General features: G+C 40.3%; 1 protein-coding gene across 1 annotated transcript; it reads right to left on the bottom strand.

Annotated features, from left to right (window-relative positions):
* Positions 1-29,941: 29,941 nt before the first annotated feature.
* On the bottom strand, positions 29,942-49,636 carry MXRA5 (matrix remodeling associated 5; the record flags this gene model as incomplete). The annotated part of the gene is made up of 7 exons (XM_084270241.1): positions 29,942-31,950; positions 33,495-34,395; positions 35,500-40,503; positions 43,584-43,974; positions 44,275-44,404; positions 47,030-47,245; positions 49,437-49,636. The coding sequence occupies 7 exons, from the start codon at positions 49,634-49,636 to the stop codon at positions 30,039-30,041; spliced, it is 8,754 nt and encodes a 2,917-aa protein (XP_084126367.1). The 3' UTR covers positions 29,942-30,038.
* Between the last annotated feature and the right edge of the window lie 22,453 nt (positions 49,637-72,089).

Raw genomic sequence — 72,089 nt, 5'->3', positions numbered from 1 at the left:
TTTTGCAACTACTTTCAGGGTTATGAATTCATCCACTCTAGCTGAAGATCCAGATTCCCTTCAGTCTATTTTTGTATACAGTGAATTTGACAGGTCTGCTCAATGATCCACTTGCCTCGTGTCATCGTTAGACTAGCTGCTATTGTCCGCACCTTGTGCACAATTAGAGTAGGTCCATTAAGGGATCAGTGTTCCCATGATGATGCATAACTGAGGACCAGGCCTGGGAAATTTGTGAAGAAGCTGTAACAATAACACAACCTCTTTAAAAAAATGTATGTAAATAGGCATATGAATAGCATCCATCCATAAGCATAATTTTACTCTATATGTATCCTTCTTGTATGGTCTGACTAACTCCTCCATCTTGGAATAGATAAGTGTCGTTCCCTTTGAAATTAGTCTGAAAAATGATTAAAATTTCTGGCTTGCCATGTGACATATTACCATACAGTGTCATATGTAATTCATCACTAAATTTAAAAGCCTACTTTGTTTTGTTGTTTTTGTTTTTTTTTGAGTGATCTGGTTAGCGTTTGTGAATTGATAGCATAAAGCATTTGCTTTGAAAGACTTTCTCATGAAAAAAAGTAATGATATGCCTCCAGCTAGTGTATGGGGTCAAAATTATACTGGCTGATCTCAATCAGGAGTCTGCCCTGGGTGTTTTCCTGCCATTTGCCTTAGTAGTCTTTGGAATAAATCTGTGTGAGTACAGATACACACTGAATAAATTTGGCTCAAGGTACATAAACTGTTTAGAAACAATCTTGCTTTAAAAATTTTGTATTACCACTATAAGTATTGCTCACAGGGTTTCTACTTATTTCAAAAGGGATAGTTTACACTTTGTGGACTTGTATATATTCGTTTATCTTTCACATCTGATCTCTCACATTGCTTACATAAGACAATAACTTTCCTGTTTACCTTCTCTTCAAAAAATCCTGGAGATGTGGTTTAGACCAAAAGAAGAGGGAAGATGATTAATAAAAAATTATTTTTCCCTCCAGATATAACTGACATGACTGTTAAATAGAAGCATAGTCTGCATTTGCATGTCATCTGCTTCCTTTCCATGCTGAGCTGTCTTTCCTTTTTTTTCCCTCTAGTGAAATTCCTCAATCAATTTTAACATAGCGACAGAAATACAAGATGATCGTGATATTTCTGGCAGTACTTCCAGACCAACTGTGGCAAGAAATGCCTAGACACCATCCTCCTCAAGCCCATCAGTTGAGAGTTTTTCATGTTAGTTTTACAGATGTGAATGCTTCCATAAAGTAAATAAGTATGCATCCACATTTCTCCAGTTTGAACATTTCTGTGTTGGGGAATGGTGTCCTACTCAGACTGAAAGGCTTTCCCTTCCCCTTAAGCAGGTACTGGTCTCTTATTGTTGAAAATTATTAGCAAAATCTGTGAAATGATCTATAAAGATACTGCAGATATGGAGGAGGGCGCTTTAACAATATTTAAGATCTCTTACATGAACATCTTGTGCATACCTCCTGTCTCTTTTTAGTCCTGTCCACACATAATTTGGCTTTAACACATTGGCAGGTATGCACTCATTAAACAGAAGCATCCTTCAAATATGGATTCCCTTACTCCACAGTCTGTCATCTCAGACATAGCAAATCTGTGGTTCCCTCACTTTCCATTTCAGGACAGGCAAACTGTAGTGCAGACACTTTTCACAAGGAAATTCCAGGTCTCAGAGGCTACCATTTGGAAGCCTAATATCCATGTGGTCACTGATTTCCACTCCTCCTTTTTTGTCAGAGTAATATAAGTAGCCATGACATCTGTTTTAAAAAAACCTTTCTAACCCACCTATTCCCCTAAAAAGCAAGCTGGCAATAACCTTAGACTATCATCTGTGAATGAGCACTGTCATGTCCAATACCCAGGACATCACAACTGAGCTGCCATGCAGCTCTGTGACTGCATGAAAGTGACACTTGTTGAATAGTTTTATTTTTGTGGCACATAAAAAAACACCCAGGCAAGGGCTGTGTTACATCAGATGCCATATACAATAAACGCTTATGCTTTGAATATGCCCCTAAGGATCTTCTGTTTAGTGTCTGGCCCTTATCCACCCTTAGATGCTTAGCCAGCCAGAACAAAATACAGAATTCATCTCTTTGTTACTAGCCTTCTCTCAAGTACTGGAATTTGGATAAATGCTTATTCGTTGGGGAAAGATACATGAGAAATGGAGTGTAAAATGAATTAACTGAAGCATGCTGTTGAACACAGGAAAAAAAACCCCAACCATAATGTCTCTTGAGGGACTGAAATTAAAAAAAAAAAAAAGTTTTTCAAACATGATTCTAAACCTCTTTAAAATAACAATAAGCAATTATGCCTATAGCTGTGATTTACATTTTATGCCAATAGGAAATTTCAAGGTGGACTCAGCTCTGAGCATGCAAAGTAGCTCTTCTGGAAGCAAAAAAAGGGACACCCAGAAAATTTATGGATTGAAAGATATCTCGAGGAGGCAAAGGGTATTTAATTTTTATACATACTTCAATTAGTTTTTAAAGATTTGAGAACTATTTATCTTAAATACTTTTTATATTTCTCATGAAGGAAATGGAACATTGAAAAATAAATGGAAACATGAAATGTAGCATGCATTTAGCAGAGAACTTCAAAATCTACAATCTGAATGAAAATTCAAGAAAATATTTTTTCTATTTGCTGTTGATGTTACTTTTTTAAAGGAAAAGAATTCCTCTCATTTTGATGCCACCCAGATGTTGATTAAATAAACTCTTAAATCTTGTGATTACTTAAATTTTATTTAAAATTATTGTAATTTAAAGGATCCTCAGTGATATTAGAGGTATAATCTATGAAATGCAGTAGTGGGCTGCTACCTGTATGAAGTTCAGAAAGTGTTTGCATATTTTTTTAATATGACTTCCAGAATGTCAACTAGCTAATGGAATATGAAATCATCAATATAGCCAGCAGGCTATCTAGGAAAGATACATATGATTCCCTTCCAATCTGAGTTATCCCATGAACCTGTGAGTCCAAGAATCACAATTCTTGCCCTTACATTTATTTTAGGCAAGCTGAGTGATTTGTTTTTATACATAAACTCACCAGAAATAAAAAATAAAACCCAAAATGGCTCAAAGGGAGGAGACATAGATGAACACAACACATGAATTAAGGAAGTACATCAAAAAGAGAGGAAAAAAGACAATGTCTTGGATTAGAAGTGGCAAAACAGTGTAAAAACGAAGTTAAAATGAGATGTTGGGTGTGGCTTCAGCCTGTGCAGAGTTTTATTGTTCAGTAACATTTGTGAATAATCTGAGAAAATTTTTTTTTCCATTAATGTTTTCAGACAGCAGATTCCAGATCTGTAAGTCATGGTTTGGTCTCAAAATGTTTTCCAATAAACAGGGAACCAAAATTTGCTCTGGGTGGAGCAGCTGTAGAGCTTGGCTTTCCCAGTTAGGGAGCAGAACCAAAATCCTGCGGCATGGCACTTGGAAAGCAAATATCAAGGGCCTTACTCAAAGGATGTGTATGTGTACATAATGAAGTCCTAAATTCCAACAGACCAGCAAAGACAACAATTACTCATTAATTTTATTACCTAACTTGTTTGTAATAATTTATGGTTGCTAATAAATTAATGTAATGCTAAATGCAGACAATGTTCTTCTTATTTTTCTTTTCTCTTAAAGCCCAGTCAGTTCAACCCTGTCAAAAGCACAATGCACTCATGGAGTAGAATGAGGCTGGCTATGCTCTATACAAAAATCAATATGCTTACCCCTACAAATGTATCTGTTCTACTTCCTTTTAGAGGTTTTTGGGAGCACAGTCACAATGCAGTTCACAATAACTAGAAAATTTATACAAATTTCATATTTAAACAAAACAGAACTGAAAACCAATGCCAATGTCTGCATGCAGACAAAAATTTATAAAACCATCTAAATGTTACAGCATTAAATCTACAGTTAAGTATTTAAATATATAATGCTATATTACTCTGTGCCTTTTATAGCCCTGAAAACTAATGACTATCAAACAGGGTTGCTAAATGGAAATATTACTTGGGATAACTAGCACAATATTAGGACAAGAACATTCATATTAAAAGCAAAGAACATGCTGTCCTGTGCAACCTGATCTAGGTGATCGTGCTCTGGCAGGGGGTTGGACTAGGTCATCTCCAGAGGTGCCTCCCAACCCCTACCCTTCTGTGATTCTGTGAACATGACCCCTCTCTCCCCCCCAAATCCACTATACCCGGCATGTCAGTTCGCAGGTAATTTTATCAATAGGGATTTCTAATCTCCCCTTCACTCTCAGGATTGAATTCTCTGGCAGTATACAGCAGAACTGTGGGAGATATAATATCTGACACAGTGCTAGTCCCTATAGATTGTGATTTTGGATCAAAATTGGGAATGTCTGAGGAACTTAAATTGAGGATCTCTGTTTTGTAAATGCTCTATTAAAACCAGGATTTTTCAATTCAAACCATTCAGCTGGCATGGGGAGGAGGGTTTCCTGCTCACACTCCCTTTTGAAGTGTTTTCTGTTCCAATGTTTGCTCTTTTTTTTGTTGCTTTTGATGTCTAGATTTGTGGCTCCCTTCATTCCAGAGAAAACAGACTTTTTTGCCCCCCTCACTGGAGAATGCAGTGAAGCCCTGGATTCAAGTGGTCTGGCCAAGAAAATGAGTCTACCTCTATTCTATGTTTCAGTGTGCTTGACCATGTTCCTCACACATCTGAAAAATCTATATTTTAGACAAAAAATCAGAATTTTGAAGTCAATCCTTGTGTAATTTGCAATACCATTGCCATCCCTTATAGAAACATTTTTAAAACTTAAAAAAAAAAGTATATATTTGCTGTATTTTTTTTCTGGACATCAGTGCTCTTTTTCAACTTCCTGAACAAGATGCAATAAAAGAGCAAAACATCTGTTTCCAGGAAGAGGGGAACTTTCTTTCATTAAGTGTGATTTAAGAACATCTTGAATTCTAAGTGATCAGTTAGTTGGTTCTTGAACTATCCTCCCTGCCGCCCCCCCCCCCCCCCCCCAAAGGAAGTGGGAGTCAAACCTGAGAGAAAAAACAGACCCATGATAATTGTCAAGAAACAGAAACCTACTAGGCAGTCTAACAATATCAGCTAAGACTCTGTGTCAGTGTTTCCATCAGGCATTCATTCTCATTAGATTATAAGATGTCAGAAGTATTTCCCTGTAATTTATTTCTTCTTTTGGCAAGATTTTTTCTGAACAATACAGAGGTCCTGGGTTTTGTGGGAAGATAAGATCTGTCTTTAAAGATATGTATAAGAGATGATTAAAAAAATAGAGTTATAATGTCTAAAACTTGAGTTTTATGAAGCATTTACTAGTCTAACTTGTGAAATGTGCTTATGTGCTTTTTTTTTGCATTTTTAAAATCTTTTTTTCCTTTTTTTTTTTTCTTCCCCCAGAAGGCAATTCAAGGAGTAAGGGGCAATGGAGACATGGTTGTGATGTCCACGGTAATGTTGTCATATAGACATAATCAGAGCAAGAGATGGAATTCTATATGCAGTTATTTGTGTTTTGGTGTACTGTCATTGATGTTGCAAGGGGCTCTATTAACAGAATAGAACTTTGGAAAAGGAAAAGACTCTTTTTTTAGATAATGAGGTAAATAATAAGTCCCTTAATTAAATAGAGAAGGTTGAAACACTGAGATATCTCTTTTTTCTATATCTTTATCACTGCTCATTCTGGAAAAGCAAAATTCATTTGAGAACTCTGACTTGCTGCATAAATTGCTTCTTTAGGGAAAAGTAGAGGCAAGAAATACTTCATACAAATAATGGAAGATAAACACAATGATGATTTAAAGTTCATGTTGCAGTGTTTACTTCTGTTGGAGTTTATTTGCTAGAACTGAGCCTTTGGCAACTTTTTTTGAGACAGACTTATTAAGCCCTGAACACAGGGCTATAAATGCAGAACAGCTGGAAACAGAGGGATCATAGCTTTAATGGTGGAGAAAGATGCACCAATTGAATACCTTCTAAGTATGTAAAGTCCATCAGGAACCACATGGTGTTTCACTACTGCACATGTAAAACGACAATTGATCCATAGGAAGTGTCCTGTAGGTAGCTTCTGTAGGTCATGAGGTTCATACTGTAGAGCTTGTCTAAGGTGGAAGGGCCGTTGTTCACTTGAAAATAGGAAGAGGACTGTGTCCTTGGAATCTTGTGACAAGGGAACTTCCAAGGATTGTGAAGTTTGCTTTGGATGATTATCTGTAGTAACCAGATGCCTTTTTTTTTTCTTTTTGGTCTGAATCTGGCCACCAGTAAAGTTTCTGTGAAAGACATGCATGCTTTCCTACAGTGTTTAATTCCCTGCCTCTTAGCTTCAGGCTTTGGTCCATCTATCAGACCACACCCTGCCTCAGACATTGTTGTACTGGCGCTGGCTGGCACTGCTGTGGTTGAAGTTGCCTCCTCCTCCAGATGGCAATATTTGGGTATGGTCCCAGCTAATTTGGGAATGAGAGAAAGGTTTTCTGCACCATTAGGCACAGAATTACAAAAGTTCCTTTTTCGGCTTACACAAAAAGGTGCAACAAGCCAAAGAAAAGATTAACAGGTAATTTATCTTCAACATATTAGAAACATGTTCTTTTGCATAGTACAACTTCAAGGAGAACCTATGCTCATATTTACCATACAGCTCTACAGAAGAAAAGGACACTTCATAGACAACAGAAAATTTTTCATACAAGATTAGCCAATCTCATTTGATGAATAAAGTAGGTCTCTTTGCAAAGAGAAAGCTTTTAATACATAGCTAAGAAAGTTTCGTGGTTAGGTTAGATTAACTGATATTTCTGAGTTTCCTGCCTGAAGGGAGAAGGGAGACACAGCTGGAGCTTTACCTTGGGTTGGATCCAAACTAATTCCCACAGGGAGCGTGGATAAGGGGTTTTGATCTACTGCCTCGGACCTTAGCTTCATTTTGGAATTCATTATAGCTCACAAACGGGCAAGGTCAGTTGAGCTAACTTGATTGACATGCCACACATTCAAGCTTTGCACCATGTCAGTTCAATAAACTGTTCATTCCTATATAAAACAAAAAACCCAAACAAAAAGGTCTCTCCTGTATTTCAGAGCAGTATCATGTAATTGTTTTTTTTTCCATCCAACTTTCAGAATTAGTCAATAGGTTGTAAATTGTTAGTACCTGATTTACAGGAAGAAAATGAGGTAACATTTCTGAATATCAGGATGCATGTACACAACTGAGACCAGAATTTGACTCACAACATATAAAGCTTTTCAAATCTTTAGCAGAACATGGATGTCAACAAAGGAAATAATTGAGTATGAATCTACAACGGTTTTGAAGATAGTAATGGATGTAGTTGGTGAAAACTTATACAGATATTAAACCAAAATATGCTTTCATAGGAAAGGAAAGCAATTAAATTCTTCAAGCACCAGGAGGTGTTCATCTAAATTTTGGTGGGCTTTTCTGTCTGTCTTTTGACTAACCCTAAACTCAAAGTGGCCCTTTGACTGGGAGGGAAGAGGCCTATGTTACATTTGGGTAACACCTCCTGCTCTGGGTTGTTCACCAAGCCCTAAAACATTGCCAGCTGAAATCCACCAACCTATGGCCCTATAAAAGTGGTGGTAAGCAAGCTGGCTTGTTATATGACAATCCATTGGCGAAGGCCAGAATATGGTGTAACTGCATTAGCTCTTATGAAGGAAGCGGAGAATTCCCTGATTTACTGTACATACCAAACCTGTTATTCATGTCTAATGAAATTGTGTAATCACTGTATGATTTTTAAGCTAAGCTATCAAATTCAAATATGTAAGGTGCTAATTAAATAGAAAAGATACACATGCAGTAAGGAATTGTTCCAACATATGCTGGAAACTGAATAAAACATTTTGCCCAAGAAGTTTAAACTACTAAAAAACTGGAGAGATTTATTTTTAATATGTCCCAAAGCAAAGCAAAGCTTCTTTGACAGGAAAACCTGCAAAGCAATGCTTAGGGAATAGTGTTTTGTTTTATTTTATTGTAATCCTTCTATGATTTCTGATGATTACTAAGTAGTTGAACAACATCAACTTTTTGGATGCACAAATAAATTTGCTTTTCTTTGATTTGTTATTTTAGACACTCAGTCCTCCATGGATAAATGGATTTTATCCTGAGCAGCAGAATTAAAGCCCTCTATGAGGTATCTAGGAACTCTGTATGACACAGAAATGTAAAGAACTTCCAAAGCCAGTAAGATAATTTTTCTAAAGTGACCAACAGATGCTGATGAAGGCAGCTGGGCTCCCTGTCTCACTCTAAAATTGAAACGTGTTTTTTTCCTCCTCTATCTTGCATCCCTCTGGGATTCTTCACTTGCAGTTAGAGGCTTAAGCATCGGAGAGGTATAACCTTTTGTCCCTCCTTACAAAACACATGGAGGAAGGTATGAAATACTTGGTCCAATTCTCCCTCGTTGCATCTCTACCCATATATACCTTCTTCCAAGAAAACGCACTAACTCTGAAATAGAGCAGGGTCAAAAACAAAGGCACAGAGGCCAAAGACAGAGCAGCTTTTGAATGACACTCAGCAGAGCCAGCAGCTTGTAGATCACCGAGAGGTTTGTGAGAGCCAGCTGTTTCCAGCTGCTGACTGCTGCTGTCTTGCTTCTTAGGAGACAGCATCTTCTGGTTCCCACAAGCACCGAGAGAGCAAAACGTGATGTGCCAAACCACTCTGGGAAAGACTGTTGAATTGAACCAGTATGTTTGAGGGGTAGGGAGAATATCCTCCTTCCCCCCTCACTGAGGCTACTCCTCCTCTCATGAATAGGTGTGGGCTTCCCAGTCTGTGTCCCTCTGTTTCACCCACAGGTACAAGCGGGATCCAAATCATGCTGTAGGCACATGTCAACACTTCTGTCCTGTCAAATTAGCTGGAGTGCGTGATATGGAGCTCAGGCCAGCTGGGTGCTTTTAAATCAGCTTGGCTCTGGGTGTGCATGACTAGATGGCCCCTGGTGAGCTTAAAGCCTCTTGAGTGAAAAAGTCAGCCTTAACAAATCCGAACCTCCTGGACATCCTTACCATGATGTTAACAAAGAAATTAGGATGTTTATTCAGGGCATAAGCAAGGCAAGGCAAGATGGAAGTACTGTTGGACAGTTCAAGCATGAATCTCTAAAATGTTTGCATAAGCAATATTCATAGGTATTTCTCTCCTGCACACAGAGCAAAGCAAATAGTAGAAGTTTATGTTTATCTGCTTTTGGATGGGAAAGGTGACAGTGTTTGTTGTTACTTTGGTGGTAAATGAATTGTTGATCCAAAGATGTTTTGTATGATGCAGTTTACAAGGCATGCAACTTGAAAGCAGTTAATGAGATTGCTGTGTGTTACCTAGAGGACAAAGATCCTGAAGCTCAGCATGTGAGTGAAACCCTCTGGTTTCACTACTGCTATGTAATTAATTCCAAAGCTATTCAGCCAGCAGGACTACCCAAAGGTAAAGAATCAAATAATCAAACTGCCAGCATCTTGACAGCAGGAATCATAGTCTTACTTGCCCTTTTCCCATTCTTTCAAAGATGACAACCAAGAGCAGCAGTGAGAGATTGGGAAGAACAAAGAGACAGCAAAAGTGACTGGATACTGGTGAAAGCACATGTGAAAACCTTGCTTGAAACTCTTGCATGTTTTGTCTCATTGGCAGAGCATATGGAATAAAGACATCTGAAAAACAAGACAGAATTGGAGGAAGTCTAATGAGCGAGATGGTCAGGAGGATTTGCAGTCATCTCATGAATGCAGGAGGTTATGTTATCTGGACAAGCACAATGGCATGTGTAAGTATGGGACCATCCAGGCACAGGAGCTCCTGGTGAGGAACTGAGTGGCAGAAAAGACTTGGTACACCGGAGGACACAGAAAGGAATGGAAGGTGCAGAGGTAAAGCAGAAAAAAGAAGTTATCTACTGCCATAAAGCAGGAAGAACTCTTGCATGACGACTGGACCCCAAGAGGAGAGAAGCTGATATTTAGGTTATCTTGAACAAGAGAAAGCATAATCGACATCTGGAAGGAGGAAGTGAGTGAAAGAAAGAAAAAAATGTGAAATTCATTTCAAAGCAAGGAAAAAATTGCTCCCTTTATATGACCTACCTCCTTGTAAATAAAAATTGTCAGGGCTTTTGATGAAATGATATTTAAAGAGGAATCAAACAGTAGATATTGTCTTAGATACAAGATACAACACTAAACCAAACAAAAGTAAGAGACAGTGTAGGTTCAGTCTCTATTGAGTGTAAGTCCCGTGGGCTTCTCAAGAAAGATAAAAAATAGAAAAAAATTACATGTATGTCATTGTCGTGGTTTTACCCTGGCTGAGAGCCGAGATCCATGCAGTTGCCTGCTCCTTAAAGGAAAAGAGCAGGGAAAGAGGAAAGGTGGGGGGCCTGAGCAAAAATATGTGAAGCTGTTGATACACAATGCAGTTTCTCACCGAACCCACAACTCAGGCCGTGCCACCCAGAGCCGTCCCGGAACCCGACCGTCCCCCAAGAACCGCATGTCCTGGAGCCGCCCCTGCTCTTCCTCCCGTCAGCCCCCCGATATCCTGGGCAGGACATAATTGGCATGGAATACTCTCTTTGGCCAGTTTGGGTCACCTGTCCTGGCTTCATCCCCTCCTTTCTCATTAATAGGGAAATATGAAGAACTGAAAAAGTCCTTGACTGTCTGACACAACTAAAAACATCAGGGTGTTATCAGCACTGCTCCCATTTTAAAGCTCAAACACAGCATTCCATCCACTGCTGCAAATGAAGTTAACTCCATCCTGACCAAAACCAGGACAGTCATGGCAGTCTAAAATTGAAATACCAAGAGATAACATGAAAAGCTTAATAAATTGTCTCAAACCTGTATGAACACGAAGTTTGATATGGGAATTTGCTTTACTTCCGCTGAGTTGGAAGTTCATGTGATTGTCAGTTATTATTAATGAAGTACCATTGAGAATTATGCAATTATGGAAAACACTCAGAAGCAAATTATACTAGTAATGGTAGGATGTTTGTGAAGGAAATAATAAGTTTCTTCATCAGCTACATAGCTGGGAAGAAATGAAACTATTTAAGATTTTTTGGCAAGTAGTGAAGACACTAATATAGAAACTGCAAGGACAAAGTAATTTGGGTGGGGCCCTCTCAAGCAAGTGAATTGAAATGGAAAGTAAAAGCAGAAGTAATTAAATAAATACCCTCCCCCCCAAAAAAAAAATCTATGAGAAAATTATGTATAATCTGATTAATAGTTTGCATAGCAGACACCTGTTGTAGTTTTGCATGGCTGGGTTTTGGTGGAAAAGGGGGGATGCAGGGACAGATTCTGCAAGAAGCACCCAGAAGCTCTCTGCAGGCTCCACAGAGCAAATGCCACTCGGCTCAAGGCCAGAGTCATTGCTGACCAAGGCTGAGCCCATCAGCGACGGTCACAGTGTCTCTGGGAATCACATTTAGGAGGAAAAAGACCTGCAAGCAGCTGCTTAATGCCACCAGGGGAGTGAGTGACAAGATGTAAGAACCTGTGCAGGCACCAAAGCCAGGGAAGACTCGGGGGAGGAGGCGCCTCAGGTGCCAGATATAAAGATGCCCCAGCAGCCTGTGGAGAAACCCATGGTGGAGTGGGTGTCCCCCTGCAGCCCATGGAAAAGGCCGAGACCCCACCTTCAGCCTGTAGAGAGGCCCCATGCTGGAGCATGTGGAGACATACAGAAGATGCTGTGACCATCATTGGAGCAAGCCCCTGACAGCACTTGCAGCCTGTGGAGAGAGACAGAGACACAGAGATAAGAAAGGGGGAGCAAGATCTGTGCTGGAGCAGGTTTGTTGCGGGGGAGGGGCTTGTGACTCCATGGGGGACCAGGCTGGAGCAGTCTGGGCTTGAGAGACTGAGACATTTGATGATTTATGACTGCACTCCATAGCAGTGACCCATGCTGGGGCAGTTGGTGTAGAGCTGAAGCCCTGTGGGAAAGGGTTCACATTGGAGAAGTTAATGAAGGACTGTCTCCTGTGGGTGGGACTGCATGGTGAAGCAGGGGAAGGGTGTGAGGAATGCCCCCTCTCCCCCCAACTGAGGAAAACAGCTTGTGATGAACTGACCAAAACCCCCATCCCCCCATACCTTGCCCCTCCCCGTTCCACAATGGGGGATAAGAAGGGAGCAAAATCATGACTAAAGTGAAGTCTGCTAAGAAGGGAGGGGCAGGAGGAGGTGCTTTAAGATCTGGTTACACTTCTCGTCACCTGACTCTGGTTTCACTGGGTGTGTAGCACAGTGTAATAGAGTTTTCTTTCCTTTATTCTGTGTTGAGTCTGTTTTGCCCATGATGCTGATTGCTGAATGATCTCTCCCTCTCCTTTCCTCAACTCCTAAACCTCTCAATATATATTTTCTCCCCACTCCAGCTGAAAAGGGGAGTGATAGAGCGGCTTTAGTGGGTGTCTGGCCTCCAGCCAGGGTCAAACCACCACAACACCTAATCATCTGAAGATTAAGGTGCTGAAACAACCTCCCATAAGACAATAGGAGCAAAATCTAGTTAAAAATGGAAAGTGGATATAGCATTTTGACCTGCTCTGAGATTCCATAAATATCTAATTTTCTTAATTTGAGATAAATGGGGACAGAAAAAATGACCTCTGGAAGACCTCAGTTAGACCACTTCTGAAAGACATAGTATTAATCCCTTTCTGGAAGAGAGGGCAACTGAGGACATCATATTTGAGAGATGGAGAATTCCCTCCATGACAATATTAATTGCAGATGTTTTAATTAGGGAGTAGACAGGAAAGGAGGGAAGACAGATGCACAGATACATCTACATGATGTGTAGAAATCAACGAATGAATATCACTCCTCAGAGTAAGCACATTGGTGTTTATTTTCAGACTAGGATGCGAAGAGACTATAGCTGCACAGCATTGCTCAGGTGGAATTTTCTCTAGGCAGAATTTCAGTCAAGTAGGGAAAATTAGTTTCTCAAACATAAATCAGATTTGGATTTTGGTATCAAATTTTTCATACTCCCAGTTGCAACCTAGCCTCGAAATAATGTCAGGACTTTGTACTAAATCCTTCAATAGAGCTAGCTTATATTTTTTGACAATTTTTTATAAATAAAGCTATGTCGCCTCATTAGGAATTAAGCTGCCTCTGAATTTGCCTGGATTTACTTTTGGGGTTTTATTTTTTTAATTTTTTTAATGAAAAATATCTGACTTCACCAAATCTGCTTTTTATTTTGGAGTGATAGGAAAGAAGGCTCAAAGAGGTATTGCAGGCTTTTTAAAATTGTTGGACTGATTGGTTGGTAAAATGATAACAAAACCTGGCACAAACCAAGCAAAAATATTCGGGGGGGTAAGTTAGTTTTCCTGTGAGAATCCAAACAGTTTGACTCTCTGCCAAAAAAGGATGAAAAGGGAAGGTTTTTTTCCAAGTCAGGAAAGGATAGCTCAGGCTAGGAAGGCTATTGCCTCTCAGTGTAAACATAGTCCTGGCAGGTGACTTAAAAAATGTCTCAACCCAGCAAAGCACTTAAGTGAGTGGGTACCCTCTTTGACAGCGATTGACTGGTCACCTTAAATTTATGAGTCAATAACTGGAATGTATTTCCTAAGGACAATAACATGAAAATTTTCCCAGAACTAGACTGAAGGCAAAAGCACAGACAACAGTAGAAAGCATCTGTAAAATATGTTGTAGTTATCAGAGTTTGTGGTAGCATTTTAAACCCCAATATGTCTTTATATAAACCATTTGTGCTCATAACAGGAAAACATCCCAACAGCTATACTCATTTTTTAAAATATTTCCTATATTGTGAAAGGACTGTTGCAGTTTAACCCTGCCTGGCAGCTAAGCACCATGCAGCCACTTGCTCATTCCCCCTTGGGGGGATGGGAGAGAGAGTCGAAAGAGTGAAAGTGAGAAAATTCTTGGGTTAAGATACGGACAGTTTAATAGGTAAAGCAAAAGCTTTACACTTCCCATGGGCAGGCCGGTTCTCAGCCATCTCCAGAAAACCAGGGCTCTCCATCATGCATAATTGGTACTTGAGAAGACAAAACGGCATCACTCCAAACTTCCATGTCTTCCTTCTGCTTCTTCCAGCTTTATACGTTGAACATGACATACGGTATGGAATATCCCTTTGGTCAGTTAGGGTCAGCTGTCCTGGTTGTGTCCCCTTCCGTCTCCTTGTGCACCCCCAGCCTCCTTGCTGGTGGTGTGAGAAGCAGAAAAGGCCTTGGTTCTATACAAGCACTGCTCAGCAATAACAGAAACATCTCTGTATTATTCCAGACATTTCCAGATCCAACTAGCAACTACTATGAAGAAAATTAATTCTATCTTAGGCAAAACCAGGACAAAGGTGAAAAAAAGTTTTGTAAAATATACATCAATCCCCTTGGTTGTCAGGGAATGTCAGGGATGTCAGGGGTATTTTTATAGCAGTAAACAAAACCACTGGCTTCTGAATGTGACGCCAGTTCCAGCAGATACAGTAGGAGAAATCAAAACAAGTTTAAATGAAAGCTGCAAAGATTCTTTCAACTGAAAATAAATGGAAGATGAGCACAGAGGAATCCACAGTGTATAAAATAACAAATACTTCAAAACTGCTGACAGCAGGGCTGGGCTGCTAAGGTGAAGAATGCTTGGGAAGTTATACAATATAAACAAATGCATGTTTTAAGTATCCAAATGAGACCACGCTTTCTGTCATGTCTTTTCAACCTCTGTCTGCCTGTGCCTGGCATCATTGCAGTGGTGGCAATCTGGTTGACTACAGTCAAGTCCCAAAGACAAAGACCTCAAAGGAAAATACATGGGACCTGTATTAAGACCTTTTTCAGCAATATTTCATTTACCAAGCATTCTTTTTAAATCAGTTGGTGAGAATGTAAGCCCAATTTCAGTAATTTCTGTCCCCATTCAGAAGATTATTACTGTGTGGCTAAAATATCAAAATGAAGATCTACATTAGAAATATTTTATAAAGAATCCCAGCAAAAGCATGATTTGACTGACTGAGGAGATAGGAAAACCTAACTCCTAGAAATGCAAGAACTGAGGAGAGTAAGATTAAAAAGAATCCTGTGTTTCGGAAAATATGTTAATGTATTTTAAAAGTCAGTAATTTTAAGAATGAATTAGGTTAAAATCATGAAGCATGGTAAAAAATATCCCAAATTGAAAAGACTGTGTAAACAACAAGGAGACATGCAGGTACCCAAATTTTTACTTCAGCAGAACATAGTTGGAGAAGAAACCCCTCTAAGATGAACATTGAGCAGCTACACCATGCCTGAGATTTTTTTTGTTTAAATGCGGTATCAAAATACCTTCCTTGATGTAACCTGAACGATAGTAATATAGAACTGTAAGGAATTATAGTATTCATGTGTTTAATTGTTCAAAACAGAGTCTCAAATAGCCATACAGATTGAATCCAGTACACAGCAACTGGAATACAAGCTATCCCTAATTTTTCTAATTTCTTCCAGTGAAAAACTACAAAAAGTTTATTTTATGATCCTCATTAAGAAACTGTAAGGGAATCATATCAGTCTTTTCTTTCCCCCCACCCCCCTTATATAAAGGATACTTTGAATTTGGAGGACTTAGTCAAGTACAAATCAAGAGTGGAGACAAGCAATACAAGGGTGGAACCAATGATAACAACTTTCCTTAAAATGTTGCTCTCTAGAAGTGTCTCAAAATTGAGATGAGAAAAAAATTGAGATGAGAAAAAAAAGAGGGTACTTAACATCATTAATACAACTAGAAATCCTCTGTCTTGAGGAATTTGAAAAGAATCTGACAGATTTACTCAGGAGTATTCAATTTTTCCAATTTCTCCAGTTCTCCTCAACCAAAAGCATGAAGCATTGTAACCATAAAGATCTACTGACAAAAGCTAGACAGGATTAGGAGAAAAAGACGATAAATTTTATGAGGACAACTAATATAGTTGAAACAACTGAAAGAAACATTACTTATAAAAGCCTTGCCTGAGGTCATGATACGTGTCTTAAATCCTATATTCACTTTTGGCTACCCACATTCCCGAAGTAGAGTTTTGGAACTAGACAGGAAGCTGATTTAAAGCCAATATTATGTCAGTATAAACCATTGTAACTTCTTGCCCATAATTATCACCTTGCAGAAGCAGATTTTGAAACATAAGGAAATGCAATGTGGTGAGGAATAATAAGCAGGAAGCATTAATACCACAACTAAATAAAAAGACTGAATTGGAAAAAAACCCCAAGGAATCAAAGGCAGTGATTACCTACTTACTCTGCTAATATATTTGTGAGTTGTTTTCCAGCTTTGTTCTCATTGCTAGCAAACACTGCCTTAGGTCTCCTTTATTTTGGTAAATACATGTAATACAGCTCATACTGCTCTTAGTGCAAATAATCTTTAAACAAAGGGAAATTATGATTTTTTTTCAGAAGTATTTGTTCTGACATCTCTTGTCATTTGGATTCAATGTCACTGCATAGAACACCCGAAGAACATGACACCATTACATAATGGCATTCTTTTCAATTTTTGCTTTTCAGTTTGTGGTGTGTTTATTTAGATACGGATCTGGGCATACAACAGGCACCCATCTTTTACACTTTAGGTAAATGGCAGCTAAATTCCAGCTGGGTTTTATTGCAGACAATCCTGAAAGAAAGAAAATCAAATGTATGGCTGCTATTGTAGACATCACCTAGCAAAATTAATCTTTTCAAGCAGACATCCTTCCTGCCCTATTGTGATTGCCTGTCAGTCAAACAGGCCCTATCTTAGATCAAGAAAGCAAAAAAAAGGGACCCGGAAAGTTTCTAAAGCAACAATACTTTCGTCTTAATCTGTTTGACAATGAGCACATTTATTTATATTATTGAGATCAGGGAGGGTTTTGAATTTCCAGTATCCTGTATTCATATTGATACTGGCATGTCATCCACCTTTGTGCTCCATAGTAAATTTTTTTATTAAAAAAGAGGTCTGGGCGTGTGAGTTTGCAGGAGTCCCTGAGATGCTCCAACAGATATCCAATCTGGAAGATCGGGAGAGCAGGACCTCTTTTTTTTTTTTTTTTTTTTTTTTAATTGCCCATTGTATTATGAAGGAAAGGAATTTCATCACTCTGGTAGTTCTTCTTCATTTCCAAGGCCTTAGTCTTACTGGAAAACAAACTTGGCAGAGCAGGAAGGTCTTGATTGCCATACATGTGGCTGCATTTTCCTGAAAAGAGACATAGTATAATATAAAAGAGCTATTCTGCCAACATAATTATTTCTCAAATGTCTGAAATATTAGTAAGCTCTGTAGGCATATTATGTCATAATTTTGCAACACAGAAATATGGGTTTATAATTAACTAGCGCAATATATGGGGACCTGAGGCCTCCATTTCATCTCCTAAGTTGAGGTTTCCAGAAGAGTTGTAAGAGAAATCATTGAATAACATGTATCTTCATTCCCATGAAGATGTGGGACAGTTTTTAGAAGGTTATGATGTTCTGATACTTGCCTATCTTTATGTACTTAGATATTTCTTTGATTTTTTTAACCAGCAATGCACTAGATGTTTATTTCAATATAACTGCATTCATCAAAGTCAATTTAAAAACTACATTCCTGGGGTATCATGTATTCATCTCGATTTCACATGTGGATTTTTTTCTGTTGGTTTTTATTTTCCTTTCCCTGTAATCTAGTTCAGCACTTTCAAATTTTGCCATACTTTGTAAGCAGATCAAATAATTATTCAATTTAACTTGAGGTTTATTCAGGCACAGTGAAGACGCCCAGCCTATTATGCAAGACGCTGAACATCTGTACATGTGGCAACTTAATTTTAAGTTCTTGTTCCCCAAGTTTGACTGTAGAATCCTTACAGGATGTGGGGGCACCATGGAGAATTTAGTTCTCAGCACTTTCTTGCCGCGAGTCATATTAGCCAATGTGTTGTTCTACCCTTATACACATCACTTGGGGTAAGGAGGAGTGAACTGAGATTGGGATGTAAAACAGAACGCGCGCACACACGCGCGCGCACAGACGCACACGCATGCGCATGCACCTTGGATCCTACAATTATGTTCTTCCAAACATCATGGTCTTCACCAAATGCTTCAATGAAATAGCTGGAAAATGTTTACAATATTGGCAGAATTTTTCTGCTTAACCTCATTTTGGGAAACAGATGAGCAATTTTCAGCAGTACTCTTTAAGGATTGCAAAATAAAAGCATAAATCCTGAACCAGAAGCAAAACACAAGCATGGAACAATCCAAACAATTAGTTTAGCAACGTTATAAATATCGGCAAACTGAGGCTTTCAGTGTTTCCATTGAATTAGGCAATTTTAATTTAGACATTACTGCTCGCTGTGCTTATAATAAGACAGTGCCCCACCACTGCCCCAAAGATGCAAAGGCTGCAGTTACTGGATTAGTCAATAGTTTCATAAACTCTTTCAGAGTCTTTATGCAGCTAACGTAGCAGTAAGACTCAGTGTCTGAGTGTTGTTCTAATCTAATGAACACATGGAATGGAATAAAATAATCAGGCACTAGCAAGTTCAGGCAGTTTAGGCAGTTCACTTTTGAACTGCCATGCAAATAAATCTTTCAAAGACTTAATCCAGTGGTTTCTGGTGCTGTTCTTGTTCACTTTGTATGTTCAGTTCTCTTTTTCTTATAATTCTTTCCAACATTTTCAGCACTTGTTTTTAATGTACTGTTCTTACACAAAGACCTGCCAGCTACTGTCCTGTGATTTGAAAATGGGTGCCAAACATAATGACTCTTTTATATGTTTCCTGAATTAAAAACTCAGAGGATAGTCTCAGTGCTATGATAATCATAACAAAAAGTAAACTTGAAAAAATAAGTGTCTTTCTACCTTAAATCTGAGAGAACTTTGGTTTCTGCATCCCCTATATTTTTCTTCTCTGAAAAGTAATTGTCAAAGTTTTACTGTGCCATGTTTATGTATCAGCCAGGACCACAGGCTGAAATCTTTCTTAATTTTCAACCATCTCATCTTGCCAAAATCAATAGGGTTACACCAACACAAAACAAAGCAGTATTTATTCACTTGCCTCTATTCTCTATCAGCCTGTTATAACAGCAGTAATTCTTTTGATGACTTCTGCGTGTCTTGCCTGTTGTATCTTGTAATCTTGCTTATTATCTTTCTCAGTATGTGTTCCAGATTAGTACAAAAGTAGAGTGAAAGGTTAAATAGGAAGTGCTGTATAAATATCCACCATCAGCCAAGCATGCTGGAGTTCAACAGACGATGTTTCTCTCTTGCTGTGCTAGATATAGATTTTGGCAGTCTTAAAATGGGGAGCTTTGCATTTTTAAGAGAAATGTAACAGGACACAGAAAACAATAAATTAAAAAAAATCCATCCATACCTTTTTAAAATGTGTATTTTTAAATGTACAGTGTGATCCTTCCCAGCTCGTTTGTAATATTATTAATAGGCTAAGGAAAAACTAGCTCTACTTCAAAAAAAAAAGAGACAGAAAAACCAAGCTTGATTTTTTTTTTTTAAAAAAATCTCTTTTTCTTTGCGTAGATTGTAAATCTCATTCATGGAACATTAGCATATGCTAGTTACTGCTAGTTACTGCTAGTGCCTTCTCTGAATCATGCTGGCAGAATATAAGATAAAAGACTTCCAGAGCTGAGAGTTTTCCTGAGATGATCAAAGCATTGCAAAATTTGCTGTTTCACTGTAGCATCTGCAGCTGGGTCACCAATTTCCAAAGCATGTCATGCTGGCTGAGAAAAATAAAGGGAGGCTATTCAAAGATGTGCTGGAAGATACTCCTTTGCCAGGAAAAGCAATGACTGAGCCCCTGAGCAAAGTGGAATATCTAGGTACTTCCAAAATCATCAGAAATGGTCCCTCAACTATCCTGAGGCAAGTGTAGTATTCCAACATGTTGGAGTAACGGCTGTTCTTCCTCAAATCAAGGATTTCATTCTGCAGGACTGCACAGCACTACATACTTTGCAGTCAAGGCAAAGGCCATGTTTTTTCTTATCAGGCCAAGTAAGTTTGGACAAACTTTATTTTAATTTCTTCAACGTGTATCTACAATTTATCTTCCTCATTTTCTACACAGAAAGGGCAGAGTGTACATTAACAATTTTTAAAAATTCTCTATATGCATGTATATGCAAAGAGAATGTATGTATAAAACCACATAAAATATACACATGCAGAAAGACACACAAACACACACATACATATCTGTCTAAAAAAAGAGGGAGGGTCATGCATAAACATTTACACATACCTGGATATGTATCTTTGGAAAAAATGGATGTAGGAACAGGATGTTATCCTTAATTTATAATTAACTCGATATAGTAGCTCAAACCTGACTTTTTTATCGGGGCATTTAGTCTGGGTGGAGATTGAGAGCAGATTGTGACACAGACAGCCAGGCTGAATGACACAGGATTACTTTGGGAGTAAATCGCTATGACCCAGGCTATTCCCACCTCCTCCTTTTTTTGTTTTTGGTTTTTTTGGCTTTTTTTGGTTTTTTCCCAAGGGCACATAGGCTCACATAACATCCATAATGATGGGGATGGGACAATCTATTTGGATCTTGTTGAATGGGTGACAGATCTTAGCCATTTTGTTTTCCCATACCAAGGATCACATTTTCACATTTCAGTCTATATTTAGCAGTACTTTGCTACATATATAGGTTTCTCAACTTCAACTTTTACAGAAAGGTTGTAGCAAGGGTGGCAAAAGTTAGGATATTTTCAGTATGATGAAGAATAATACGTTTTTCTTTCAAGGATGGACTGACATCTCTAAATACTCCTATTTTTTTGTTTTCTTGTTTGGTAGAAACCCATACACTGTCAGGAGGAACAGTTCTAGTCTTCAGTAATTGAATTTGGCTGATGGGTTACATCACCCAGTATGAAGAATTCTCTAATGAGGAAGGGCCAATCGTTGCTGAGTAAGTCTTCCATGACCAAATAGTTTTTCATTTTATATATTTCTGTGTTATGTATCCCTATGTTATCCTGTTTTACGTGAGGCTAATCAGAGAGAAAAGAAACGAATTTTCTTGTCCTCTTAACTAACAAATAAATTAACAGGATACATTTTGTTTCAAAGACTTGGCACCACATAGCCCAAATGAATTCAAAATGAAGTCTGTAATACCAAAAAAAATAAGTTCCCAGTGAAGAAAACTCAAATCTCAGTCCCCCAAATCTTTTATTTCAGATAATTTTGAAGCTGTGGGGTCATGTATCCAGATTCTCACCTTGTGCCTCCTCTCCATTTAACCCTTCACATGGCTTTCTTTTGATTCAGCAAGAAACCATTTATATGTCAAAACACTGTGACTGATGGAACAGCATGACATACAGCATAAGTTCATGGGGTCAAGAAGACCTTTGTTGCAAATGCGTGTCTTATAGTGCTTCCCAGGGTATGCCAAATGTTCATTAATGAGGGGAAAAGGAATTTTCTTAGGACACTTGCTTTTCTCATTATTGTTAGCTTCATGGCTGTTATTAAGCATAATTGTGTGTTCAGTGTGCTGAGGTGACTAGGGTATAGATTAAGGTTACTTTTGTTGTGCTAGGTTATGAGAAATGCTGGGATATGGTCTGTTTGAGGGTAACTCTTCAAATCATCCAGAATACAGAGAAGAACCTGTGTAAATTCCTCTGGCCTTATAAAGCTGACACAAATTCAGTTCAGTTTAGAGAACATGCAATTAAGTTATATTTTGTGAAAACAACAAAAACTACCGTGAAAGTTAATTTGCCTGGGCATTCACTTTCTTAACAACCCTGCCTTTTTAAAAGATAACCCTTCTTCACAAGAATGATTATTAGGCTGTACAGCTTTATCAACAGGAATGAATACGATGTGCCTTGCACCAGGAGGTACCAGTTCATTATGAACCCAGTTAGAAAGACACTCTGTAAAGTATTGCTTAAAACAGCATTTATTAAAGCTGGCACTGTAAAGGCAGAGAGGGTGGTATAAACAACCTTGGCCCCTTTGGGTGCTGGAAACCCTGAGTTGTATGGTACTGAGTGGGCCTCTAATCAGGCTGCAGCACACTGTGCAGAGCCCATCTGTGGTAGGGGTTGCCTCAGTTTGGTCATTTGAGCTACTTTTTAACTGAAAACAAGCCTATTCATCATTTGTACTGTCAAACAAAGAAGATATTAACGTGTGAACTTGTTGCTGCACTGTTAGATAAAGGCAAGGCCATGCAGGTGGTGTAATCATTGGTACCAAGTGGGAGCGGCCTGTGGGCTCCTCTCTTGTAATGACTGGCCTTGTTTATCTTACAGCCGAGGGATGCAATCAGGACAGGGTGGGTCTGGAGGCCATGCTGTACGTGCAAGCACAGCGCTGCACAGACCTGCACCTGCTCAGATTAGCTGTGATGTGGATCACTGACTCCATCAATGGTGGTTTTCTGATCAAGGTCACTACACAGAGTTACAAATGTATGCTTACATATGCTTCAGGAAAGCATTCACAAGACTACACAGGCATGTATAACGAACAGTTTAGGTGTAATATAAAAACCTCATTTTATTCTAAGGGATTTATTTTTTTCCATTTACTCATTCACAAGTCAAATGAAATGTTAGGGCCATCTTAGCAGTCGACTGCTGCTGGAAGAGGGGCTCCTGCTTCTCCTCGTTTGACTCCAGATCTCTGCCTATTTCCTTTCAAAGTCGTGGGCCTTTCACCTGTTACCGGGATGAGCCAGTTCAGCACTTTAACCAGGCAGAAAACTATACACTGTCCACATTCCTCCCTCAAGCCAATTAGGTTTTTAGCAAACTAATGAGTTGAACTGTCTGAGAGGGAGCCCATATTAACAAAAGAGCTGGTATAAGGGATTTAGAGGAAATTTACTGCAGGAATAAGGAAAGCAGGGTGTGTTTTTTGGTTCCAGAATGGGGTTTTTTTGTACCGGCAACCTCATAGGTTAGCTCACCTCAACTTTCCTGACTAGATTATAAGCAATCTTCTTGTCCACACACACCATATTGTGTTGCATATGAGACACAAAGATGATGGCTCTGGGGGGACCTTATAGTGGCCTTCCAGTACCTATAGGAAATCTGGGGAGGGACTTTTTACAAGGGCATGTAACGATAGGTGGAGGGGTAATGGTCATAAACTAGAAGAGGGAAGATTTAGACTATGTATAAGGAAGACAGCTTTCCCTCTGAGGGTGGTGAGGCCTTGCAACGGGCTGCCCAGAAGCTGTGGCTATCCCCTCCCTGGAAATGTTCAAAACCAGAATGGATGAGGCTATGCGCAACCTGGTCTAATGAGAGGTGTCCCTGCCCATAGCAAGGGGATTGGAACTTGATGATCTCTAAGGTCCCTTCAAACCCAAACCATTCTATGATTAGAAATACATTTTAATTATATCAATGTTGCAGGTTACAATACCTTAATAAGAACATTTTATGATAACATGCCTGTTCTATATTTTAATAGCTGTAATTTATTTATGTACACACACCTTCTGTGAGTACTGGAATAACAGCACAGTAATACTGTCCCTATGACTGCCTAGTAAGACTTTTCTTCAGATATTAAGCAAAATACTGCCAGGATCTTCAAAAACAATGGAACAGGCTAGTGTCTTTCCCGCTCAGTATGAAGAAACTTTGACAAGGTGTTGTATTTTAAAAGAACACAATTACCTGCTAGCTTCCATTTACTATAAGAAAGTGTCTTGTATCAAATCTCCAATTCCCAATTACCATATTTTCCCTTGCTTTTAAAATACTCAGATTTTCAATTTCCTTAAGAGTTCACAGGCCCACTTTATTAAAAAGAGTTAAGAAACTGTTAAGAATTTATTTTTATAGACAATTAGGAGTCCTAGTGCTTTGCTATTGATTCCACTGGGATGTTCTGCTTGATGGCTCTATGGAAGTACCACTCATTCTTTTCATTTTATAATCTATCCATGTCATGTCATTCCACCCCCACACCTGTCAAGACTCATACTGCCAGCTGCCATCCCCTGTCCCTGGCAGCTGGAAGACATCATGAATTTAGTCCTCTTTCCCATGTGGTGATCCGGCACATCAGACATGGCCAGTCTGTGAATTCTTTGATGCTAGAGCCAGCTGTGCTTGATGAATGGGGTCACAGAGTAGGGAACAAGCCATACTGTGGTACTGTTGCCAGCATACATTTCCCTTTATGGAGGCCCCACACTCAAAAAAGTGCTTAGTAGGTAGTACACAGCTGCAAGCCAATGTCAGAGCATCTGCAGTCCAATGTCATAGCATCTTCCCTGTGAGATCACCCCGGGTGTCAGATGCATCACTCTCACGATATGAAGAATAGCAATGGATCTTGCCTATGGGAAGGGAAGAACTATGAGCTGTCTACATCCAAAGAATGGTTTGCTTACTCAAAAGAGTAAGTAGAGGATCAGAACTTCACATGTAAAAAGACTTGAAAAATAGGAAAGTCCTTAATTATCACCACTGTCTTTCTATTGACTGAATTCTCTCTCTCTGTTACATTACTTATGAAACTCAACATCCTTGCAAAGAAAGAGATGGGGATGTTTAAGGAATGGGTAAATATTTTGAGTGGTTCTTCAACCATCCTCGATCAGTTTGTAGCAGATGATTCTAACCCAGATATTTACCAAAGTTAGTAACATTCATGCTAACCAGTTGTTCAGTGCTGGTGCTGCGGGATTGAACCAGCAAGAAAACATCTGCAGGGAAAAGCAATATGCTTTGTTAGGCCAACAGGAATAGCTGCAAAACCCCCATGTCTTTAGGGCACACAAGCCGATCTTCAACTTTGTACATAAAGAAATGGCAACCTTCATGATATACTTCATGTGTTTCCCCACTGTGTGCAATCACTTCTGTTTTATTGTTTATCTTTTTCAGGAAACGTGTTTGAGGGATGATTAATGTTAATTGTTCTCTACAAGGACTTATACTGCATTTCGTCATTCAAAATACGCTATGGTCAAGTTGCAAACAATGAAAGAGAGGGAATGACTGTCCAAGCTATACATGTGCTTGTACAACTTTAAGGATATTTTCATGTCAGCTGGCTACAGTGAAAGATGGTGAATGCTTATTTGAAAATATACACATAAATGAAGTCCAGGTTGGGTAAAATAAAAAGCTAAGGTCCTTGCAGTTCTTTATTTCACGCTCTATACAAATCTGTGAATGGTCTGGTGTGAGAAGCCTTTGCCAACTAAGCTCGTTGAATGGTAAAGAGGTCCTTCTAGAAAGGATTTCCAACATAAAGATGTGGTCAAAGTGGACACATTTGTCAGGTCTCCATATCTCTCATGTATGAAACCATCAAGAAGCTCTCATAGATTATCATGAAGATTACACAGATAAAAATCACAGGCATGTACAAAATCACAAGCAATGACTAAAATTAGCAAACAAATCCTTCTTTTACCAGTATATAGAATTAGCATCTGCCATAGTCCTAGGAAAATCTAGGAAAGATACAAATGTAGATATTGAAAGAACCCCAAGATTTCTGTTTCTTGGACAAGGATCTTGACTATTTGTGACAGATACCGGATTAAACTGCTTTTAACTGCCTCCAAAAATGGGAGTTTCCAAATGCTTTTAAGAAAAATAATACATTGTTCAACTGTTCTTACAAAATTTTCTTAGTATATAAGCTTGGAGTTATTTCTCCCAATAACTTCAGTGAACCTAAAAAACAACTGATCATGCTCTCTGTAAGGATTTCCTACTCATTTGATTAACTGCTGTGTTTAAGACTTGGTCTTTTTTTCTTAGGCAGAACAAATTCATTTCATTTCAGCTTATCCTTATAAGTTATTTTTCCTAAAACACTTTCTTGGATGCTTTCCAGTTTCTCTGTATTTTGGCCTGGCTATAAAGAGTGTAATTATCTATAGTATGTTGCTTCACACAGATAGCAAATCGACAATGGCTTTTTTTTTTAGATGCCATCATGGTGTTAATTTGTACAATTCCTACTCCTTCTTCACTAATTGTTTCCTATATGAGCTTTGCATTTTTATTTACAGAATATTTAATTTCTAGTAATTTCACCAATATTTTATAGAAAGATCACTATGAATTTCAATTATTTTCATCCTCTGTATTTTAATCTATTTTCAAATTGTCTTCTCTATACCTGACTGCCATTAATAAAATGCGGAAAGGTACCAAAGCTAAGCTGGATTCTGTTGACATGGTTATTTGCGGCTTCTCTTTAAATATTTTGAAAATATCTATTCCACCACTTTGAAACAGCTAAATCACATTTCTTTAGTTTAGACATGTGAAAATCCCACATGACTATGTAAAATATTCTGATAAAGTCAGATATACCACACAAATTCTCCCTTCCCATTCTCTGGACTAATTACTTTTGTGAGAAGGAAACTAGCTTGCCATTATATGATTTGTTGTGGAAACTTCCACAGCAGCTGCTACTTCTCACTGTGTTGTTCTACAGATGCTCTTAGGCTGACTGTTCAGTAATGAATTAAACAAAGTACCTCTCTTGATAGGAAGGTCTGGCTGTTTTATGTTTCCTCAACTATAGCTTTAGCATTTCTCCAGTCTTCATGTACCTCGATTTGCCTTTGTGAGCTTTTGAAGATAATCACTAAAACGTGTAAGTGAACTGGCTAGTGTTTTAGGAATTTATCAGATCTTGATGACATGAATACTCTGTTTCATTCCCTGGGTTTTTTTGCTTTTCTGGCCTATATTCCCACCTCCATTTTCTGTTATTAGTTGTTGTGTTAGGGATATGGTCACAGTGAATCTCTTTCTGTGAAGGCCAAAGGAAAAAATGTACAACTCCAGTCATTTGCAATCTATGCAGTTGTAATGAGACATCTTGTTACTCTGCTTCTCCAAAATAAATGTGAAATATTTTTTTTCTCCATTTTCAAAGAAACAAGCAATGAATGGTAAGTTCTTCTTTCCATGGAAACGATCCCAGACCTGCTTTGTTTGATGAAGTAAAAATTGTGAAACCACCTCAATCCAAGAGCAAGCATTTCATTTCCCTGTGCCTTCCAAAATGAGAAAAGGAAAAAATTCCATTGTCTTTGAATGCATGGCTGCTTCTTGGTCTGAAAAATGAAGACTTCTGGCCAAAAAAAAAAAATATATATATATATAAAAACTGAAGTATTGTGCCCCTGAAGTAATGCTCATTCATCATTGATTTAGCATAACTTGCAGATAATTACATGGAAATAAAGGAATAAGTTGTGATTTAAATTCACAGTCCTATGCCTGCCTTCATTTAATGGATGATTCAGCACACGGAGTGACATGTAGATTCAGGACTAAGAATAGAAGTCCCGGGACAGACTGTTTATACAAAATGACCTCAAGATGGGTATCCCAGTAAACTGGAATCTCAGCAGAGAGAGCATAGAAGATAGACAGGACATACGGCCAAACACTGTTTGAGTGTAAAAAGTGTTCATATGATACTAGTTAAGCTGTGGTTACGTTTATTTTGGAAGAGAATTGTATTTTATAGTCATCTCATTGGGAGTATGTGTTCATAAAAGGGCTAAAGGCAAATGCCATGGAAATTATAATACATTAAAAAAAATGTTAAGTCAAATTCTGAGGGAATTTTGCAAGCATGTAAGTCTTGACTTGAATTAATTAAAGGTCCTGAGCCAAGTCTTTCTTCTTTTGTGCCTCCAAAACTTCCACTGACAGTAGTGGAAATTCTGCATGGATGAATAAAACATTATCAGTTGCTCTGTTTGATCCCAACAGTTCAAACTTTTGATTTTGGGTTCTATTTTCTTCCCTTAAAATACAAAAAAATCTGCTTAGTGGAAATACATAGAAGTCATTCAGTTTCCAAGAATATCACTAAATTCATTTAAGTGTTAGTGGAAGACTAGACAAAGGAATAAAAGTTCTTGACTCCTACTCCAATGCTAAAATGCTTCAGACTCTTAAAAGATGTATTACCATTTTCCAGGAACTGCCATGAGACAAATTTAAAAAAGGTAAAATTAAATACAGAAACCAGACAGACCTAATCTGTGACTTGTTAAAGGAAAATAGCTAGATTAAACACATGAACAATCTAGTTAAAAATCTTCCTGCCCCTTTCTTCATTAACTGCTCTCAAAAGCTGCTACATCTCTGCCAGATATTTAGTAGGTACATGCTTCATCCTAAACACTGGTTTAGAGTCCAAGGGTTTAAACCATAAAAAGAAACTAAAACATAATCAAGTGCTATTCAATTAGGCCAGTAACATAACTGCAACTTTAATAACTGCTTGTGTGCAAACTACAACTTTAAGCACACTAACTTTTTAAAAAGTTTCATAAAATATTCTATCACATAAATTATGCCTTTTGTATCTTCAGCAAAGTTCTTGTCCTTGTCATTTAATTTAACATCCTTCTTCTAATCCATTTATTTTTATTTGAAGCAGCTAATTTCTCTATACCATGATGATAAATATGCATTTTTCAAAACCTTAAAATTGTCTTAAATTGGACAAATGTGAGGGGTGAAGAAATCTTTGTTTACAGTTTTAAAAAATGTACCTTCTGCCATCAGAGGTTTTAACCAATAGAGAAAGTAAAACCAAAGCTTTTATTCTCATCATACTCTAAAACATGAGCATAACTTTTATGAACAATCAGAACTTAAAGAATTCAGGAATATCTCAGAGATTCCATATGTTTTAAAGGTGACTAACATTTTCAGAATCCTGATTGGAGTAATTTGTTGAAACACAGGCATATTCAGCATTTCATAGCAATTATTTCAATAGCATAATTGATAAATCTTATTAAAATTATGTACATTATCCAATAAACCAATCTTGACTGCAGAAGTATTAAGTTTGTAAATGTACTCTGAAATATAAGAGTAGTGCTAATTTTTTATTAGGAAATTGTGTTTAGAAATATAAAGAGTTTTTGTAACAGTACATGACTTTGGGTTTTTTTGACTTAGTTTTATACTCTCAAGTGTTTGGAGTTCCCTATTTTCTCAAAACAAAACCACAGTAAATAAAAATTTTGGAAAATATTTTTTATTATAAAATGTACAGTATATTGACCTTAATATTATAAAACACTGTAATGTATCAGAGTCTTGTAAAGACCAATAATTTATAAAATGAGACCAAGTTCATTGTTACTCTTTTTAGTCTCATAGTCTGATTTAAAAATATATATAAAATATAAAATGATTTGACTGTAGTGTCCTTAGTAGCTGGAAAAGGTTTGTTTGTACGTTAAGGTAACTAATGTCTGCATGTATTTTTATTAAAATAGGTCACTCTTATTTGCTAAATTAGTCTCTGATTTCAAAGAGCTGATAGAAGAATGAGCAGAAAGGTTAGTAATCATATTCTACAAGGCTAGATTATGTAAAAGCGCTGCAGGGTATAAAGAAAATTACGTTTTACTAAAGCACTTCTATCACTGCAGCTGAACCATTAATACTTCTTTGGTACTTTTAAGGTGCTTGTTAAAACAAGGAATAGCTTTGGACTATTGACAAAAATAGAGTACTTCAGGTCTCAGATGCTATCAAATAGCACGAAAAAACACACTACACTGTCTTAACAATTTAAAGACCTTTTCCAATGTGTTAAGTCTCCTCAATTTCAGTATGACTACTGCCTCCTTTCATTGCAGGGACATAATATCATACTGAGTACAAAAGCAATGCAGTTTGCATGAAAATAGTTGTTTTTTTCTGCCCTCAGCCTTCCTGGCTTTGTTTGCAAGCCGTACTTTCCTTGCTGCACTCGCTTGGCAGTGACTTGAACTCTAGTATCCAGCCAAAGGCATTTGTTTTAGTGTTAGAATATGTGTACGTATGTTGTTTTCGAATCACTGCCTAGTATATTTTTAGCAGTGCACTTATAGAAGCCCGCATCCCTCTGAGAAGACTGCTGGATGACTAATGACCCCTGAGGGTGGAGGAATTTGTTTCCATACAGACGGGATTGAGCTCCTGTTGTCAGATGTGATTTGTCTGGAAGCTCCCATGTTATTTCTGCTTTAGGAATCCCAATGGCCATGCAGTTCAGTTTTACTGAATTTCCAGGCCTGGCGTAGATGACGGGTGCTGGCTCACTGGTGATCCGGGGAGGATAGGCTATCACGATGACAGGCACGTTCATAACAGAAGTGCCATACTCTGTGGACACCTTGCACAGGTAAGTGCCCCTGTCAAATACAGAAGCCTCACGCACTGTTAGTGAGCCATTCTCCATCAGAGAGAAGCGACCCACAGCCTGGGGAGCATCCAGGACCATCCCATTGGGCAGTGTCCAGGAGATCTGTGTCCGCTGGTTTGCCTGGGTGATGCAGTGGAGCTGCAGAGTTTCTCCATTGATGATGCTGACCAAGTTGTTGTACTGATTGCTGATTTCTGGCCTGAGTCCCACCTTCAGGAAGACCACCCGTTCCACATAACCTCCTGGATTTCTGGCTGTACATCGGTAAGTCCCAGCATCACCAGCAGAAAGGCTGCTGATGTGTAAGATCCCATCCCTCTTGTGGTAAAATCTGTGCAGACGGCTGCCGCTCAGCACTTCAGTGCCATTGGGAAGGATCCAGCTCATACTGGGCTTGGGATTCCCCTGGACTGAGCAGTTCAAATTGATGCTGTGTCCAGCAATGGCCGTAATCCTTTCACTGACAGGGTCTCTGAAGGAGGGTTTCTCCAAATGGTCTGTGATGAGGAGCTGCACAATCAGTCTTGCTTCCCCTCCTTCATTCCGTCCAATGCATATGAGCTGCACTGCATCTGTCTGCCTCACCTCTCTGATGTCCAAAGTACCATTGCGATGCACCGTGATCCTGTTCCCATAGTAGGGAGCTGGTAGGATCACTCCTTCTGGAAAAGCCCACAGCACCCGTGGAGCAGGGATGCCTTCAGCTTTGCAGTCGATAAGTTTCCGGCTATCCCTGATGGCTGTCTCCCTCACAGATGTTATTGCACTGAGATGACCATTGATTCTGGGAGGCTGAACGTTAACGTGGATCCACACAATTTTCCGATCTTCTCCAGCACTGTTCCGCACTACGCAAGTATAGTTACCACTGTCAGATCTTTGGGCCTTTTGGATGAGGAGTGTACCATCCCTATACACCTGGTATTTGTCAGATAGGGCAGGAATGGGCCTGTTTGTTGGGGAGAGCCAAGTCACTTTGGGAGTGGGTTCCCCTTTGGCTTCGCATCCTACTGTGACAACATCACCATAGGGGACATTAATAAGGACGTATGTTTTGTTCCTGATAGTTGGGGGCTCAGCCACTACTTTGACTCGCACCTTCATCTCATCCTTCCCAATCTGGTTCTCAGCATAGCAGGTGTAGTCCCCTTCCTCTCTCAGTCCAACTTCATTGAAATACAGGGTTCCATTGTTGAAGACCACGTATCGCTTTGTCCGGCTGCCACTGTCATCTGACTGCATGAAGGTATTGATCATGCTGCCGTCTGGGAGACCCCAGGAGATCTCTGGGTTTGGCAGACCTGTGGCTACACAATCAACTTTCAGATCCCCTCCATACTTGACTTTGTGGTTATTCTCGTTCTTATGTTCTATTTTTGCTGGTTTCATCATCACATTCACTTTGAGAACCACATAGTCATCCCCGATCTTATTACGGGCCACACACAAATAATCTCCTGCATCTTTATCTGTAACTGAATGGACAACCAAAGTCCCATTGCTGAATACTTTGATTCTGGTCTCCAAGCTACTGTAAAGAAAGAAAAAAGAACAGAACATGAGCTGCAAAATCCCATTTTGGGTATTACTTATTGAGTGAAACCTGCAGAAAAAACCACAGCACATCAACGATACTGAAAAAAGAAGATCATTGCTATTGGTAGATAATTAGATGGTCTGAAATGCCCAAGATACTCTCCACCAAAAGGTTAAATGGAAGAAAACAATTCTACTTGCTTGTAACCAAGCAATTCTACTCTGTTACAGTCAAGAGTTCAGTGGTGGTTTTGAACATTAAGCATCTATAAAATACCAGGTACTAAGCAGTGGAATATTTTACTCTTCTGACTGCATGTACAGTATTCTGCAACATTCAACTACAGGATCTCTGAATGATAATTGCTACACAAACCTATATGGACTGTAATGATTCTGTGCTTATTATGGAGTCTGGCACATTGATCCTCAGCTAAAAGCAAATCAAGATGAGCCACTTCTTCTGGCCTCAGGTAATCTTCAGAACTATCACAAAGAAGCAAAATATTGCTAAGCTTTGAAATATAGAAAAAAATATTTTCAATGTACTAAAAAGCTATTATTCCTTTCCACTTTGCTAAGGAATTGGTGCACTGTGATCAAAACTAATGTCCTCAGTAGCCCCAGCATTCACCCTGAAGATGATCTGCTGGTTTTGTAAAACAGGCCATATAAAGATCATGAGACAAAAAGAAAAATAAAAGTCTTTTATTGCTATTGTTATTTAGCATAAAATTGATTCTGGATTCTGTGCTATCTACAGGCCACATAAATATATTTTGTGTGAGTACAAAAAAATGACTGCATTCATCTATCAAGAAAGTTGTTGATAAGCGTACATTTTAATTTCAGTACATTTCTCATCTGTCAAAGTGTGAGTAATGAGTAATTTATAGAGCAGAAATTAGGTTTTCAGCAAAATCTCAGAACAGTTCTTGTAGTTTTGGAGAAGTGATGTTTTACTTGGCGTCATAAATATTGGCAAAGGGATAGTATTAAGCATTTATACGCAAACTGGGTTTGCACAGACCTTATTGCAAGGTGACATCTATTTATACAACAGTGTTAAAATGATCATGCTTACTTAAATCATTACAACATTATTTCTTTGCCCCGTATTTATAGTGTATAATGATTTGTAGAAGAGATAAACAACACTCAGTGATCCCATTTCTCCCAGGGAATAAAAGCAGGCACTCTGTGCAAACTAGGCATGTTGGGATAAGCAATACACTAGTTGTATATTTTAATTTTGCCACTGGAGTTTTTACATTTACAAGTGGCTGTAATGTACAAATTGTGGCAACTTATCCTAAATACCTGAAGCTGACTTTTCAAAAGTACGATAGTTTACAAGGAAATTAGTTGAAGTTATGACTTTGCTATCTTTTGAAACAATTTCAAATTCTTCCTTAAGGATGTGGGGCCTCATTCAAAACTCCCAGAAGTAAAAAATTATACTTGTACAGATATGGATGGTCTTTTTTCCAATTTCATCTAAACCATAATTTAGTTGTGACACCTCAGATAGAGATTTACCTGTGTAGGGAATCAATCATCCTTTTAGAAGGCAACCTCCACAATATCCGAGGCCAGGGGTCACCAGAAGCACTACAGTCCAAATGCAGGATGCTGCCGTATGTTACATCGGTCCTCTGAGGAGAGCTCCCGGTGATCTTGGCATTAGAGGCATGCTTCTTTACTTGGAGTTGTACTGTTCTCCTGGCAGCTCCCACCATGTTAGCAGCAATGCACTCGTAGGTCCCACTGTCCTTGGGGGAAACATTGCGAATATAAAGAGTTCCATTGGGAAAAACAAATAAATTCCCGTTGACAAACTGGGAAGGTCGGATTTGCGTGCCATCGAAGACCACCCAGCGGATGCTGGGAGAAGGTGCTGCTTTGGCAGTGCAGTGGATGTTAATGCTGCTGCCAAGGGGCAAGGAAATGTTCTCTTGCCTGTCCTGCTGGATGATAGGGGGCAAGGCTGCAATGTGCAGCCTCACTGCAATGCTGTCCGCTCCCGCGGCATTGCTCGCTACGCATTTGTAAACTCCCCGGTCTGAAAAAGTTGCTTGCTTGATAGACAAGGTTCGATTTTCATGGAGCATTATCCTGCTTTCTGTGGTGGTTACAGTCTGCAGAATCTTCCTATCTGGGAAAATCCATGAAATATGTGGGCTTGGGGTCCCACTAGCCTGACATTCCATTGCTATAGTCTCTCCAAAATAGACTGTGACATCTCGGTAGCGGGAAAGTAAAATTTTGGGCTGGTGGGCTACAACTGTGAGCACAATGACCATCTTATCTATGCCATGCAGGTTCTGAGCTGTGCACAAATACTGTCCACGATCCTGAAGTTGAACATTTCGGATGAGGAGGGTACCGTTTTTCCAGACTTCAAACCTTTGTAACCTGGTGTTGGCTGTCATTATGGCTCCTGTGAAGGTGAGAAGAGAGGAGAGGAGAGGAGAGGAGAGGAGAGGAGAGGAGAGGAGAGGAGAGGAGAGGAGAGGAGAGGAGAGGAGAGGAGAGGAGAGGAGAGGAGAGGAGAGGAGAGGAGAGGAGAGGAGAGGAGAGGAGAGGAGAGGAGAGGAGAGGAGAGGAGAGGAGAGGAGAGGAGAGGAGAGGAGAGGAGAGGAGAGGAGAGGAGAGGAGAGGGAAAAGGAAGAGAAGGGAGGTAGGGTGGAAAGGAAAAGGAAGGGAAAGGAAGGGGAAGGAAGGGAGGAAGGGAGGGAGGAAGGGAGGGAGGAAGGAAGGAAGGAAGGAAGGAAGGAAGGAAGGAAGGAAGGAAGGAAGGAAGGAAGGAAGGAAGGAAGGAAGGAAGGAAGGAAGGAAGGAAGGAAGGAAGGAAGGAAGGAAGGAAGGAAGGAAGGAAGGAAGGAAGGAAGGAAGGAAGGAAGGAAGGAAGGAAGGAAGGAAGGAAGGAAGGAAGGAAGGAAGGAAGGAAGGAAGGAAGGAAGGAAGGAAGGAAGGAAGGAAGGAAGGAAGGGAGATAAAGTCAAAGGTTTTAAGACATACTTTGTTGCATTGAAAAAGTCTTATGTAAGATTTTAGATTTACTTAACACCAACTACAACTTCAGATGGATCATGTGACATCTTCTGACACTCTCCATAGCTCAAAGTAGTCTTCCTGAATGCAGAACTAACCATGTTAGCTTGCAAGCCTGTACAGTGTGGGAACTTCTAAGGGCATTATGCTTTAGGTTTCCTCTTAAATCTTTACATAATTTCTTAGGACATAGTCAAAAATGTTGTCATCATAAATTCTAACTGCTGGGAATAACTGCTATTCCCCCTTAAAAAAATAAACTCATTAATTAGTAGAGGTTTTCTTTTACTACAGTAAAGTTATTGCTAAGTTATTTTTACCTGTAATGATTAGTTGCTATTAGTCACATTTATCTATAACGATTAAGAGACAGAAAATATTCTTTATTTTTTTTAACTATTCCTGCAACTATGTTACATTTCTATGCAACAACCCAAGTATCTGTAGCCTTTAAAAAATGTGTATAAGAATATATTTTTCATTGTCTTACCTGTAGAGACTTTTGTCCAAGTAAGAAAAGGCTTGGGTTCCCCCACTGCATCACAAGGGATAAAAGCATCTGTTTCAGCAAGCACAGATATGCTCTGAGACCCTTTTGTGATAATTTTGGGTCTTTCTCCATGTATCCTGAAATTAGGGGAAGGCTGAATGACAGTTGAATTGTGTGGCTTAATGCCTCCCACATGAGGTACAGACTGAACTTTTTGATGACGATGATGGACATTTTTGAAAGGATGAGCTGTAGTGGATATTTGTGGTTTTGTGTGCTGAAGGGCTGGAGGGGTAATCTTCAAAATCGCTGGTGGTGGTGATGTGGTGGTTGTGGCATGTGGCATTGGAGGCACTGGAATAGCTGTAGCTTTCTGCAATGAAATCCTAGTAGGGGAGACCTGGACAACCTTCTTCTCATTTGTGTCTTTTGGGACTTGCTGACTAGGGACCACTGGTTTAGGATGCATATTTAAGTGAGGGAATATCCTTGTTCTGTTGAAAAGGAATGGCATTCTGGAACTGGGATAATAGGGGATCCCTTGACTTGGTTGTCTCCCTGGTGTGCCTCTGTTATCTGGAACATAGTTATTTCCAAAAAATCTTGAATTAATATTGTATCTGTTCTGACCTTGATTACTGAACTTGCTTGCACTGAACGAATTTGTTTTGTGAAATGGAGAAGCCTGTGTTGGGGGAGTTGTTTCTCTCTGAGAGGCAAAAGGTTTTTTGTCCTGGATGGTATGTGCTGCATATGCTGTTATCTCTGGTTTGTTTGTGTAGTGAAGAGGCTGATTTGTTATAAAATAGCGCAATGAACCTTGTGTTACAATATATGGAGGCTTCACTGTGCCTCTTACTGGAACATGCTTTGGAGGCACAACTGGCAGTCGATGGTTTAGGCTCGGTATCATTCCAGAGGGTGAATGGGGAAGGTTTGGATTTAGCAGTAAACTGTTGTTTGACTTGCTACTATACATCTCTTTAAATTGCTCCTCTTTTGACTGTATGCTGATCCTGTTTTGGCCAGAGGAAGTAGTAGGATATACCTTCTGTCTTGAGCTTACCACCATTTTGTCACCATCTGCTTCAAGTCGCGTTGTTTCTGAGAGCCTCTCTTGATTGAAGGCATTACTTTCCTGGGTGGTGTACTGAATAGAAGGATGTGAAGTGCTTGAAATGGAAGGGGGAAGACTGGCAAGTTTTATAAATGGAAGGAAGGCAGTGGATGTAGCTGGTGGCTTTCCAGTTGTTTGCAAAGTGGGATCATGATGAAATGCAGGTGACACAATGTCCTTTTTATCCAAGGAAGATATCTTTGTTTCAGACTGAGAAGCAACAGATTTCTTAGTTTCTCTAAGTGGAAAAGTCTGAGTTTTTGTGGTGCTGAAGGAGGAGGACAAAGTAATCATCTCATATTGCTGAGGTGGCTTAGTTACTGCTGATGTTTCTAAAGATACCACGGGCTTCCATAGCCCTTTTGAAGCTGAGAAGTCCTTAAAAATTTCCACTGTGCCAACAGGAGTATTTAAGTTAGTCACAGTGGGATATATCAGGTGGAATGTTCCAGCAGTTGTTTCATTAACAACAACTTCTGAGTCAAATAGGATACGCTCTTCTTGTGGTTCTGGAATTGTAGATAGCGTAAAGCTGTTCATATGCTCAGTTGTTGTGCTTGATTGTTCTGCCTTATTACCTGTAATTTTCAAATCTGCTTTAGTGCCCCTCTCCTCAGCCAGACTGTCTAATGGGTGGTATGTTGGCACTTCGCTTCGGTCTGGTTTCAGAGGTGTGCTTGACTCCTTCGTGGGAACTGCGTCATGGACAACAGACGATAAAGTCTCGATAGGTGCAGTCACTGGAAGTGCCAAGGTTTCAGGAGCAGCAAAGGGTATCATATGTTTTGCTCCAGGTGGTGAAGCAGTAGGCCTAAAGATGGAAGTTGTGACCACCTCCCTGATTTCGGTAATTTTCTCTAAGACAACCGGGTCAGTAACTAGTGAAGGAGAGTATTCCATATGCTCCTCTTTCTTAGTCTGCATGTTGACATTGCTTCTAAGATCAGGACTTTCAAGAGTTGCAGAAGTTTTGGTCACAGTTTTAACTACAGGTGTTCTTGGAATGACAGGCATTGCTTCTGTGGTTAAAACAACAGGGGGGAAAGGCTTTGGTCTTTGTCGGATTCTGTTTGGTCTCAATCTTCTTCTCCCATAAGGTCTTTTTCTACCATGTTGAGTAACAAGTGAAGGCATGGTCTTTCTATAAGTCGTTGTTGTTGTGGCCACAGTGGTCAATCTACTGATGGAAGAAGCAGCTTTTATTCCCTCTGATGTTTCATGAGGAGTATTAGTATTCGGGAAAGTGATTCTGAGATCTGTTTTTGGAGTAGCCAGGTTTCTATGTTCTCCCTGATAATTCTCTGCATAACTGCTGGACATGCTTTTCTGAGTCACTGCATTCCTGTGGAACTCAGGTTCTTCCTTGCTCTGAACCCTGATGGGTGTGACAGCTGCAAGGCTTGTACTTAAGTCTGCCATTTTTGTCTGACCTGTGGGTAAGTGTTTGTGCTGGTATATGAAGTCATTGCTCTTTTCAGTAACAAACAGAGAAGAAGATGAAGAAATAGTAGTGGTGCCTACAGGATCTGTGGGGATGATCTCATCCAGCTGAGAAGGTGTTAAAGTTACGGTGTCAACCCTCACTGGGTCTGCTTCATTTACCTTCACACTTGTCTCCAAGACACTATCAAGATCCACAGTCCGAGATTCAGCTAAGACAGTAGCATCAAGTGGTAGCTCAGCAAAAGCAGAATTTTCCTCTGATGTAGAAGATGCAGTTCTATCTACATTTTCCACTGTGATTGAAGTGCTCTGAAAATTAGGAGAGCTTGTTGCAGTTTGTCTGGTTAGAGGTTCTTTAGTGACATCATGGATATTTTCTTTGACTACAACTGAATCACTAGTCCTGACATCAAGATGCTGCTGGCCTTGGGGTTCCACAGTTGCAGAGACATCAGTCAGATATGGATCCAATACAGGGATTTCTACAGAGTATATACTTGCAGGTGTTTCTAAAGCTCTGTGGTCAGAGAAGGGTTCAGTTTCTGACCTTGTTAATACGGATTGGACTGAAAATGCTTTAGTGTTGTGGGAAACAGTGACTGAGAATGGCTCATCTTCCCCTACAAGTGATGCATCAGCAGAGGAATCTATCCCCTCAGCTCCTGTCTCTGAAGGTGGAGGGCTAGGTACCGGATAAGGGACTGGAGTAGTTTTCTGCATGACCGATGGCAGTGCAGTTGTTAAAGAAGTAGAAGTAGCTGCTGTTGTTCTAGGAAGATTCTTCCCACGGACCTTTGCCAAAATGTCAGCCCAATGCTGTGGATTAATCTGCTTGCTTGCCATATTAATTCTCCTTCGAGATTCAAATACTCGCCGTCCTTCTGCAACATTGCTGTCTTGGGTTCTATCAGTACTTTTCCAGAGTTTCATTTTCCTTCTGCCTTTCTTCCCCTTTTTAATTTGAGCCTCTGGCACATGGTCATTTTTTTGCTTGAAGGATACTTCCCGGTCTTTCAGGTGGTTCTTTCTTCGTGGGAACTCATCCACCCCTCCTGCCCCTGATCCCCCTCCATCATCTAGAATCCGCCCTCTTGTTTTTGAGAAACTTTTTGAGCCTGGGCGCTTTTTCAGTTTTATCCTTTTAAATGACCTGTCAGACACCATTTTATTTACTGTGACCCTTACAGCAAACTGATCTGATCCCTGCTGATTGACAGCCACACACCTGTAATGGCCACTGTCACTGACATGGCTTTTTGGAATAAGCAAAGTACCATTGTCCAACACATACCCTTTTGATGAGTTTGATAAATCATTGAGGACCTGGCTGTTTGGAAGAATCCAGCTCAATTGAGGCTCTGGGATGGCAACTGCATTGCATGGCAAAACTATTGGATCTCCAACATTTTTTTCGACTCTCACTATGTCTGAATCAGCAACCTGAATAGCTGGAGGCTGCACCAGAAGTCTGTAAGCCATTATGTCCACATCATCTCTCACCTGGGCAACGCAGTGGTACAAACCACCATCAGTGTAAGTCACTGCTTTGATTATTAGCTGGCCACTACTGAGAATGGAAAACCTGCTGTCTTCCTGATTAAACGGGGCCTGCAGTTTAGTCCCATCTGGAAAGAGCCACTGAACAGAGGGGCTCTCAGAGGCTTTCACGTTGCAGCTCAGCTGACACTCTGACCCTTCCACCACAGTCTGTGCTGTCCTTGTGCTCTGGTCTTGCTCTATCATTACCCAGCTTCTCTGCTGCCCGGTGTCTTTGGTGTGAATTGTCTGAGAAAAAGCAGTAGAAAAAGAGAGCACCACTTTTTTCCCTGTGCTCTGGCGCCTATTTAATTGGATATTTACAAGAGGCTGCATCACCCAGGAAGGCTCAGCCAGTATTTGAGCTTTTACGCCTGTGTAGTAAAGAGCATCATAATCAGAGCCTTGCCTATAACAATAGCTTATTTTAGGCTCTTTGCTGAGCATCAGTTCCCTCTCTAATTTGACGGGTACCTCACTGTAATAAGCTATAAGCTTCCATAGTTTTTCATAGTTTTCTCGATTCATTGGACATTCCAAATCCAGTGAAACTGTAGCATTTATATCAATCTCCTGAGGCTGGATTTGATTCCACTCAATTTTGGTAGAGCCTGTTGGTTTTTTGATTTCACAGTTCAGGTGGACTACATTGCCATGCTCATCAGTCATATTTAGAGTAATGTTCCATGGAGAGGACTTAAGATCTTCTAGAGGGATTTCGTAACTGTCACTATCTTCTTCCTCTTGAGTGCTGCTATTCTGCCTCAGTGAGGACTGAATGAAAGGTTTCTTACAGGGAATGTCTTTCAAGTTTTGAATATCTTCTTTCTGTAGCTGTTTTGGGCTGTTGCACTTAGCACAGAGCTGTCCCCCTTCATAGGCTTTGTCCTTTTTGCATTTCAAAACACCTGCAAGAAAAAATAAAAGGGGAAAAAAAAGACAGATAAGCTGCAGAACTCTCTTGCAGAGATAGAGAACTCTCAGAAGTGTGAGATGGATGTCAGGAGGAGCACATTATGCCCCATGACACATAAGGTGAAGCTTTTAAAATGGCACCTCCTTGTTTTGACAATAGAATGGGCACCTGATTCTCAAGTTGACCACAATTTCTTCTGACCTTAATGAGAGGATTGAATACTCCATCCTTCTGAAAATGAGATTGAGTGCCTTTGAATACAATGCTTAGAAATTGAGAGTGTTCAGAGCAACATTTCAAAAGAGACTAAAAAGCTATTCTGTGTCAAAAAGTCTGCCTCTGCACAGTGACAGCCTACCCATCTAATCTGTGGACCAACTTTCAAAAATGTAGTGTTTACCTGAGAAATACTGGACTTTCTCATTAAATAATCCAGGAAGCATTTTATTTTTCTCTATTCATTAACAGTACAGACCATGCACAAAACATTCTACTGTAGCTACCAAAACTGGCTGACTAGTTCCTGCACTTACAAGCTATTTGTCACTAGGAAAAAAAAAAAGCCACTTCTTCCTTGTCCTCTGAAATAACTGTAAACTTTGTAATGATAAAATAAAAATTAAAACAGAGAAGGAGCCCTAAAACAGCAAACAGAAGACTCTTGTCTGCAAAACAAGTCTATTACATTGTTCTGCTAACTAGAATGTCAAATGTTGCTAACATATTTATCTGGGAAACATGTTGTGAATACAATGTATCCCAGTTATTCTAGGAATGTGTCATGCTGAACACTCCTGACGAATGAGGGATCTTTGAATGAATGAACAGTATACATGTCAGTTATAAAGCAAAATGCTAGGGGAAGGGGAAAAGAGTAGCAGAATTTCATGTCATTTTTTCAATTGGAAAATATATACTCTGTCAGTCTGACAAAAACATTTTCTTGAGAAGTTCTTACAAATGGAATAGTTAACTGATCCAGTCTATTACTTTCAGATTCAACTATGAGGTTTCAAAGATGAAAAGCACACTTCATGACGAACTGGCCCACAATTAACATGGCAGTGACCACATTTGTGACCAACTGGTGATCAGATAAACAGTGGCCACACTGGTAGTTTATGAAACAGCACTTCTATAAATCTGTGTGGACAGAATTGCCAAAGAAATTAATGTTATAGTGAGGTAAAGGTACAAAATCTGTCACACATGAAAGCGCCATGGATAAATTCTTTTTAAAAAACAATCACTACTGTTGTAGAGTAAAAAGGTGTCATGGTTTAACCTGCCAGGCAGCTAAACACAAGTTGTCTACTAACTCCCCACCCCACAGTGGAATGAAAGAGAGATTTGGAAAAAAAGAAGAACTTGTGGATTCATACAAAACCAGCTTAATAGGACAGAAAAGGAAAACAATTATCATCATAATTTCTATAAGTATGTACAAAGGAAGTGCTGAATAACATAATCGCCCACCAACTGCTCTCTGATGCCCAGCTTGTTCCCTAGACATGGCACTCCCCAGCTAACTCCCCCAGCTTAAATACTAAGCATGACATCATATGTGAAATATCCCTTTGGCCAGGTTGACTCAGCTCTCCTGGCTGTACCCCCTCCCAGCTTCTTGTGTACCTCCTGTAGAAGGATCATGCCTCCTCCCTGTCAGGGCCTGAGCAGCTTAAAAATCCTTAATTGTAATCACTGCTTAGCAACAACTAAAGCATCAGTGTGTTATCAACATTATTTTCATCCTAAAACTAAACCACAGCACTATACCAACCACTAGGAAGAAAATTAACTTTATCCCAAATGAAACCTGGAGAAAAGGGATTTCATTTGAATAAAAATGGTAAACAGCCAACGCTGTTCAAGGAAGGAAGGGTCATCTAATATTTCATTTTATAACTTACACAGCAACATAAGTCCATTTATTAGACATTTGGATCAAGGACAGGATGTAAATATATTAATATTTAAGATAGCTAAATAAATTACTTAAGTTAGATGCCTCAAATACCACTTCAGTCAGGAACACTTATATTACATGTTTAAGTATCACACACTCATAAAAGTATGGTCCTAAGGGCAAAACTGCAATGAATTACATACTCTAAGTTTACAAGACACACCATCATCTACCACAGACACACTTGTAACTCCTGATTCATCTGACACATTTTCAGTTATAATTAAAGACTATATTCCCTCTTAAAATTTTAGCAGCAGCTCCTCTAGATCCTTCTGGCCTACTACAGTAAGCACTTAGCTACCTGAGAGGGGGCATTGGTGACCTGAGATGCCGCGATTCAAAAACTGACATTCAAAGCTAGATGATCTTTAAAGTCCCTTCCAACTCAAACCCTTCTGTGATTCTATGATTCTAGTATATTGCTTCTGTACATGACCAGAATTTCCAACTAAGCAGGGTGACATTTATCTCACATCTAAGCCCAAAGATAGACCAGTTATACTAGGGAAAAAAAATCAGGATTATAGGTGTTATCTGAAGATAAAATAGATATGCTCCATCACAAAAGGAAGTTGTGGTCAGTGAATAAACATAGATAGACATGAAGGATGCATGAATATTACTTAACAGTCCTGGAATTAATAGCATCAAAGTTAAAAGACTGAACAAGCAACTCTGAAATCTGATTTCCGTTCCTTCCTTAGCCAAAGAAATCAAACTCCAGTCTCCCTGCCTTCCACAAGAAGACATAGTTACTAGCTTTGTTGGTTGAGAACGATTGCTAGCTCTTAGTCAAAGGTGTATTACTGTGTAAAGGAGCATACAAACAGGTTATAACCTATCTCCTCCTTCCATTTATAATCTTTACTATCACTTTTTCTGTCTTGAATGTAGTGGCTAATTTCTTTGTTGTTGATATTTAGCTAACAGCACACAACTGTTCCTTCTTTACTCTGCTTTCTAAATATTGCATTTATTGAACGGTAACAGAACATAATGTAAGTAATAATACTTAAGAAATAACAAAAATATTCATATGCAGAATAGGAAAAAAAAAGATCTAAGGTTATGAGTTGAAGAAGCACTGGTATTTTTGCTCTTACCTCCAGAAACTTCATTCCATTCAAGAAGCCACTTTAAGTTGCAGTCACAGGCCCATGGATTCCCATGAAGGTAAAGATTCTCCAGCAGTGACATACCTTGAAACATCCCTGCAGGCAAGGTCTTAAGAGCATTTTCAGATAGGTAGAGGTGTCTTACTGTTGAGAGTTTGAAATAATCAAGGACCATAAAGGTTGAAAAGGTGTTGGGGTGAAGCTGCTGGAGCAAATTTCCTTCTAAGTGGACCAGTCTCAGAGAAGTTAATCCATTAAAAGCATTTGGATGAATAAACTCAATTCTGTTGTGGTCCACGTGTAGTCTCATTAAACTTGAAAGTCCTTGGAGAGTTTGGCCAGTTATGACTTTCAATTTATTGTAACTAATTTTAAAAACCTGAGGGGAAAAAAAGAATAAAAATAAAAGAGATTAATTTCAGGGTTTGATCTAAATACAAACAGAATAGCAAGCATGCAGAATGCCTCCCACATTTTGATGTGATGGTCAAAGAGGGAGAATGCAGCTGGATATTAGTTGGCACTATCAAGTATGATAGTTAACAGATTTCCAATGTATTTGGGGTGGGGGGAAATGGTATCTTAATGCTAAAAAAGACACTACAAAACCCACTTATTTTTGTATTCTGTTACTCATCAAGGTTAGGATTCATGAAATTTAGGAAGACCTGAGCATTACCTGTAGAGACACAAGATCTTTCAAAGCACCATTAGGTATATTCTGAATGTCATTTCCATGTATCATGAGCAATTCCAGTTTTGTAAGTCCTGCAAAGGAGTTTTCATATATAGACTGTATACTGTTAAACCTGGAAAAGAAAACGGACATGTGCAGTTACATTTTAAGCACTGACTGACTGTCATGGACTGCAAATGCAAAATTAGTATAACCTAACTTTCAGGAAAAATTGGAGAGACCTTAATGCATTGTCAGAAGGCCAGAAGTTACTGAAACATTTTTACAAGGCCAAATATACTTAGTCCATGTTTACATTAAGATTTCTTTTAACTCAATTTGTAGCACTTCAGCCATAATTTAAGAGTAAGAGCAATAAATAGGCATTTAAGTTCTAATAGTTGTCAGTATGTTTTTCCATGCAGCTCAGTTTATGGAATGTAATAAATGGTAATAAATTAATGGCCTGTAGCCAACCAATGATGCTATGGAGCCTGGCAAACTAGATGGATTGCAATGTTGCCAAAAAAGCATCCAACAATAAACGAATAAAGGTTTGGAGAGAGGACATTAAAAATATTTATCTCCCAAACAGCACAAGAAACAGGAAGACACATCCAGTTTCACTTACTGTTAAAACATGTAATTGGCTATTTCAACTAATAACATAAAAATCTAGGAATTGACCTTTCAATTATATAATTTGAGCCTAGAAATTCCCTTTAGACAAGGAATCCTACAGAAAGCCTACAATTCATTTTTCACTTTGGACACATAAATCAGGATTTATGTGCCTATATGGAAACCTTTTAAGTCTGGCGGCCTAGTTCTGCATTTGGGTTTTCCATACATAGACATTAAACATATGAGCTAATCTGGGCACGAAGTCTCTAAATTAAACATAGAATTTTAAATATTTTTCCTATTTTTAACACTTGCTAGAAAGAAAGAGATGAAGAGTAATTACAATACTTTTAATCTGGAGAAAACAGGTTTGGATCCTTCCCATGCTTTCTATCTCAGGAATCTCACTTTTCTAAAAAATTAGACTACTGTTTTGCTATTTTTAGTAGTAGTACAGATCTACTATGCTTACAGCAGTCATCCCCTTAAATATTTTAACACTGGCCCTTCTAAAAAATAGAAACTTCTCTAGATAAGGCATTTTTTTTCTGAATTATAGCCAGTTAGGAAAATAATCTTTACCTCCTAAATATATAGCATCTTAAAACAGAAATACGGTGGAAGCTATTCTTCAAAATGAAAGAAATGCAACAACAGATAGCTAAGACTATGGCTTCCTGGGATAGGACACATTTTAGATAATGTCACTTTTAGTGATGAATACAAAGATAGGCAAGGGCTTCCATGCTGTAAGTATCAAATCATGTACTTCTATTAAAAAACAATGAAAACACCTAAATAACTTAGAAGCTTACATTCCATTTTACAAAGAAATTTAAGGATGTAATTTGTCATAGAATGTTGATATATGGGAGAGAGACAACTGAATATGTGTGGTTTTCAATGTGGGAGAAGACAGAGGCATTTCTGATTCAAAAATGGCAGGGCAGATTGCTTTAATACAAATTTACTGACTATAAGGGCATTTTGAGATTAAAATGAGATCAATAAAGTGCTGATGGTCAGACATTTTAACTACAGATAAGTTAAGAAACAATCAAGATCCCTAGTGTCAGTCACTGCGTGATGAAATGCAGCTTACAGGCCTCGGGTCAGTTGGGGCCATTTCATACCAATTTCATACCAGGTGGTGAGTCAGCTCTGTTACTGAGCAGAAGAAGACTGTGCCTCTTGTACCAAGACGTGTCACATAATGACTCTATGCAGTGCTTTAGTAATATGCAGCAAACCAACTGTCCCTACTTATCTCACAATCTGATAGACGTGAGTTGGCAATAGCTTGGCAGAAAAAAGCTGAGTTGGAGCTTGAGTAATCTCTCCCCAAAACACTGACACGTGCTTTGGGGCACTTAGGCTTACTGGGAAAAAAAGCAACAAACAAAACAAAACTCCAAAGGCAAAGGAATAACTTTGTTTTTACTGTATTGCTTTGAGATATGCTATATCTCATTGTTCTCCAAAATGCCACCTGCCTACATTATAGAATTTTACTCCTACTATATATATTTTTTACATCAGGTACAAAATTCAACATTTAGTAGAAATCCCACAGTACATTTAATTCAATATAATTTTTTTATACACTACAAAAGGCTTTGTGCAGTATTTGCCAAGAAGAACTGACACTGTGATATGCTGATTTGAAAACAGTAGTAAGCTTTCTTTGAAACACGGGGGATAGACAGAAACTTTCCCCATGCCAGCAACTGCAGTGCTTGAAATACAGCAGCAACACCTTGCAAGTAACTGCCCACCGCTGCAATTCTACTTAGAAAGCACACACAGCTAGCTTTTAAACTATAAAAAAAGGTGGATTTAGGCTGGATATTAGGAAAAAAGTCTTCAATTTGAGGGTGGTGGATCACTGGAACAGGTTGCCCAGAGAGGCAGTGGAGGCCCCATCCCTGAAGATACTCAAGGTTGGGTTTGATAGGGTGCTGAGTGACCTGACCTAGTGAAGATGTCCCTGCTTACTGCAGGGGGGTTGGGCTAGATGACTTCAAAGGTCCCTTCCAACCTAACACATCCTATGATTCTATGACCCCGTCAGTCCGCGTGGGCGCGAAGCCCTCCAGCATTCATGAACCCGTTCGCCACAGACCGCCATACGAACCCGAAATTGATTCTTTCCACGTGTTTCGAAATCCTCGCGGGCACGGCTGCTAAGGACCGGAAGGTGCAGTGGACTTCGGTGGGGAGGTAGCAGGCGCAGGGGTGGGGGCAGGCCAGGGCGGCCGGCGGCAGCCCCAGCCCCAGGATCAGCACCACGGAGAGCGCCCGCGCCGCCGCCCGCTCGCCCATCTTGTCGCCTCCCCTCGCCTCGCTCCTCCTGGGACGTCGGGTGGGTGGGGAAGAGAGAAGAAACGATGACGGTTTAATCCTTTTCAAAAGCTTTAGACGGCCAGAGATGTCTGCAGTCAAGGCAAAGCTCAGTCGGAAAGAGGTTTTGTTTCTTCCAAGTCATCTGCTACTTCAAAGTTAAAATCCTCCCCCATAACTCACTTCTACTACCCTCCTGAGCATCTAACCTACTGAAGTTACAGGCAATACTTCGGGCAGGTTTGTTCTACACTCCAAGGGTAGTACTTGTCTCAACCGAAAACTCGGAGGGAAGCGCCGAGCCCAAGCAAGCTGCCACGGCTCCCTCTGCAGTCAGTGAAAGAAACAATACACCACAGCTCACTTGGAGGTGTGTCATACACAGGATGTATCTTCCGGGTCAGACACCTAGAAACAGTACAAAGCAGCCTCACTGGGTCCCTAATTAGCTAAGTCATCTAGCCTGGTTAATTTTTGGACAGGCTATTAACTTCCAGGAGGGCAAAATCTGTCCGACTGAATCCTATTCATAACGTTTGTGGGAGCTGGCATCGTTGAGAGGGAAAGGGAGTAAGAGAAAGGGTTGTTGTGCCAAAGGCCGGACTCTGCCGCCCGGTGCCGTGCACTACTGTGTGATGTCACGGGTGCAGTCTTAACCAAACGGCAGCTATGAATGACAGAACTGATCAAACTTGGCAGTTTATCCGGAAGCACAGACCTCGGAGGAATTATAAACAAAAAAATTGTATTAATAATCTTGCCATTTCCATCAACACTTAAATGCAGGTTTTCCGAATCTAAATCGGGATGGATGGATGGATGGGCAATTTGAAGACGCACAAGAAAACACAACAGCCTAAGTCCAGATAAATTAATTTTAAATACCCCTATTCTTATCCCTACCACCAGAAGAATTTGAGCTCTTCAGATTAAAGTCATACAAGAATGCAGGCTGCTGTGAGCAGCAGAAATTGAGTGTTCCTGTTCTTGCACAGCAGTGTGACAATAGGAAGGCATTCAGTTCTACCAGACATCATGAGTTCCATTAGCTATTGCTTTTAGCATAAAAGGCAGAGTTTCTCATCCGCTAGCGAGGAGACACGCATTTTTTTCTCTAAGACCATCATGTGCAAACCATTACAGTTCAAAGGAGCGGCTCATGGGGATGAAGAGCTTTGTCAAATATCTGCGGTCAAGTTAATGGGACGTTTACCATTCTTTACAAGACAAATAGCTTTTAATTTGCCTAAGAATTCTCAGGTGCTCTTTTCCTTAATGCCCTCTTCGACGAAATCTCCCTGTAAAACCCATCCTACCCATTTCAGCTCCTTTGGGGAGGGGGAACCGCGTTTCCTTACGGGCTGCTGCTTCTCCCCGAGGGTAGGGCGGGGAAATTGAGGTGGCTCATCTGAGGGGCTGGGGAAGATTGTGCCGGGGGGGGGACCTAGGCGTGCCCCGCCCGGGTGAGGAACACCGACGCCCGGGTGCGGCTCCTTCGACCCTCGAGCCGACGCCGCTCCTCAGAGCTGCGGCCGGAGAAACCCCGCGGGGCCCGGGCGAGGCCGCACCGGCTCCGACCGCCCCGCGGCGCCCTCGAGTGACCGCCCCGCGGCGCCCGCCACTGGCTGCCGCCTCCCGCCGCCGCGCAGCGCGTCGGACACCGGGTCGCTGCTCCGCCACCGCCTCCGCCGCTGGGGCGCGGCTGCGGAGGGGCGGCGGAGGCGGTGGCAGCCTGCCGGGAGGCGGGGCGCGGGGCGGGGCCCGGGGCAGCGGCGCTGCCCCCACGGCTCCTCGCGTGGACCGCACCCGCCCCGCGGGGAGGTTTGCGTGGGGCTGGAGGGGGTGGTGGGTCAGGTCCCGAGCCGCGCTGCTCCTCTCCTCCCCTCCGCCCCGTCCCGCGGCCTCGGTGGAGGGGGCCGGGAAGGAAGCGCCGTTCCCCCCCCATCCGTGGGCTGCTTTTTTTCACCGTACCGGCGGGCAGATGCTTCCCATTAGGGAAGAATGTCCCCGTCGGGCTGAGCGACAGGACCGGACGGGCTGAGGGCGGACGCCGCCTCCCGCCAGGCACCCGCCCTGCTCCCCTCCGCCTCCAGCACAGACCCGCCAGGCAGCCCCTCACCCCTTACCCCTCTTCCCCCCCCAAACCACCGCTCCCCATCCGGGCCCCGACAGCCGCAACCGGCCGTGCGCGGGCTTCTTACCTGCGGCCGGGCGCGGCGGACTCAGCAAGCGCTGCCCGCTGCTCCCATGCCCCCGGGGGGCTGCGGGCTACCGGTGGCGCGGAGCGGCGCGGCGGGCGGGCAGCGGCTACCTTGCTCCCGGCCTCCCCTCCGGCACTGGGTCGCCGAGGCTCATGGCAGCCCACAGCAGCCCCCCTCGACGCCGCCTTAGGACTCCTCATCGCCCGTCATCCTGCGGGATTCGCCGCCCTGGATGGGTCCCACCGAAAAAGCATAAGCGAGGCGCGGCAGCCGGGCAGGACACCGTTCCGAGGTGTTGGTTTTTTAATCACTGTTTACTGTCTCTGAGCGCTCGCCCTCTCTGGGTGCCCCACGTCCCCGCGGGAAAGTCGGGGCGCCGGCAGTCCCTCAGCCCCGGCGGGAGCCGAGCGCGTCGCTCCGGGCGCTAAGGGAACTCCGCGGGCGAGCGGACGGTCGGTCGGTGCCGGCGGTTCCTCGCCGCTTGCCGGGCTGGCTGGGCGCGCAGCTCCCGCGGCAGCAGCCTCCCGCCTCTCGCCGCGGCATGGGGACGGGGTACGCGGGGTGCCGAGGCTCCGCGCTCCGCCCGCCTCTCCGTGCCGGGCGCTGTGCAGGGGAAGGGCGCGGCGGAGCGGCTCCTCTTGCGGGATGGACGGCCCCTCCGCGGGGGAGGGGGGCTGCGGGCGGGCCCGCGCCAGGGGGGCGGGAGGGCGGGAGGTAGGAGGTGGGCGCCGGAGCCGGCCGGGGGAGCCGCGGGAGGTACGGCGGCAGTGGTGGAAGTTGAGCCCGCGGCTGAGTCCGGGACCTGAAGCTCACGGAAAGTTTGTTCCTGGGAGCTGGGCGGATCCGGCACCCTTGAAACGCGCCGATGTGCAGCTTTTCAGCCTTGAGAAGAGAAGACTAAGGGGGGACCTAATTAAAGTCTATAATTATCTGAAGCAGGGGATGCAGGGGGAATCAGCCAGCCCCTTCTCAGTGGTCTGTGGGGACAGGACAAGGGGCAATGGCTGCAAGTTGGAGCACAGGAAGTTCCGCACCAACATGCAGAAAAACTTTTTCACAGTGAGGGTGACAGAGCCCTGGGACAGGCTGCCCAGGGAGGTGGTGGAGTCTCCATCTCTGGAGATATTCAAGACCCGTCTGGACGCCTATCTGAGTGATATGTCCTGGGGAGCTGCTTTGGCGGGGGGGGTTTGGACCCGATGATCTCTCGAGGTCCCTTCCAACCCCTACAATTCTATGATTCTATGATTCTCCACGTTGTGCGCTCATGGGCACACACACACAGAGCTCATGTAATCCCCAGGCTGGACCAACCAGTCTGGATTTCCTGTTCTTTCAGTGGTAGAGGGGTCCCATCAGTGCGCAGCGGGCAGTCCGTCCGCAGTGTCCTCTGGCACTGTGTCCTGCCTGCCAGTGAAAAGTCCTGCATCAGACTCGAGGGGAGACAGGTAAATAAATACATGTGGGCAGGAAAAAAATAACCTCAGAACTGGAATGGAGAGACAATGGTGGCAATACAGGAAAAGGAAGCAACCAGTAACACAATGAACTGGACTGAATGTAGACTCAGTCATGAATTGCCTTTTACCTTGAAAATCCACCAGAGAAGGAAACTTCAATTCAGAATTGTCAAATTGCTAACATCCCTCTCCTCAGTTTCCCTCCTGTATTAGATTTTTTTTTCAATGCACACAAATGAGCCTACTTCTGGCCCAGTGCAAAACACGTAATTCAGGTGGAGCACAGAAGACCACGTACCTATTTAGTTCCACTACATGTTTTTTGCATACATGTAATTCTCTGTTGTCTAGATAGCCAACATGGCACTTACCCTTATCTGTTCCACAAAAACAAAGAACTTAGTTTTTCAAGAAACAAAAGAGTGGCAAGAATCACTATAGATGCATCTCAAGCCATAGGAATCCCTGTGTGTTTTGACATGGAGCTTTCAAATTCCTTCTCCAATAAATACAGCAAATGTCATTACATTCTAGATGGTAAGGCTGTGGCAAGTGTATCATCACCAAAACAATTATAAGGAATCAGAATTAATCTCTTTGGCTTTGAAACCTGTAAGAGATGTGATTATCAAAACAGTTGGGGGGGAGAAACATCTTCAACTGTGATAAGCTGTTGTAACTGTCAGAATCTGGACAAGTTACATCTTCCAAATACATTGATAAAGAATCACTTTCTGAAAAAAAAAATGCCCATGTTTTTAGCTGTGGAACTTCTTTTATGTTGTGGCTTGACCCTGGTGGGCAGCTCAGCTCCATGCAGCTGCTCACTCACCCCTGGTAGGATGTGGGAGAGAATTGCAGGAGTTAAGGTTGAGACAAAGACAGTTTAACAGGTAAGAAAAAACTGTGCACACAAAGCAAAACAAGGAATTCATTCATCACTGTCCATGGGCAGGCAAGTGCTCAGCCATCTCCAGGAGAGCAGGGCTCTGTCATGTCCAGTGGGAACTCTGAACTCTTCCGTCTTCCCCCAGCTTTATATTCTGAGCATGAAGTCATATGGTCCGGAATATCCCTTTGGTCAGTTGGGGTCAGCTGTCCTGGCTGTGTCCCCTTCCAACTCCTTGTGCACCCCCAGCCTCCTGGCTGCTGGGGTGGGGTAAGAAGGCAGAAAAGGCCTTGGCTTTGTGCGAGTGCTGCTCAGCAATATCAAAAACATCTCTGTTATCAACACTGTTTTGGTCACAAATCTGCAACACAGCAACATATAGGCTACTGTGGAGAAAGTTAACACCACCCTTGAAAAAACTAGTACATTTTTGAAAAAAAAAAAGTATTTTGGTTTGATGACAACTGGATTTTATTTTATTTTTAATTACCTCAATGAGTAGAACTCTCTTCTTCACCACAGAGAACGTTTCCACCATGCATTTCTGCTCACTGTGCAGTTTATTTGGTTTCTAGTAGTGTGTCATCTGATCCTCCAGATCTATCTCAGCAAAGTCAATGTATAGAGCTGATTTAGATGCAGCCAAGAAGATTCTGACTTCATTGAGGTCTGATTGAAGACAGCAGTGTTCAGTGGTCTCATATTTATTTGAAGGCAGCATTTCATCCCCACACATAAGCTGATAGCCTGTACTGACAGTAGGAAGAAAATATTTTGATTGATTCTATGTAAGAAGTGTCACACAATAAATGTAGAAAAGCTTTTGCAGATGGCCTATTACAGGACTAAAAACTTTGGAGAATGAAGAAAACATACGTTTTAATTAATTCACTGCTAATAATACTTTACTCAGATATTTTATCAAGTTTAAGCTAGAGTGAGAAGAGTGTATTACTATTGCTGTTACTTTTTTACACTCAATTCATTTAAACAGTCCCTAAAATGTTACTTTACATGCCTTGTAGTTAATACCTTTATGGTTTTTACTTTCTCATTAGGACCCTACTACTTTTGGGTAGACATCAAATTGCTCTAATATCTCCTCATCACAGCTCAGAGCTTCAGGAATATTATTGCTAAGTACATAGTTTCTCTGTTACCTGGAGGCAAGCTATTTAACTACTCCAGAGATAAGCAGAGGAAGTTACAGCTGATTTAGTTGTGTTAGGACTTTATACTTAATGTACATAATAGTAAGTGAATTCTGAAAATAAATGAAATTAAGATAAATCCCATGGTAGGACCAAGCACAACTAATTAGGAGGGAAGGGAAGGAAGGTGCAGAAGCTGAGATTGCTAGGTCTATACAGAAAATTCTTCATTGCCTGGAGTTTGAAATTTGAGAAGAGATTTCATTCAAAAAAGATGTGCTAAAGTTTGAGAGCATGTTTTTAACAGTGTTGTAAATACTTAAAAGAACAAAATACTGCAGTGACATTTTAAAATAATATCACTACAGTTTTTAATGGAATTAATTTTAATCCAGTTAGAAAATGGTGGCAAGGAAGAGGATTAAGGGCTTTTGGGTGGGTTTTTTGTTTGTTTTTTTTTGTTTATTATTATTATTATTATTATTATTATTATTATTATTATTATTATTATTATTATTATTATTATTATTATAATATTTTATTTTATTTTATTTTATTTTATTTTATTTTATTTTATTTTATTTTATTAAGGAGTTAGCAGTAAAAGACTGTCAATGATAGGGAACTTGTAGATGCTGCATACGTCGGGGCAGCCCTATGGTCACTGTATGTTTTGTAGTTTGAGGTTTCAGTTATATCTCAACAGAGACATTTACTAAGTTGACAGCTGTTTTACATCAGTATCATTTCTCTGATGTCAATCAAGTCATGCTAGGTTGTCTGGTAGCTGTTGCAGTAAATAGTTGGAAAACCTCTTTATAAACCATAGCTATGTTGGTTAAAGTTTTTATGCAGTGGATAGGGACAGGCAGAGCAAATAAATGGTGAAGGTAATCATCTATGTCACTGACATGTGCCATTCCCCCCGAGGTACCCGCTGCTTACACGGTGTTTACGAAGTAGTATGAAAATGCCTCATAGGAAGAAAAGTCCAAATACCAGGGACTATAAGGAGCACCAGGGGAGTTTCTGATATAGCCATTTCTGAAAGGAAGCCTGAAGGCGAAAGGCTAATAACGTGAACAAGAAACTGTTTTGCAAGAGGGCAGCAACTGATGACATGATTTCGGACAAAGCTGGGAGGCTGTAAAGGGGAAATGGAGGCTGACAGTATGAGTAAGGGAAAGGGCATTATTAGAGGGAGCTGTCTTTCTTATTTTCACTGTCCTTCACTTACTGTGAAATGCCTTGATTTTGTTCAGATCAGTGGTGTTTGAGGGGATCTTCTATCAGTATCACATCCTCAGAAGTTACCTTCTCCTCTCTGTAAGAGCCAATGTCAAATAGGATCTTAGCAACCTATTGTAGCACTGCTGCTCTCCCAGGAATGAAGGTTGGGGTTTTCTAGGAACCAGTTATCTTACCTAAGTTCTCTTGACCAAGTATTCTTGACTGTTTGGATCATGGAGCCCAAATCAAGACCTGAAACAAAGCTGAGCAAGGTAGTGTTTTGTATGAAGTGCTTACATACCATGAGGCAATGGTGGCCTGTGGACATCAGGCCTGAACATCTGGAGCGAGGGTGGAGTAGGTTGAATGCATTCTGAATAATAATTTATATCTGATAAGAGAAAATAATTTCTGTATTTAAATTTTAATGAAGTCACTTACTACATTTGTAATAGCTGAGTATAGGGAAATGCAGTATTATTTAGATTTTACAGATTTCAATGTAACCTAGTTTTCAGAATAATGGGCATTTACTCAAGTCTTACAAATCATGTCAGTCAAGTATTGTGTTTTACAAGGTAGCATAGTATTAAAATCCCACAACTGATATGGAAATACAAGCACACAAAATGATAACTGCAAACAAGTAAAAATCCATAGGCTTTCATAGCCTGAAATCTGAGCATTGTAGTAAATTTGTAGAGCAGATAACAAGCAATTTTAAGTAAAGCTTTTTATCTTCTATACTGGTATAGAGCACTACAGCCAAATTGGATCAAAAAAAACACCCCAAAAAATGTCAAGGGAGTTTTCAAGGCTTTTTTTTGAGTTGAGAGATAAATGCTTCTGGTTCCCAAAAGCCCCTGTCATTACTGATTTATGCTGTTCGAAACAACATGGGGGTGAGAGTGTCAAAGGAGGGAGACGGTGCCCGTGCATCCATGTGGTTACACCTGCATAGGAAGGCTTGTGTCTCTTTCCCCTTATGACCTCATGGTTCACCGACTGATGGCTATTCTCTGAACCTCCCAGGGGAGATTATTTATTTCTCCTGGCAGCTGCAGTGCCAGTATATCATTGCCCTCAGCAAGTGCTCGTCTCTCTACCCTCCTTCAGACAACTTATCTCCTTCTTGGCTTTAGGCCTTCCTGTTTGAGGTCATTTTCCCTTTGCTTAGCTGCTCTTCCTCTTGCCCATGGTTCTGCTTCCTGACATATTAAAGTGTACTACTCTACCCCACAGTCCTTGCTCGAAGAATAGCTGCATGCTGCATTAAACTGTCAGCCTTCCCTCCTTCCCTTCTAGCTCCATCCAGTGATGTTCTTCTCACAGTGATGAGCTGAGCTTTTCTCCCAGCTTCCCTTGTCGAGCAGCCTCATGGAGGAAGGAAGGAGAGCTCCGTGCTTGTTTCTTAAACAGCACAGATTTTTTGAAGCTGAAACCAAATTCTTTTGTTTGCTGTGAGTCAACAAAGTGAGGAATAGACTGTCACAGTCCCACTGATGATTATACCTGATGGGCAGGTTTAATTTCCCAGCTGTCTCCTAATGAGCAGAAGGACAGAACCCAAAAGACTGAAATCCAAGGAATGGCACACATGTGTAAAGGCAGCAGTTTTAAAATTACTTCTGTTGGAGCTGGTAATAAATTAACTCTTGCTTTTACCACTTGGCAGAGAATCGGGAATAAATTTTTTGCAGATGAATGAGGACCTTGTTTAACTTCCAGCAGAAAAACGAGGAGTTCTAGAAAAGTTGATGGACTGCATTCAATTTTATGATGCAGAAAAACAAACTTTTAAGTTACAGAAGTAATACCCATGTGCTGTTGTAACTTGTTCTCTACTTGTCTTCAGGTGCTGGGTATTTGTATTGGGAGAGTGTGCTGACTCTAGTGCCAGCTTTAGCGTTCCCTTTATTTGCTTTTGACATTTCACATGTTTGTACTGTAGTGCCTAGCAAGTTATATCACAAACTAATTGGATTAAATGCCGATTAAGAAGAAATGAAGAAAAATGAGGTTCAGTAGTGTGGGAGGGAAAGTAATGTTAGGGCAACACGCACCGGGTATGCAGAAAACCCAGGCAACAGGGGAAGGCAGGGAATTAGCAACAGATCGTATCTTGGATGCACCGCGGCCTTGGTGGGCTCGCAGCTGGCATCGGCAAAACAGAATCGTGTCTTGTGCCAGCCCAAACAAAGATGTCACAGGACTGCCCTGGCTTCCGGTGCGTTTGGGTATGTCTGCGGGGCAGCTGGAGCCCACTGGCTGTGTGGGTGCAGGCCAGCTCCAGACGGGGATTGTGTGGCTGTGTTAGCTTGATCCCCTGTCTGCCTCTCTGCAGTTTGTTTGCTTGAGCACAGTGCTGCACCAACACTGCTGCCCATCAGGCACCTCCAGGCTGACTTGCATCCGGAGGGGTTTGAGCACGGGACAGACAACTGGTATCTGTGCTGCTGCAGCTACACAGGGCGCTTCAGCTTCCCCCAAAACAGTGCAGCTCATATGTATCTGGTGTGTCTGAAGGGTGATCTGGATGAACACCAGTTCATTCCTCCTGTTACCATGAGAGGTACAGTACTGCTTTACCTTTGTGCTCTAAATGATAAAGCAAAAGGGCAGGAAATGATGTGGTGCCTGAAAGTGCTAGCAGGTGAGGGTATTTAAATGTGCGCTGTGATGAGAAGGGCAAATGAGCAAATCTCTGCAATCTGTAATGAGAGAAATCACCAGAGGAAGTAGGTTGAATTTCCTCTGACTGTAAGCCCTTATATCTTTTCCCTCTTACTCTATTTTTCCAGTGAAATGGTGTGGAGAGGAAGTTTTTCTTTCAGCTGCATAGGATACTTCTATCAGACTGTTAATAACCTGGGAGTAATAACATGGAAACAGTTTGTCAGGCATTTTCTATGCTACTTCCACATCTATGAAATGAAGCATAAGACAACCACATCTCCTTCTTTATGTTGAGAGTGAAATAATTAACCAAGGAAAGAAAATTTTTCCCTCTTTTCAAAGGAAAATCTGAAATAAAAGAGTTGATGAGAACTCTACTCCATTTGCTTTCCTTCCTTAGCCACGAATTCAAGTTTATTGAGGTATTAAAAAATCCAAACCAAAACAAAACCACAAATGCAAGAAGGGCCTGTAGCAGTGTGCAGTAAACGTTTTCCACATGAGTCTCCTTAATTTTACCGGGGTGACTGTGGTTTGCACTGTATTATTTGGCATTGCAAAATATGAAATGTTCCTCCACTTCCTCAGGTCTAATCTTCTCAGGCACTGATGTTGATTTTATACTGAAGAACAACATTTCAAATTGAAGAACAAATTCTGCTCTTGCAAGTCTGCTGCCAATCCACTGCTCAAATTTGCAAGTTCCTTCTGCCAATGAAACCTAGAGCCAAATATACAGCCCTTAGCAGTGGGCATCCAAGTGCTGCTCACGCTCTTCCTGATGTATGCTTGAAACACGTTGCAGTCTGCAGTCACTTCTAATTACTGTGCTAACAAGCTCTAATGACTCTCAGGCCAATGAATTTAGCCTCCTACTAGCATAGGCTATCCTGATGTACAGCCTTTTTCAGAAACTTAACAAGTTTCTTTGCAAAACTAATCAGTGATCGTTCCCCTCTTATTTTCACTGGACAGCTATTCCAGTGTACTAAGTTAGAAATCATTTTCCAGCTCCCAGTTTTTACCCATCCCTGTTTTTACAAACACTTCTTGATTTAAACAAGTGTGTTTCCTATCCTTTTTGATATACTGCGTTAAAGACTATGGTGGGTTGACCTTGGCTGGACATGTGATGCCCACCAAAGCAACTCTATCACTCCCCTCCTCATCTGGACAGGGGAGAGAAATACAACAAAAAGCTCTTGGGTTGAGTTGAGGACAGGGAGAGATCATTCAGCAATAAATGTCATGGGCAAAACAGACTCCTCTTAGAAAAAAATGATTTATTACCAAGCAAAACAGAATAATGAAAAATAAACCCAAATCTTAAAACACCTGCCCTCATCCCTCCCTTCTTCCCAGGCTTAACTTCACTCCTGATTTTTTCCTCCTGCCCCACAGCAGTACAGGGTGACAGGGAATGGGGGTTGTGGTCAGTTCATCACACGATGTCTCGGCTATTCCTTTCTCCTCAGAGGGAGGACTCCTCACACCCTTTCCCTGCTCTAGTGTGGGGTCCCTCCCACTGGAGGCAGTGGAGACTCTGCAGTGTGAGTCCTTCCTATGGGCTGCAGTTCTTCACAAACTCCTCCAGTGTGTGTCTCTTCCGTGGGCTGCAAGCCTTCAGGACCAGACTGCTCCAGCGTGGGTCTCCCCATGCTCCATCTTGGGCCCCTCTTTCCATGGGCTGCAGGTACTGCCAGGAGTTTGCTCCAGTACAATCTTTGTATGGGGTCACAGCCTTCTTCAGGGGCCTCCACCTGCTCTGGTGTGCAGTTCTCCATGGGCTGCAGGTGGATCTCTAGTCCCCATCATCTTCCATGGGCTGCAGGGAGAAAGCCTACTTCTCTACAGCAGAATCCCTGCTTTGGTGCCTGGAGCACCTCCCTCCCTCTTTCTTCACTGACATGGGTGCCCACAAAGTTTCTCACATCCTCTCTGGATGCAAAAGATGCTTCTTTTCTTCTTCTTCTCTATTTTTTCTTTTCTGCTTTCTTAACTATGCCATCCCAGAGGCACTATTACCATCGCTGCCTTGGACAGCGGTGGCTCTGTCTTAGAGCCAGTTGGCATTTTCTCTATCAGACATGAGGGAAGTACCTAGCAGCTTCTCACAGAAGCCACCCTTGTAGCTCCCCGCACCGCCCCTCCTCCTCCCCCCGCCCTCCCCCACCCTTCACTGCCAAAACCTCAAACCTAAAGCAAAAGCTAACAGAGAAACACTTTGGAATCATTGGATTTTACATGCTTGAAGGCAAACCTGAAATCCTGAAGTGGTTGCCCAGCAGCATTTTCACTGGATGTATTTGTTATGGCATTATAAGTAGGCATACTGAAATAAGCTTTGAATAATTTGTGCCAGGTAATTAATTACACTAGTGAGCACAAACCCTGGAGAAAGGATTCTCTGAGATATACGTCCTATATATGAAATAGAATTTTCCAATGGGACACAAATGTGTTAATACCCTCTAGAAGAACTGAACTGAAGGCAACAAACCCCATGTTTTGTTTCAGAGTTTAGAGGATTTTAGCAATTAACAGCTTTTTGGATTTACTTATGCATAGTCTTACAGAATGAAGAGTTCCAATTGTTTTGTGTGGGAGCTGTGTAAATAGCAAAACAGAATGTGAACAAAAAGAAAAGATGTTTTTCTAATGCTCAACTGGGCAATGCAGCTAAATGAAGATTTAGGTTATGTTTTGCTGTATTTTACTCAGTCATAAGCTGTTTTCAATAGTGTAGCTTTAGACAGATCTGCATGACATAAATAGTTATATAACCATGGAAGAGAATACTAGAAAACAGAGTTTCTATACGATGTGTTATTTGTGTATTTTTGCAGCACACATCACAAGCATATGCTTAGTGCTACCAGATGCAAGAAAACTATTTCTATGAATATGGGGCAAAGAGCAAAGTGAACGGCCATTTTGCTGCCTTGACTCCACTTTAATCATCTGCATCTTTATCTGTAAGATGCTGTTGTTACAAGAGCAGTCCAAGTTCAGGCAACCTATGGATCCAATTCCATGCAGTATACGATTTAGCCATCCTTCTAAGAAAGTCCTCAGGTTGATTTGTCTTCCTGCTGGTACAAGAGAAGCATCCAAAGTATACAGCTACTCTAAGAAACAGACATATCAAAAGTCTCCAGACTTTCTTCAACACTGTACCACAAATGACACTTAGAGGCCATATTTAGGAGTGGGGTTTTTATCTATCAGTACAGACGTAGAGTTGTGTTTAAAGTACTATGTCACTGTATTTAGAAAAAATATTTTGAAAGGTAAAATGCTTATTACTACCTCTTTCATATTTTTCTCCAAAAAATCCCTGTATACCTCCATAGACATTTACATTACTGTATCCACACTACTGAGGTTTTTAACATTTATTGGTATAGACTTACATGTAGAACATCCAGAACTTACGGTGTTCCCATTGAATCCAGATGCAGGGATTGGATTTGGCCTTGCTTTTGGAACTGATTCCATTATAAGCCCCTACTTCAGAGTTCAGAATTTGGTTATAAAAGAATGCTTCCAGAATATGATTTGGCATCTAAGATATCAGTCAAAGAGCATTTATTACTAGTTCGATTCCAGTGTGGCTTTTTGAACTTACAGATGTGTCCTGGGCGTTTTATCTATGATTTTAAAGATATAAAATACCTTTGACTAGCAAATGGAAATCATCACACTGTGTTGTGGAATGATAGTATCATATTTAGCTAAAAATGCCATAAATAGATTAAGTGGTCACTTGAATTTTTTCCTAAATATTAAGAGTACAGTGACTTCATAACAGGCTTGCACTAAGGGTAAATTGCAGCCTTATAATGCTCAAGTGAACATGTTTTCCCCTAATGAAAGGGAAGAGAATCCAGCTTCCCCAAGCATACACTGTAAAGAGTTAATTAGATAAACTGCCAATTCCAGCTATAGGGGGAATATTGGCTTCTGTCTTTTTGGGCTTACTGCAGATAAACTGAGCCAACCTCAGCAGGCCTCCCTTGTATCAGCTTGGTGGAAGACTGCATGGAAAAACAACTTCCCTGCACTTGGGGAATGTGAAAGTTTTGTGGAAAACTCTGCCCAAGATCTTTTATGTGCTGAGGAACCTAAGCAGCCCAGAGGCATCACACTGACTCTTTAACAAGGGTACTGAATTATCCCTAGGGTCTGTGAAGATAGGCCTATTTGACCAGGATCACTCCTCTTTACAATGGTAGTTAAGTAAGGTTGTCAGGTAGGTGGCAAAGCCTGCTTGGTGTGCTGAATTGCTTCATCCTGGCACACACTAAGTTACAACTGGAGCAAAGAAGGAATTTTCTGGTATTGCTGCATTTCATCACCTATAGCAGCTAACACAATGACAGAAAACAGCTTTTAAACCATCTTCCTGAGAATGACTGGCCAATAAACCCCTAAAATGAAAGAAAGCTCAGAGGAGATTGGCAAGGCCCATGTGCTCAGGGTATAATGACTGACCACAGCAATTACAAAGATGAGTGTCTCAACACAAAATAGGTATAGAGGATGGCATTTGGTTCAGATAAACAGCTGAGAGGATCAAGCTCTCTGAGTTCATTAAAAGACTCCCTTAGACTGGCATAGAGCACTGCATACCTGGCCCAGCCCAACATAAAGTACTAAAACTAGACAACTAGAGAAAGGATTTTGAAGAGGGAAATGGGTTTGAGATGGCTTCAGCCTATGTATTCCTTCCTAGCAATTGGTGTCCTGATGGTGAACAGATTACAGAGACTGGTAATAGGAATTGCATTTATACTGTGCTTGAACTGTATTGTATTTTCAGTACATTTTGTATCACTCTAATAAATCACAAATCCCATGTACCATCATCTGTCTTCAAATAAGTAAATCTGGTATCAGGTTGGTTTAGACACCATGTAGGAATGATGGCTTATGCCCTGGTATCTCAGATACTTAAGAATTTGAATTCAGCGTGTAACAACTACAGCCCATGTGGGTGGTTGCATGTGTTTAGCATTTGTTGCCCTATTTGGTTTTGCCTTGATTGTTTCTCATTGACGTGGTCATCTCTGACAAGGAGGAATTAACTCCATTGTGTGCTTGTGGAACCAGTGAGTTTTATCTGCGAAGAAGGATCACTTCACACATTGTGCCTGTCAAGTATAGAAATCAGTGAGAAGAGTGCCTGTTGCTAAATTGCCTCATAGTATTTTAAGATTTTCATAAGAACTACTTCATTCTAATTAATGCTACCTTTAAGGAATAACTTAGAAAGAATCAACATTTTAGTCTGATACCAAAAATTCTTGCTTGGCATAGGGATGGTTAGGTCCAATTTGTGTGACTGAAAGAAGTATCATGCTGTTTCCCAGGAATTGAAGTCACTGTCAAATTAAAATATATGATGAGAAGTTAGATGTGCCAAATTTTTAAGCTACAATTAGGTGTTTAGATAAATTTTATGCTGTTTTCTAAGATTCATTTCCACTTGGAACTGTGGTCCTCAGCCCTTCAGAAAACTGGTTACACAACATTATAGATTAGGAGTTTTGCACCACCAGCATGTAAAGCTGTGGATTTTCTTAAGTGATTTTAGACTTTTAGGTGCTTGACTATCTTTGATTATAAGACAAATGTAATTTCTAATATGTAGGTATTAAATGATCTTCTCTAAGTTGGTGAACTACCTGAGACTGTTCGAATGAAGCTGTCTTTGAATTAATTACACATTATTGTCACTTCTTCTGTTCAGAGATTTAAAAAATCTTCTTGTTCTGAAATTTTGTCAAGTTTTTAATGGAAGTTCTGAGAGCTGGAAAGCAGTTTTGGCCAACCAGCATTAGATTTTGTCTTCATAAATACCTTTCACAGGAGCTATTTAGATATTACCATAATTTCATGAAGCACAGGATCAAAACCAATAATGTAGTTAATAGGAAAAGATGAAATTCTAACATTTAAAAAAAATTATTTTTCACCCACAATTATGGATTACATACCACTTTTCATCCATAAGTCAGACAGCTTTTTATGTAGTCTCTAGTATTTCCATTTTACAGATGTCCAGTGTCCAGACCAGTGGCAGTACAAAGAAACAAATATGGTTTCTTGAATGCTAGCTTAACTGAACTGTCAGACTGTCTTGCATGTCTATTTAATACAGCAGGTATTTTTATACAGTAAAGCAAAGGAAATACTGTAAGGACATAGTGTACAACAGGGATACGGAAACTGGGAGTTTTACTAGAACATGACCAAAATTCCAAGTTTGTAGAATTTGTTCAGGCAATATGCTGGATTAAAAAGGTCAGTAAAAGAGACAGTGAAGACCCAAACACATAATAAACAGACTACCGAACTTGAGCGCATTTTCTTATTAATTTAAACTTAGAAAACCATGAAAAGACCATAGGAAGGCAGGAGAAAAAGATGTAGAGAAGCAGCACACTGAGTGCCCATATGCTTTTGTGTTGTAGAATGAGGGCAGCATTCAAACTGAATGCAAAATTTTAATGGAATATTGCTTCTCTGGAAAATGCTGATCTGTTGAAACTGTTTTCAGGAATGTAGACATGTCTGATGGATGAAAATCTCCCTCCCTGGCTCCTTAGCACAGCCTCCTCTCCAAGCTTCAGGTTCATCAGCAGAACACCTGGAGGGATATTGCTGAGCCAAGAACATGGAAGCCTTAAGAGGCCTGATCTCCCCAACCTTCTTGGCTTCTTGCAGCTCACTTGGTTATATGCCAGGATTTTAGATTCTGGGACTTGTCAGAGCAATTAAGGCTCCAAGGCTCTCCAGGCCTGTGGCAGTCCACCTGCAATATAAAGCTTTTGGCTACTATAATTTGGGACAGAAAAAGTTATGAAAAAACTCAATATTTTTCTTGGACTTGGAGGTCCATTTCCCTGCCATGTCAAGTACCATTTTTTCATTCAACAGATATGGTTCAACGGTTATAAATCCAGTCTTTTCAGATTGTGGCAGTGCAAGGTTAAACTTCTCTGTAGGGACCCTGTAGCTTGATTCTGCATTCTGAAATGAGACTAAAACTTTCAGTTTAGGAAAACAAGTTTAATGCTGTTTAAGTGAATGATAAATCAGAACTGAAAACTCATACTCTGTCATATTTAGAACTCTCAGAATATGTTTATGAAATACAAATTTCCAGGTCCTCGTCCTGTGCTGGAGCTGTCTGCACCCATTACTACTGCAGTAGAGTCTGCAGTGGCATTCTTGAGAAAAACACCAAAATCAAAACCAAACCCCAAGTAATTAAGAGCATCATAAAAAATCTTTTATATTAAACAATATCTATTGTGGATTCCAACAAACAATGGATTTAGAAAGGTAAACATGAGTAACACCACGCCTTGCTTTTATTTGTTACTTAGAATGTAAGAAGCCTGTACTGTCCTGATTTTTTTTTAAACTCTGACAGATTTCTGAACATTTGCTGGTGAAACCTTGTCCCCATTAAAATCAACAAAAATTTCATGATAACTTCAGTGCATCCAGAATTGCCTCATCTTCAGTGGGGGTTTGTGGCTGTTATGACAGAATAATTCCCATCTTCTGTTTTTGTCATCTTTTCTTCTTTCAAAAAAGGAACATGGTTCAGATCTAATTGGCAAGATTAAGCTTGTCAACAGCCCCATGCTCATGATATATCTGTTCAATGATCTTCACCCTGCGGATCTTTTCTATTGCTTAATGCTGTAGTGTTCTCACACGTGTAATGTTCTCAGGGATTAAATTCAGCATTTAATACAGATATTTACAGTATGAGTGATCAGACGGATCCAGTCCAGCCCCCCCCTTCTACCTTTTCCTCTCTAGTTAGCTACAGATTCATGCTTTTAGAAACTTTATGTTATCTGAGAGGAAATTGGGTAATGGGGAAGTGAGGGGAGGAAGCTGCCTTCAAATACATACACAGAAAAAAGACAAATGACAGGAGGTACAGCTGTGATGTTTTAACATTTAATGCTTTTTTGTCAAAGCAATGGCAGCACAGGAAAGATGAATAGTCCATAAATCTAAGGAAAACCAAATATAAGCTGAGTATCATGAATTGTGAAGTTTAAGGATGTCGCTGTATTTTTATCAAAAATAGCTGAAATCTATGGAAGAACCAAATCAGCTTTTGCCATATATCAAGCAGTTACTTTCCATGGTTTCCTGTAGGATGATGTGTCACTGAAATTTTGTATTCTTTCTCCCATGGTTGCACTTCTGCTGTAAAATCTGTACATTTCTTTTCCAGTCTAGACTCACCTTCCCTGCAATATGTATATGCGTGCACATGTTCATTCCCCAATTTAGACTGCGCTCCAATGCACTGCTGAGCAGAGGTGGTGACAGCCTTTGGTGTGGTCTATGCATACCTGGCACCTTAGGTGGTAGATCAAACTCTTGGTTTTGTGTTGCGAGTACTTTGGATAGGGAACTGTGGCTATGCCACCGTGCTTTATGCTACCAGATTTCTAAGGGTCACCTTTTCCTGTGCACAATCCAGGTGCTCTGAGCCCTTGCTCAAATGAAGCATCACCTAGACAAGTGTTTGGAAATGGATGGGTCCCAGGTCTTGGCACAGTTATCCTTAATCCTAACACTTTTTTTTTGTCTGGTCATGTAGATAAAGCTTTGTGGTCCCATTGCAATGGGATTCTAATTGCGGCAAAATATGCAAAATAAGGCACTCCATTTTGATTTAAACAAATGAAACACCTCTCTCTCTGACCTGTTTTGGGTCAAGGATGGCCCTAACAGCTACACAGAACTGCATGGGAGATAAAGAAAAAATAATTATCTCACAGAAAGGATCAGGGGAATGCAATGGAATAGTTGGGGCAATGGCTTAAAATCTAATTTCAGTAAAATATTTTTTTCACACAAATATTAAGAGGTAATTAAGTACTTATAAAGCAAACAGCCATCCTAGTGATTTATGTTGTCATTCCTTGATCATCAGATGGAGAATTAAATTATCTGGATGGGATACACAGGGTTGTGGAATTACACATTGCTTTCTTCCAAGATATATGTTCTCCATGTGTTATAACTTCCTTGAGGACTGCATTGTGGTTAGGCCACTTAGTGTTTTTTTCAGTTTTCTTGTGAGGAAAGACTAATCTCTCAAAGAAAAAGCAGTTCCCCAGAATACTGTCTGGATTTTATTAGGCACACATTACTACTGTTTCCTGATGTTGCTACTCCTGCAGTATAACTTTTGCATCAATTTATAAGCAGCAGCGTGACACTATGAAATGCCCTCAGAACAACTTTATGGATGGCATTTACAGACACTTACAGTTTAAATGCAGTGAGTACATAAGAAGGAACATGTAAACGAGGACTTGGCCCTGTATCCACTCAAGTTAGTGGCACAATTATCAGCCGCTTAAGTAAATCAGAATTATAGCCATGAACTTGACAATTCTTTTTACAGTAAAAACACATTTCATATGAAAGAAACTAACCAAACAGTATAGTTTTTACAGCAAATTGAAGGTACAAGGTTTTATGACAGTAAAGTTTGAAAGAGGCATCTAATATAGCTAATATTAAATAACAGTATGCCTTGCCATGCCTTGCCTTGCCTTGCCTTGCTTTGTCTTGCCTTGCCTTGCCTACCTGTCCTGTCCTGTCCTGTCCTGTCCTACACTACCTTTCCCTTTTTCATGTTTAGACTTTGAAGTTTAGTTCACTTTTCAGTTTGGTCAGTGCTGTCAGTGGCATGCTTTTCTAGCTGGTATTTAGGAACACACAGCACCATGAAAAAGTGAGCGCGATTATCTGCAAAGTTAGATGCTGTCAAAATCAAAATGTGAAGACAAAATGAAAACCAGAAAAAAAGAGGTTTTTTTTTTCCTAATCTCACTCAGTTATATTCAGCACACTGATGACTTTTCTGCCAAATGTCTTCCTAGAAGAAGGAATGAGACTGAGATGAAAGTTGAGAGTGGTTGTTCCCAGATCAAACCCTAAACCTTATTCATACCGGGATACAGTTTTTTGGAAGACAGGAAGGACAGAGATGTTCCAAATATATTAATGTTTGCCTAAGAATGATAGAAACAGGTAGCATGTAATTATGCATGGTTTTAATGAGTAGCAGATTTTGGTGGTACCACCTCCCCAGGGCTTGGGCCTGTGCAAACACCATCTCTCTCAAGGCTTCTGGTCTCAGCTTGGTGTCCCTATTTTTCTTGGCCAGACTGATGGCCTGGACAGGTAGCTATTTTGAAATAGGGGTCTACCAATAAAACCAAATTGGTTACAGCCACATTTTGCTGCAAAGGGTGTTTTCTCCTTCTTTTTCCCCCTCCTACACCGCAATGTATTTATTCACGTACAGGATATGTACTTGAGCAGCTGGAGGCTGTTATGAGTCTGTTTCACACATGCTCTAGGACAGCCAGGTACAAACAACCTGGATTTAAAAGCCTGCGTACATGTTAGCTCATGCCCGGCACTATTCTAGCACAGTTACACCTTCCAAATGTATACAACCACTTAAAGACTGGGTGGTCTGGGCACATGCCTCCAGGTAAACCCACTTGTGGCCTTCTCAACACAAAATACCTTTCTGCTGCGGGGATCTCCTCAGACATGATAACTTTGCCACTTTGGTCTATTTCCTGGGCATAAGAGGCAGGTCTGTAAGTGCTGCTTTCCTCTTTGCTTTTTACATTTTTACTTAAGCTTCTTTCTAAGCCATGACCTTAAGTTCCTTTGGGATAGCTTTCATCAAGAAAAAGGACACATTGCAGAGATGGTCTATAGTTTTTTTTGACCATGAACCCCCACACAAAAGCAGTCTGAGATACTTTGGCATACTGATTATACAAATATTATTACTTAATTAAATTGAATTAATGTTCATGTCCAATAGAAAATTTGATCCAAATGCATGCTAACTTGGAAATTTTCAATACTTTGTTTACAGTATGTTTGACTAATCCTATCACTTGCCCTGATGCTTATTATATTTGGAAAAACAAATAACTATAGTGTAATTTGTAAACAGAATTATATCTTTACTATAAATTTGATATAAACCTAAAAGTAGGCTCTAAAATGGAAACTATGACAAAATGTTTTCCATCTTTTCATAACTCAATAAAGCTCTTTTTTAACTAGCCAGAACTGGCATAGAACAAATAAGCATAATAAAAAAGCTATTAGAAATATTTGTGTTATATACTGCTCACTTAAAAATGTAGAACTACCACGGTGAAAAAGATTCTTTGTTTCTACTACAGCTGCTGAAACGGATTAGATGACTCACTCTAAAATTTATAAAGAAAAGTATAATTTTCAGTGAGAGACTGAAAATGGACAGGATAAAGGCTAAATGTCTATTTCTTCCTTCAGGCTGTGTAAATGTATGTCTCTGTATATGTAGATATGAATATTTTTGTTAGTGCATAAAGCTGTATGTATTTCACATGGGTAAAATATGTGCTTTTCAACAAAAAATACATGATGTGAACCAAGACTGAAAAGCAGGCAATGTAAATATTTTCATAAAAGGCAGAGAGAGTAGGAGTATGAAGACAATATCACTCATATATATTTTCCCTAAGGTGACTGCAACTAACAACTCTGCATTTTCTTTAAAATTACTTTCGCAACATAGCAGTATTTACTTAAATTAGGTAACTTGTCAAATGAATCATCCCAGCATGATCTATATCTTGTTTCCCAGCATTCATAGTCACATCTTGATTTTCATTTTATGCTCTTGATCTAATTAAGATTACAATTTTCTTAAGTGTTTGTGAAATACACAGGCAGTTGTAAAATTTAGGTGAAAAAAATGCCACAATGGCAGCACTGCTTAGAATTTGAAGCACATGACAGATATATTCCTGGAAGTTATTTCCACCAGAAGATAATCTAACTTATGCCTTTGCCCTAGTCATTTTTATCTGGGCTTTTTTTTGTCCCTTTATCTGAATTAAAATGTTTGCCATCTGTCTGTATACATGTCTTGGTTCTGGTTTTATTTTGTTTTAGTTAAAGGATTGAAGGTATTAAATGACCCACATGAGAATTAAGCAGGGACTCAAAATTCAGAAGTTTTTATGTCTCAGCCATGTGAAGGCAATGAAGAAGATTCAGTTCTCCCCTGCAGAAAGTAATGCACAGAGTATGATTGATTGCTTCAGGATGTGGAATAGGATATCTATCACCAAAAGTTTTGAGACCAATTCAGTCAAGTCAATACAAACCTATTTTTTTAACAATTATTTAAATATACTTGGCTTGAATTTGGACAGTTGTATTGTATAAAATTCTTTCCCAAAGTCTTTTCTAGCATTCTTTTCTCTGTTCTTTACTTCTGGAAGAGTGTTGCTTCTGTTCTAAGAACGATTGAAATGATTTGGCTGTTAGCACCTCAGCAGCATTGCACCTAGGCACTGGAAGCTTACACATAGTGCCCACTTTGATTCACAGAGCTGAACATAAAATTGTATGAATAAATCAACATTTATGACCTTTGAAGAAGGTAAGCTGCTATACATTTCTCTATCTGTTCTTCTTTATACAGAAACAAGTGAGAAAAGGGTATTTCTTTATCTTAGAGGAAATGGTTGTCCCTTATAACATAAACAGAAAAAAAAAAAGATTACCAATATTTAATTCATTCTTCAAAATAAATGTGATCAAGTCAGTCTAATTAAAAAACCACCACCACAACTAAAATCACTCTCCACTGACTGACACCTGAGAAACAGAACTGAGGAAGCCTGGTTCCCTGTGGGACCATCCTCTCCTCTTACCAGCCCTTCTACCTACTTTTCCTGGAGACTGGAACACAATGCTCCACTTCCTCATGTGATCCTGGTGTGGTGGTTTTGCCCCAGCCAGTAACTAAGCACCACGCAGCTGCTCACTCACTCTTTCCCCTCAAGGGGATGGGGAGGAGAATGAAAAGAAAATAAATTGTGGTTTGAGATAAAGACTGTTTAATATGATAGTAAAGGAAGATAATAATAATAGTAGTAGTAATAATAATAATAGCAGTAATCATAATAATAGTAGTAATAATAATAAAGCTATCAACAATAATAACAAAAATGCAACCACTCACCACAATGGAAGGAAAAAGACAAAACAACCTGGTGCCCAGTTTGTTTCCAAGCAGCAATCCCATCTCCTGGCTCGCTGCCCCAGTTCCACAGGGAGCCTGATGCTCTATGTCGGGGAATACCCCTTGGCCAGCCTGGGCCAGCTGTCCTGGCTGTGCTCTCCCAGCTCCTTGTGCACCTGGCTGGGTGTGAGAAGCTGAAAAGTCCTTGGCTTAGTGTAGTCAGTGCAGCTACCCAGCAGCAACTAAATATATCTGTGTGTAATCAACATTACTCCCATGCCAAATCCAAAACACAGCACCATACCAGCTACAAGAAAAAAATGAACACTTATCTCCACCAAAGCCAGGACACAGAACACCCACCCCCACAATGCTGTAAGCTTCATACCATAACCCCTAAGCACAATTTTTTGCTCTCTAGCTGAGAAAGAGGCAGCGTGCCAAGTCAGTTGTTGAGAGACACATGTTCCTGAGTGGCCTACCAGCCTCTACCTTTTGGCTGGGTCTCCCCTTTTCCCTAAGGGGGACCATGGATGGGTATCTCTCATCTTCTATCTTATTTTCATGGCAAATATAAGAACATAATGTATCTTGGAGTCTCCACACCTCTCTAAACTGTTTTTAAAATAGCTTAAGGCTTTCATAGGTTCCTGGTTAAGGGGAAAAGGGCAATTCGGGACACAGTCAGGTGGACATGCAGATAAAGATTATTCAGAAGTATTTCTTAGAGAACTAGGGTGAGAAAATCACCGTTGAACTTTTCAGTTTAGTTGGATAAGAAAAGATAGAAAGATAGAAACCATTAAGTGTTTTTCAAGAGATTTTTTGCCCCCTTTCTTTTGGAATAACCATTCATCTCACTTGACAGTTGAAAAAGAAAGCGTTCAGACTAAGTTGTCTGGTCTCTTAATTTATTGTAACTGTTCAAAGGTTTCCTTGGTGTATAAAATTTGTGATCCTTTGTAACAAGGCCAAGTATGAAAACAAAGGGAGAGAAAGTCCATGGATAACCAAGCTTAGGCAAAATAGAGAAAATATCTTTAAGGGCTTTGGTATTATACAGAAAATTTGCTCAATAAAAATAACCCAAACCAGATATATTTCTGGATTTATTTCCTTCATGCAAAGTGACAGCCTATAAACACCAAACAAATAAGCTAAAAAAACCAAAACCCACCCAACAAAAATCTCCAACAAAACAACATCCCAGCCTAGCTCTTCTTCCCCCTACAGCAGCTTCTTGGTGTTCAAGCTTTACTAGGCTCAGCTGAATCTGGTGGCATCTGTGTCTGTTGACGCAGCTCTAGTTGTGAACTCTAAGAATCCACTGGGATTGGCACTGAAAAGCCACGTCAATCTCTTGCTTCAGAAGTTCATCACTGTGTCATTGCTAAAGCATAAAGTATTTTTTTACAGGGTTTCAGTGATGGGGAACTGTGGGATCTGCATAGAGTATCACACTGTATTAAATATTACTGAAGTGTAGCATTATATTCAGTGCTCAAAATGGAAATATTAGCATAGACATTTCAAAGTCTCAGGATAATAATAATAATCTATCCTTTTTCCGTTCTCTGGAAACTGTATTTTGAAATAGTTTTATTTATTGATGAATGTTAAGAAATCATAAAAACAAAGTTTTATCTATGCATTTTAACTAGAAACATTTGGAGAATAAATACATAAGAGTATTTAAGATCAAAATTATAATTTAATGTACTGAGAGAGGTGGTTTTTTTTTTTTTTGGTGGCATGCAATGATTAGATGATTTCCTATAACTTGGCCAAACTGTTACAAGTGGCAAATCAGATTCCAGAGCCAATTGCTCACTCTGTCTTCGGAGAAATTCATAACTTTCTTGTCCACGGTGCTCCCTTTAGCCATATTTTCTTTTTTTGATTGCTTTTGGTTCTATTGCTTTATACTTCAATTGGAATTAAACCCAAATTGGATTTACTATTGCCAGGGCACCATTAATGCTGCTATGGAATTTTAAGAAAAACATGGATGTTAAGCACAGCTTCGCTTCCCTCAATGAAAGATGTTGCCAATCAACTCACATCTGATGATCTTGAAAACAGCACAACAGATGACAGCAAGAATGTAGAGAACAAAGAGCCATTATATATGCCATATTTCCCCTA

This window comes from Gallinula chloropus (genome assembly GCF_964237585.1).
Source record: "Gallinula chloropus genome assembly, chromosome: 1".
NCBI lineage: Eukaryota > Metazoa > Chordata > Aves > Gruiformes > Rallidae > Gallinula > Gallinula chloropus.
Note: the sequence above shows the minus strand (reverse complement) of the source record. Positions and strands in the feature narration are given on the sequence as shown.